General features: G+C 41.8%; 1 protein-coding gene across 1 annotated transcript; it reads left to right on the forward strand.

Moving 5' to 3' along the window:
• The first annotated feature begins 6,135 nt into the window (after positions 1-6,135).
• Positions 6,136-54,012, forward strand: erf (Ets2 repressor factor). The gene is made up of 5 exons (XM_049602215.1): positions 6,136-6,826; positions 31,598-31,832; positions 42,626-42,738; positions 46,762-47,666; positions 47,823-54,012. The coding sequence occupies exons 1-5, from the start codon at positions 6,805-6,807 to the stop codon at positions 48,465-48,467; spliced, it is 1,920 nt and encodes a 639-aa protein (XP_049458172.1). The 5' UTR covers positions 6,136-6,804; the 3' UTR covers positions 48,468-54,012.
• The last annotated feature ends 715 nt before the right edge of the window (positions 54,013-54,727 follow it).

The raw sequence follows: 54,727 nt of genomic DNA on the forward strand, positions 1-54,727 counted from the left end.
GTCTAAAAATATATGTTGGGGTAAATAACCCAGCAGTGGTATAAAAAATTAGACTAAAACTGGGTAAAAAAAACAATTGATATTGGGCTGTTTTGTATCAGTGCTGTATTGACTCCATCCAATGTGCCACAGCAGAAAGACCCAATAAGAGCGTTATCACCAAATCCCCACTGATTACACCTTTGAAAATGTCCTCGTTCATTAATCCTTCATTTCTTGTATTTATTTATCATTTACCAATCAAGCAGTGATTGATTGCTCCTGTTTACTGATTAGGGTCATTACCACCTCAGTAATGAATTGACGGTGACTCTGGTGATCAATTAGTCCCAATCACCCCACCAATTCACACGTATGTCGCCGTCAGATCTCCCGCTGAGCTTTTGTCACAGTTGTTTTCACATGCGACTGAGTGTCCGCATCCCCCAACCTGCAGACACTCAGCTCTGCGACCCTCCTGTTTCATCAACAAACTATCACTTCCCGCTTCAAGCCGGCGAGGACACAGCTCGGGTTTAAAAAGTTGTGAGTAAGAAACTGGCTGGAAAATTAGGAATTAAATGGAGGTTATTAAGCACAATATTTTCAACCAGACACGTCACACTTACTGTAAAACACAAGGCTTTGTTTTTAGGGTGGCATTTTTTCCCACATTTGTGGTTTTGTTGATGTATTTTGAAATTGAACTGTCACACAGGAGTACTTTCAACTTTTTCATTGTCTTTTTAGATTAACATCATGAATACAGAGGACAAATAAACAAATGCAAAATCTAAACGAGTCAGAAAACTTCTAACAAATGCACACATAAGAAGGAAATCTGCAAATCACATTTGTTCGCGAGACACATTTTATCTTTTCGTTTGCTAAAAAGGGTGACCATGTAGCATTATAATTATCTGCAGAGCCAATATTAATGAATACTTATTATGTACACGTCTCTTTCCAGTTCAGCCTTTTTAGAACAGTCCCGAATTTGACGCAGAAAACCAACATTTAGGCAAGAATAAAAGCTAAAACCAGCCACTTAGTGTGTGGATATTAGACAGACCTCCTGTCAAACAAAGTACTGAATCATGTTTGATACAAATTTTTTTAAACAACACTAATTCTCTAGAAAATATTGACCCAAAAGAGTCAGAAGTACAATGAGCATGTAAGAGAAGGATGTACATGTGATTCTAATGGAGTCAAAGTGCTCACCAGCAAATAAAAGAGCTGACACTTTTGTCTGCTTCAAAACTACAGTTTTTCAAATGCAGTTCGGTGGGAAGATGTTTTTTGATTTATATAATTCTTGCCTCACAGTGGCATCTCCCCACCTACACAGCTACATGTATCTGCGGTTTCTGGAGACTCAAATATCACTTACAAAATGAGAAATTTGCATTATGTTATTATTCACTAGAATTCAGTTTTTCAAGTTAACTGGTTGGTGTCTTGTCTGTAGTTTTTCAGTGCAGAGCAGATTGTACAGTATGTTCTTAAGTAAGTTTTAATCTTGCAGTATTTCTTCCTCTTATGGTATGTCTATAGAAATGTTTGAGAAAACCTGGGGGATGCAAAACTCTTGGTCCATTCTTGGTTTCTGATGTTGTCATGCTGAGCAAACAGGAACATTCACACTCTCTAAAGGTGTTTGTCCTGACATGTCCTCAGGTGGAGCAAAAGGTCAGCAGCAGATCCCAGAGGAGAAAAGTGACCACCCCACATACGTCGAGCTGAAACAATTAATCAGTATGTTTTTTTTCAGAGAGGACATGAACCCTGAAACTGAAGCAGCTAAATGAGTTGAGCCATCAATAACTGATTATTTACATGGACTTTTCCTACTGTAATATGTAGACAAGTCCTCTGTGGAAAAAAGCCTAATAATCTATGAGGTGGTTTTCATTTTTTAAGTTAAAATTCAGCTTCTCAAATGTGAATATGTGCTAGTAGCCCTCACCTGATATGACTGTAAACTGAATATTAAAACAATAGACATTTTAGGACATTGGCCCAAAGACTGGAGAAAGAGGGAAACTAGCTAGCCTGGCTCTTTCCAGGTGAAAAAAATGGCCAAGACATAGCATAAGATGTGATGTAACATGTTACATCATGGGCTACTGCACCATATCCTCATACAGTTTCCTATGATAACGGATTAGTGCCGCACAAATGGAGTGATCATGTTACATACTCAACGTAAGGTTTGTACTTAATGTTAAGTTATGTAGGTTAGGTTTCAGCAGAATTCTAAACATGGGAACATGGTTGGGCATTGTCACATTATGTGGGCCTACTTAATGTAAAGTTACCTACATAACGTAATGTACGTAATTGTACGTTACGTACTTACATAAAGTTATGTTGGTTAGGTTTAGGAAAACAAACATGGTTGGGTGTCATTATGTTACATAGGCCTACTTGATGTTAGGTTACAGACTTAATGTAACATACTAAATGTTAAGTTATATAGGTTAGATTTATGAAAGTATACTACATAGGTAAGATTTAGTTAAATAAAGATGGTTGGGCGTTGTCACATTACGTAGGTCTACTTAATGTAAAGTTACAAACGTAACGTAATGTGCTTAATGTAAATTTACATAGGTTAGGTATAAGAAAGTAAAGTAATGTAGCTAAGGGTTACAAAAGTATAGTTACTTAGGTTAGGTTGAGGAAAAGAAACACTGTTGGGATTCACTGAGTTAAATAGGCCTACTTAAGTTATGTGCTTAATATAACTTACTAAATGTAAAGTTACGTATAGGTTAAGCTTAGAAAAGTAAAGTTACATATAGGTACTTAGGTTAGTTTAAGGAAAAGAAACACTGTTGAGATTCATTAAGTTAAATAGGCCTACTTAACATTAAGTTATGTACTTAATGTAACTTACTAAATGTAAAGTTACGTAGGTTAGGTTTAGGAAAACAAACATAGTGTTGATGTAACTTCAAGTGGACTTGCTCGCACAGAGTCCCAAACACCAGTCTCCTGGGTCAAAGTCCTGTGTTTGTTTGACCCATCCACCAACCCAAACTGCCTCCATATGTGGACTTGCACTCTTTTTACTATTTCCTTCTTTACTCCCGTCAACACATTGGTCACGTGATCGCAGCTTTCACGGTTAGATGGGTAATATAGGAATTCTGCTGCATTAGTTTTAGTAGGTATATGTATGCACAGTGTATGAGAACAGCCTGATTGGTGTGCTTATTGGTGTATTTTCTAACATGTTAACAGAGCCAGGTTAGCTGTCTTTGTGCCAAGCTAGGCTAAATAGCTGCAGCAGCTGTGGCCTTGAAATGAACAGACACAAGAGTGGCATCAATCTTCACATGTGACTCTTGGCCAGAAGGCAAATAGGCATAAATATATAATAAATCTACAAAATAGAAAAATACAAAATATACCAGTTTTGTGATGAAAGTGTAACAAAGCATAATATGGAGGTGAGCGTGAGGAGAAGTCAGGTAAAGAGAGGAGGAAGTGAGGTAGGCGAGAACGTGAGGAGGTAGAGAGCAGTAGAAGGAGAGGAAGAGGAGGAGAGGTGTAGGCGAAAAGAAAGTAGGAGATGAAATTACAAAACTGAGGGGGATGGAGGATCCACACAGAGGAGTAGGACAGGAGTAGGAGTGTAACATATGGGGGCAAGGAGGAGAGGAAGGAGAGGAGGAGGAGGAGGTGAAGGAGAGATGTGACAGCAGAAAGAAGAGATGTTTTCTGTTGTATTGTTATTGTGCCTCTGTGTGTGTGTGTGTGTGTGTGTGCGCGTGTGATTGTGACAATGTGACAATCGCATGAAATACTTCACCCACCGGCTGGCCTTCACCTCCCACACACTGCCACTCAAAGTAAATGAGCAGAGCAGAGGAGGGACGGGGAGGGAGGGAGGGATGGATAGATGGATGGATGGAGGGGAGAAAACAGTAGCATGAGTGATTGGGTAAGAAAGATGGAGAGAGAGAGAGAGAGAGAGAGAGAGAGAGAAGCTCTACCAACAATCCACACACTTTTATTCTTCTCCACTTCATTTCCTTTCCATCCGCTCTTCAGCTCAGCGCTCCTCGCTCTCCAGTTCACGCTCTTGAGTAATTACTGCTACTTTCTTTCAACTCCCTCTCTCTGCTGCCTCCTCAGAGCTGATGTAAGTGCTGAAGGGCCCTTCATTAGAGAGGAAGAAAGGAGTGTGGGAGAAAATGTGTGTGTGTGTGTTTTTGTGTGTGTGTGTGTGTGTGTGTGTGTGTGTGTGTGTGTGTGTGTGTGTGTGTGTTGAGCCCACGATGTTAATAAGCGCCTGATAGCCTACAGGCGATGTCCTCTAATGATTACAGTCTATGTAAATTTACAGTCTCAGCCGGCCACCGTCCGTTCCTCCGGGACAACACGACAACACACCTGTTGATTGGCCTTTCCTTCCTTCCCGTGTATGAATGACGGATGGCGGCTTCCTGGCTGCCTCGCTGTCGCAGTTTACAGGTAAACACGGGCGCCTCTCATCACCCGCGGCGATAACGGGTCTCCACAGCAACGCCGTGACGCGCCAAACGGGAGCAGCGGCGGCGGCGACGGCGGCAGCTCCGGGCAACAGCCAGCGACTGGTCCTCATCAAAGATCGTCTATTGAGACGAGGAATCCCTCGGAATAAAAAAAATTAATATGATCTTTAATTTAAATATAACCACGAATCAACTGCAACAGATATGTCCCCCTTTTCACATGCAGTCTGTTTTATTTAATCACCAAATTAGTATGTACTGAACTGATTGAGTCATTATTGCCAAAATCAATGTTTACCATTTGTTCACACACATTGAAATAGCTGATACAGTTAGTTGATTACTGAATTAGTAGATACATTTGTCATTTGTTTGTCATTTGTTTCATTATATAAAGCAAAATCTAGTTCCAGCTTTTCAAAATTGAATATTCACTGGGTTTTTAATAATCTTCTCTTACATTTCACTGAGTATCTTTGAATTCTGTGATATTTTATGGCCCATTTGATACATTGATTAGCATACTCAAGAAAATAATCTGAAGGCTACCTGATGTAGGGAAATGATCATTAGTTGCAGCACTACTTCAAAATATGCTACATATGATGCAGAGTGAGAGATACCAGGGGCTACAAAAAAACAGATAAATTTATCATGAACATGGCATGGGACAAAATGAAACTTTCTAACAAAAGAAACATCCCAGTGATGGCAGTGTCAGGTGCCAGAACCGGGCCAGTTCATTTGGCCTGAGTCTCAACAGTGTCAAGCAACCCGATGCGTCCCAACACCGAGTTTGGGCGGATGTTGGACCGGGTCATTTTCAATCACAGCCCAGTGATGGCAATGTCAGCAGTTGGAATCAGGCCAGTTTATTTGGCCCAATTCTGGGGTGTCTTTCATCCCAAGTCTCAGCCGAGTTGTGCAACCCGACGCAGCCCAACTTCTGTCTTCCAGCATGCAGCATTTGGGCGGATGCTAGGGCAGGTCATTTTTGGCTGCCTGGAGTTTCTTAATCTTATATTACATTACATTACATTACATTACATTACATTGGGGCTGATCTTTGGCCCTTTATGATAAGTTGATTGATAGGATAAAATAATCTGCTGACTAATAGATTTAAGAAAATGTTCATTAGTTTCAGCCCTACTTGAAAATATGAAAAAAAAATAACAGAGTGAGAGATACCAACCTATAAGACATATGTAAAATGGGCCAAAATGAAACAATATACTGAACACAAATGGAAATGTACAGGTGTGATCACTGACTATGATATAATGTGTTTTGTTTCATGTGTAATTGAATCCAAATCTAAATCTGATGTTTTAAGTGTGTATTTGGTGTTTTTATCTTAATGCTGTTAATTTTGTGCCTAGATATTGATTGAACAATATTCCTATCTGTGTTTTTTATGTTGAAAATAACAACTCAGTTTAACTTTGCAGTGCACAACTGCTTTATTTTAATTGTTTTTTCTGTCTAATTAATCCTACACTGCCTGATTTTCCTCCCAGATCACTGTTGGACTGAAAGGAAATACAAGCTTCCAGAAACATAGACGATCTTTGGCAACAAGTGGGCGTTCAATTCCTCACCCCCTCCCTCCCTCCGTGGGTCAGCGTGGGCGGCCCCGTGTGGCAGGAGGAGAGCGAAACACGACACCCCGACAGAGGAAGGGGGGGTTGAGAGAACACGAAGTGAGTGAGTGAGTGGAAAAAGAAAAAGTCTGTGCCGGAGAAAGAGAGGGGCAGAGAAAGAACAGAGTTGGCTTTGGGCTTTTTTGTTCCCTTTCAGAAGCGCCGCTGTTTTGACTGTCGGTGAGGATGATGATGTGGAGGAGGAATCGACCATGCGACATCGTTGCAACAATCGGGATGAAAATTTAGACTCGTCGCATTCCGCTGCTCCAGCACCGACCAACGGCAGCAGGGCTCCTACAAACTTCGACCTGCGCCATTCAGACCTGGGCGACTGGATTTCCCCCCAGAGGCTCGGGGCAACTTTTCACATCAGGCGCCGCGTACTTATGAACAAATACCCCGGCACAAAACTTTTTCAGCACACGCCGATGTGTCGAGATAAAACGCAGAAGCTTATGTGAAGTTAGCGGAGTTTTTTCCCAACTTAAAACCGAGTACCTAACCGGGCAGGGTCTTTTTTAACAAGCCACTTGTGAGAACAACACCGGAGGAAGGAGTGGAGTGTCACTGCTAACTTCGCTAGCTAACTTGGCTAAAGGCTAGCTAACTGAAGTCTAAAGTTACGAGTCGACGGGGAAAGTGACTGAAGCAGCACACCGAAGCCGGCAACAACGATGAAAACCCCGGCAGACACGGGTAAGTTGACGGCCACGCTTTTATTAAATAGAATAAAATGTCCAGACGCTGCTGTTGTTCATAAAATGAAAACAACAGCGCCTTAGCATCGGCGGCTAGCTGGTTAGCACGCTAACAAACTCCGCTCCAGGGAAAGTGTGACAAAATTATGGCGCTAGGGTGGATCCATCCGAGCCTCTTGTTATTGTTTCAGCCAAACTGAAAAGTGAGTCCATCTTACGACCACGTTGTTTGTCAGATACAGCTGATCGATGCAACTGCACATGCAGTTTTTTAAACTTATTCCCTCGATATTTAACTTGGACGTTGCTGTGTTGTGCGATTTACAGTGAGGGCAGCAGAGCTAGCATAATTTCCCTGGATCAGTGTAAGGAGTCAGGGTCAGGGCTAAAGTGCACTGACCCTGACTGCGATAGCATTGCATTTGTGATTTATTGGTGTCACACTACAGGACGACTCAGTGGAATAAAAGCCAACATTTAATTTCACTGTTATCCAACACCACATGTAATAACTGCTGAGCGACTGCAAGTATCAGAGTGCAAGTTAATATTTCGTTTCAAATCTCAAGAGAAAATGGCTTAAAAGAGAGAGAGCTATGAGGAACTTTCTATTATATTGCAGGGAAGGCACTGTAATGATGGCCAGCGAAAATAGTTAATGGTTAATTTGTGAGGAGAGGAGATACTTCTCTGTCTTAAGAGTGTGGAGCTGGGTAAATCCTGTTCAATATAAAATTCACCGATTTGTCAGATATTTATTTAAAAGAAGTACAAGCATGGTCTGTTTTTACATTTTAATGATTACAAGCTTGAGATCACTTTTCTGTTTATCACTACATCCCAGGCTACAATGAAAGGTAGAAAGTGGCTGCATGATCTGATTGGGGACTTAACTGCTGATAAGTCTGAGGTTGCAGCTGAGGTTATCTGAGATCCTGGATAACATGCTGCCTGGACGGACGGTGTGAGATTCTAAAATTAAATCAGGAAACATTGTTTGTCCCTTTGTTGACAAAGTTAAGTGTGATCTTTGCATCCTTTGAGGGCACTTTGCAGCCAAGTCAGCTGTTGCACCCTTGACTCATGCAAGAACTGAATCAAAGTAGGTTGTTTTTAACAGTGTAGTTAACAGCTTTACTAGGAATTTAAACAGATTTTAATTCAGACCTGCTGCTGCGTCAAATTCCTCTCATTTTTTGAGCCGTTTTTGTTGTCATTTGAATGAATATGATTTTCCACCCATAACTCATGATTTCTCCTCCATTGTGCACTTAAACTCAGTTTAGTCAGAAGTCTTGTACGGTAATCTTGGGCAGGCAGAGATCCAACAACCATAATGGATGTTTTAAGAGGGGAATGCCACACCACAACATCATAATTAGAAACCTTTAGATCTCTGCATTGCCTCAGATAACTTTTTATATCACAAAACAATTGTGAGAAAACTCAGGCAGCCCCTTTCATAGTGGGAAATTTTGTCAGAGGTTCTGTAGCCACATGGATGTTTAAATATCTACTGGGGGGGAAATAAAGTGCTGGAATAAGCTTAATTGACCAAAGTCGGCTGTCTGATTATTTGCTGGTGTATTTTTTGTTTCCAGGTTGCGTAGTAATGGTGCTATAGTTCCAAATATATGAGAGTAGAACTGCACATTATAACCCATGAAACAAGCCTTTTTTGATCTTGACCATAGTGCTCCTCATACAGAAAATACATCCCTGATGTGCATCCTGTATGAGGCAAAATCATTTTCTTGGGTCATAAATATTCAAATAAAAGTTCCTATGTGTAGTAAAAAAAAAAAAAGTTTTATTATATTTGTTTCGTGCAGTCCGACCATAATCTTAACTTAACACTGCGCTCTCCCCTAATGACTTGCATTATCCAGAGGATCAGATTTGTAAGGTTATGCTGCACTTCCCATTGAGTTTTAAAAGTAGACTGCCTTGATTTAGCCATGTGCCATGCAGCCAGGGATAGCTCCCTTTGTAAGCCTAACAGGAAATCAAAATATAAATAAAACATATAACCATTATTGTTGTTGTGTCTGGTAAATGAAAGCCACCTAGGTTTGCAAGTTTCAATAGTTCCTATTTTTGTTGTGATTCAGACCAACTTCCCTTAATTTCTGGGGATTTAAAGACAATGAGTCACAACTCGGTGAAACTGTAACATTTGCTGTGACATCAGTATCAGTATCATCAGTTTTACTTTTGAGATGGTTTTTTGGAAGTAGGCCCATGCTAATGTCAAAGAATCCCACTGGGTTACTCTGATCTGTACCCACATTACATTATGCACAGAGCTACACAGACCCTTTGTCTGTATTTCCCTTGGTGTTAGAGTCTGTTGACTGCTTTATGTATATATGGGTCAACCTCCACTTCACTCTTCCTATCAGGAAGTCAGCAGTCTGGCCCCACCAGCTCCAATTTTCCACTTGTGTTACTCCTTATATCAACACAGCGCCACATGTGAGACGTCACAGCTGTAGACAGCCAGCGAGCCAGCACGTTTTGGCCCTATGCTTTGTTGCAGTGTGTGTATGTGTGTATAGAGTGAAAGGAGCCATACATGAGCAATTAGCTGGTGTTAAGGCTGGTGAGGGCCGGGCTGCTGTTTATGACCATGAGTGTATTTATGTGTTTGTGAGTGTAAATGTGTGTGCACGTGCACGCCCATACATCTGTCAGTGTATGGCTCTACCTGACATTGATGTGGTCACAGCAAAGTGAGTGTTTGACTTTTACCAGCGAGGCCAAATTGCCCTTAAGGAAGACCATTTGGTTGTGGGCAGTTGAGTCAGCCTATTGTAATTACAGGAAGAACAACTAGACGTCTTTATGCAGATTCAAATAGCTCTAAAAAACACTGGTCAGACCAAAGCTAATGAACCGCGGGCTCATTTTGTTAAAAGAATGACGCTTTTAGTTTCCTTTGGGAAGGACTCTGTTGTGTTACTGTCTCACCATTATACTGAATTATGCTGTTGGCACCAGCAGCAGAGACAGCACAATTACACGACAAGTTGAGGCCAAGTTGTTTGTCTTGGGGAAAGTTTGAGAAAAGGTGCTGGCAACATAAGTGTGGAGTGATGTGGTTGTGCAGTGAGGACACCCTGTCTCTCAATGATTTAGTGGAGATGCTGTGGTGTCATAAGCTGTTAAGTAGGGTTGGAAATTAACTTTTTTCCATCTGCCACTGTGGCTGGTGAATTTTAAAATTTACCAGCCACTTAATAGATTACCATTTGGGGTTTTTTGGCTGGTAAGTAAAGCAAATCTAGCAGCCACTTGCATATTTTACCCACATTTGGTTGGTGGCTGGTGGTAATTTCCAACCCTGCTGCTAAGTCGGCCGCAATTTGTGTAGTATTTATACTATATATACTATTTAGTATATATACTAAATATTAAATTACTGGTGATTTCAAGTTGCGTTGTGCTAAAGTGTCACTATGCCTTGTAATGTGTGAGGACCCTGACACATCAAGCTAATGGTCAGCTGTGGGTCGATGTCGGGCAGTCGGTGAGCATCTGTAGCCCTAGTGTTTTTGCGGTGGCTGTTGGCTTTGTCGGCTGTTTTTCAGACGGTTCAGCATGTTGAATCATCAGCGCAGCCAGTCTTGAGAAAATTACTCTGATTGGCAGTTCAGCACACGAGAAGAGAAACGGAAGTGAGGAAAGAAAAATCAATAGTGTGTTAGATTGAAACACACTTTATTGTTATTGTTATTGTTTGTTAGCACACTGTAAATATATATATATATATATATATATATATATATATATATAACTAGCATCTTGAATTTGTCATGTTGGTCTTCCAGTCTCCTTTTTTGATTGACAAAGACACACTACTGCCACCTGCTGCTATGGAGATTTACTTTCACTCATGCAGGTGCAGAACATACATGCTAGTTGGCCATTAATTGTGGTCTTTGCATTGTGTTCAGGTGCAACTTATTGGCTGAGACTCCATTGACCTGAGGGGATGCAACAGTCAGCCTCCATTGCCACTTGTACTTTGATGTTTGTTTAATTGTGTCTGAGCCGTTAGTCAAACCGTTATTACATAAAAGAACGTTTATTTTGTAATTTGTGGGAAAGCTGTTTTGTTTTCTTAAAGCAAGTTTATATTTTTATCTTAGTAATAACTACAATCTTATCATAGGTCTCAGTTTTTGCAGTACAATCAGGTCAGTCCATAAATACGAGGGTACAGACCAGGTTCAGGTTTCTCCAGTGGATACTAAATCATGACAGAGTCCATTTAGGAGGAAAATGCCACAACCAAAAAGCCCCTAAATGCCAGAGTTCCTCACAGGATGTACCCTTTCCCTGGTTTTCCTCCCATTATGTGTTTACTGTGAGTGATCAGGTCCAAGCAAAGGTTGACCTGATCAAATTCCTGATTACTACTGAGCCGAGCCTGGGCAAGCAGACCCTGGAAAAAGTACCACAGAGTGACGTCAGCATTTCTCTGGTGTGCCGTCAAGTGGCAGCCCAGGTCAGTGTTGCTACGATCATCTCTCAATGTTACAACAGACCTCTTTTCCTGGAAGTGTGTGTACAGTGGCTCTGGTGACCCATACAAAGCTAAGAGAATAGACAACAGGTTGCACGAGCTGGGACATGCTGGCCGAACAAACACTGGGGCCTCACGCACAGGAAAGCCTGGCAGTCAGTCATGGAGGTGAGTGTTGGTAGACATCCATGCTTGCAGTTTTAGTTTTTATTAAGATTGTAATTATATCAAGTATTAAGTTGCATTGCCTGCTGTCCTCAAAAAGTGTATTTAGTTTGATGCCAGTCATCATTTTTGGATTGAGAGTCTTACTGATGTTGGATATCTAATTAAACCATCACACAGATAAAGGTGAAGAACCTGTCAGGGTTGCCACAGTCACAGAAAACCTGGAAAAATCATGGAATTTTCTAATCACAGTTCCAGGCCTGGAAAAGTCATGGCATTAGTTAAAATCATTAAATGTTTTGGAAGTGTGAAATAAAACCTTCCAAGTTATGCAACATAAAAGCAAAATTTCTGTGGCTTTCCACCTACTGTAGCACTGGTATGCGTCAATATGTGACAACACTTTGTTTACCACCACAGATGTTTATTTTCTCCCGGCATCCTGTCATGTGTAACAGCTAGCTGAAATTATGTTTGAATGGAGTTGGAATCTGTTATGTTTAAAAACGGCAAGCAAGTAGGGCAAGGAAAAAAAAATAAAAAAAAAAAAATATATATATATATATATATATATATATATATATATATATATATATATATATATATTTTATTATGGGTCCTTGAAAAGTCATGAAAAAATTATGAAATATATTCCATAAGAATGTGTGGGAACCCTGACCTGTTCACAACCAGTTTTGTCGTCATTAAGCACAAACATGAGGCCTGTATATTTTAACATAAATCTCAGCAGACCTACTTGAAGCATTTAGGATTCTAAGTGCCTTGTCTTAAGGGCACAATGGTGGTCATTGTGCAGCAGCTCAGACATTAAAAGCGTAATCCATCCCATTATACTGTGAAACATTAAGAATCATCGATTTGTAATGTTGCACCACAGTAGTTATTTTTGATCAAGTGTGGTAATTTTCTTTTTTTGTAGACACTTTACATCTACATGCCTCATCTGCTCTGACTGCAATTGGTGATCTGCATTTCCCGGGATGACTTTTAACAACACCCATAGAGTGGTTTAAAAATTCAGCTATAGGGCTGTACAGGCAGGTGGAGAAGAAATTACAACAGAGAGACCTCTTTTCTGTTGGAGAAAAAAATGATTGTTGCACCTCCTTACTGTAATTGGAATAGGCGAGATCGTGAGGCTGTGCTGTATGAAAGTTTACTGAGGCCACTGTTGGAGGAGAAATGGTTCCTTTCTGTGATGAATTTATCTCTGCATGGTCCTAAGAATAGTGAGTTTAGAGGAGATTTGCTTTGAGAGACTGAGAACAAAACCTGATATTTATGTTGATATTTTAGATAGGCCTAGCTAAGACTGGGTATTGGTGCCCAACACCATAAAGTGTCAGCTGCAATGACCCATCACCAAGTAGTATCAAAACTTCTTCAGTAGGGTTGGGCATCGTTCACATTTGAGCCAATACCAGTACAGATGCCGGGACGTTATATTTGATACTGGTACCGAATAGTACCTTCAATCTATACCATACTCTATCTGTAGGCCAATAACATGTATGTAATTTTTTAAACAAGCTGCAGTCAACAAGCGATTCTGCTCCTCTGCTCTTTTCTGATCACTCAGACTGTCTCGGTCTGCGTGCTTGTGTGTCTGCGTGTGCCTTCATTGTATGGTTTTACTTGCAGCCAGTTACAAGCATTGATTTAATGCCACTTGAGATTGGTACACTACAATAGAAGCTACAAATCATATAGTCTGTGGTGTGGTGAAGTGAAGCTGGCAGTTACATGTGCCGAGATTTCACCAAAACATTAAGTATAGGGGCATTTTACACAACTCAATGCTTCTGTTCACAAGATGGGTTTCGAACAAAGAAGGAAAAAAAAATGTTTCAAAGGAAGCGCTCTGTTGGTGTCAGTATCACTTCAGGGGTATGTGAATCATTTTTTTAAACAATACTCAGCCCTAGGCCCAGCTGATATTTTATTGGGGCACCACATTGTTTACATTTGGGCAGTTATTGGCAGGAATGATAAAAAAAAATACCCAATCAAAAAGAAGGGCACACTGCCAGTAGATGCTCTTTGAGTGGTTGAAGCCACATTTTCATGTGAAGTGGTAATTTCCCATTGTTCGGCAGAGGAAGAAGTTAAGAGTCTTTCTGTGTATTTGCACCACTTTTTTAGTTATTTAGTCCAAAATGTCTCTGTCAGCTGCCCTGCTTGCTGTGGTATCTTTAGGTATTTATGATTGAGTGAATCTGCGCTGGCTCTGTGACAGTCGACCCCCAGCAGGGCAGATGAAAGGACAGAGCAGGTCAAGTGGAACCAAAGGCTCGCTTCACTGAGCAGATAAGGAAGGCTTCTGCAGCGGGACAGATATCTCTGTAACACCTGACAGGATACGGGGTTTCTGGCTTCAGTAATGTTCAAAAGCACACTTACAAAATCCCCTTTGCATAGTCCTGTCCTCTGATGCCATTTGATCAATACTTTAAGCTGGAGGTTATAAAAAATCTAGACATATTTTGAATAGTTATGCTGATAAAATGTTGAATAAAGTTCCAGACTAATAGATTTGTGTGTGTGTGTTTATGAGTGAGCTTCTGAGTGAGCCTTTGTTCATCAAAAAATGCAGACAGTTTGTGTAGAGCCCTTGGAGCTCTTTTGAAGGTTTTTGAATCAAACCAAGGCTGAGAGAAAGGCCGACAGTGTAGAGGTAGGTTTGTGCTTTGTCTGGCTGTTTTGGCTGCAGTCATCCTAACTGAGAGAGGTGTGCTGTGTTATGGCTATCATCTGTGGTTCGTGGAGAGTAAGGGGGGTGTGCCCCAGTTGGTTTGGCATCGTTTATGGCCGGGAGGACTGAGGTAGGCCTGAGTCTGCCTTTTACACACTGCAAAAAGGATAAGACGACAGACTAGGTGTGGTCCTGTATGGCTCTGTATAATACTGCCCACATTACCATGGTCACTGCCAATTCTGGAGTAGTTACAACCTGGTTGCTGTCAGAGCAGAATATTCACCAAATGCAGCAAGGCTTTATGGAGTCTGTTTGAGCATGGAGTAGTGGTAAGATGTAGTCTGCCAGGTTATGTTCTGGCAATTAGAGAGACCTACAGGAGATGGCAACATCTAGGTTATAATGTGTTTTACAATGAAATAGGAGCATTGACACACATTAAATCCAACGATGGCATTCATTGAGATTCCTGTGGAAAGTCTGTAGTAGAAAACAAATTCCCGTTGATTCAAAAAACAGTTGTAAAACGATGCAAAATAAACTGGATACATTTTTTCGAAAGGGACCACCTCAAGAGCCTCGAGGGGAAGATGCTGCCAGCAGGTTGCAGATTGAAAAAGAGGCACAGTTTGGGAATTATATGGTTGTTTGGACTGAGGTGATCCAACCCAGACTTTTCCTGCCCATACACTTGTTGGCTTTGCACCTGCATTTTTAGCCCACACTGCTTGATTGAAAATTAGAGGGGTCCAGCTTTCAGAAACACCAAGTAATTTGTTAAATTCATATTCTCACAAAGTACTCAGAATTTTCTGAACATCAGCAAAAGAAAATGTGAATTAATCTGCTTTTCTATCCACTACTGTTATGCAAATATTGGGTGAACTTTTTCACTCCCCTCAAGTGTAAAAAAACTCTTTTTGCAATATTTGGGGATTTTTTAAAACTGGGTAGCAGGTGACACCTTGTCCAGAAGCCTCGGCCACCAGTGTATGAATGTGTGTATGAATGTGTGTGTGAATGGTGAATGTGGCATGTAGTGTAAAAGCTCTGAGTGGTCCCAAGTCTAAAAGGGTGCTATTCAAAGTACATCAAACCATGTACTTACTAATTTCAATAATCTCCACTCTATTGGATATGTTCCTACCTAAGCCTTCATGGAAAGGCAAGGGTAAGCTAAGCTGAGAGCATCTTTGAAACCAAACTGTTGGAATATACAGCCTTTACACCATGCCAGACGCTAATTACAAGTGTTTGAGTGTCTCTCAGTTCTGTATGGTGCTTTGTTGGGTTCAATAGAACGTACTGCCCAAGGTCTCAAAGCCAGTAAAAGGTTGAATTTTATTTGATGGGCCAACACTGATTCAGGTGGCGGCTGATTTCTGCTCATGTAACTTTCTTTTATTGGACATGCACATGCTCAAATGAGTTTCTAAAGGACTGTTTACAAGAAATGCATGTGACAAAAAGACATAAGTGTCAGTGTGGCAGCAGTCTGCAGGCTGGAAGGAAAGATCGTTACTTGTTAAAGCGCCCTTGTATCCAAAGTAATTAAATCCAAAGCCAAGACACCAAGACAGATTTGGACCAACTCTTCACAGTATGAAAGCATATTTCTTACACGTGAAACAGACTTTTCTCCCAGCTGATATTTAGTGATTTTGAAAGCACCATAGAACAAGATTGGTATTTTTAAACAGCACCAGGAGTTACCCTGAACTCACCTCTATGCCCATGATAAGAGGCAGCTGCATGTTGCCTTTTAAAATGCATACAGTATGAACTTTCATCAAATCCCATGTGTTTTTGAGATAAAGTCAACATAAATCGTTCCTTTGGGTTTCAAAGTATCATTAAATTTAATAAAAAACACCCAACTGTCAGTCAGGGTTCATCCATGTTTGAAGTAAATACACTAATGGCAGGTTTATGCAAAAACTGACTGATGTTAACACCATAACCTATAGATTTAACCCAAAGGGATGCAGTACATTAAAAAAAAAAAGCTTTTTTTGTCATTTTTACATTTCCCAGCCTGTGTTATACAGTAACTATAAGTGACCTCATCATACTTAATTTGATTTTGCAGTTTTTACCTGCTGTGGTGACATAGTCCAGTTCAGTATACTTAAAGCAGCATTGTGGCCTTTGGGTAAAAGACACTGCATTGTAACAGCATGCTACAGACTTGATCCAATCCATTCATGCCCATTTTTAAGTTTTGTGCAGTTTGAATCCCCCAAATTAAAATAAAAGAAAGATAAATCACATAATGTTTTGACTAAAGTCAGAGAGAAGTAAAGAAGGATTTTTCTGGCTGTTGTCGCCGTGTCCAGGACCTTCGGAGTGAAGAAAATCTGTCGGGGTCTGTGGAGAGAAAAGATGAGCAAGAGAAAGAGATAGATTCAGCCAAGCAAGGTCTTTCTTGTCTGTTGTGTTTGCTCCCATCATTGTTCTGTCAGTTGGGAACCATGTGGGGGTTTTTTTTCTGTCTTTTATAGCGGTCACAAGTTGTCCTGGGACTCTGTGGCTATCTGTGTGTGGTGTGTTAATGTTAGATGTGTCTCTGTGTGTGAGGGTGTTTTATACCTAAAACATATGAAGTCAGCTGAAGGCTAATTGCCTGAAAACTTTCTTTCACGCCCCAAACCACATGAGTGCATACAGGCAGCACACACACACACTCTCATCCTCTCTCTTTCTCACACACGCCTTCACCTTTGCACACATCCACATTCAGACAAGCTCAAAAGTTCAGTGAACCTTTTCTACCCATGTAAAATATATATATATATATATACACTTACAGCTTCTGTCTGTCTTCAGCTCAAACACACACACACACACACACACACACACACACACACACACACACACACACAGACAGCACACAGGCCGCTCACATATCTCTCACCTCCGGGCAGATCAAAGCAGGGACAGGTCAATGAGGAGAAGATGTAAGACAAAGGACCCGAGTACACCTCTTCAGCTTGGTCTAGAATGCACCTTTCTTAGCCCAAACATCCCAAATGTGATTTATCTATACCCAGTAGGGCTGTAACGGTACACGTATTTGTGTCGAACCGTTCGGTATGTGACTTTTCAGTTTGGCACGACCCTGTACCGAATTATTGGGCGCAGGATATTATTTTATTTTATTTTGTCTTATTTTAATTCCGTTTTTGCGAGTCGAACCATTTAAAATATCTAGTTCCCCGACGGACATAATTGAGTGACGGACCGAGTCCCGTAAATCTCCGCTTTCACTTTGTGCAGCGCATTCTCGCATTTTGACAACATGGCAAGTGAGCCTGACGAACCTGAAGACCCACCCGCAAACCTTAAGTCCTGCGTTCGGGAACACTTTGGTTTCAGGGTAAAATACGAAGATGGAAATAAACAAGTTGACAAGACAAAAGCAGTGTGCCGACACTGCAGAACAGCGGTCGGGTACGTACTTGGAAACACGTCTAATATGCTAACGCATCTAAAGCGACACCACCCAAGTTTGAACGTTAACCGGCACGACTAGAAAAAGCAATCTGGTGCAAACTACGATATCATCGTCGTTTAAAAAGAAAGAGCATTTCCCTGACCATCGCGCTAAAGAAATAATCAACGCCATTGGAGTTGAGTAAAATTGTTTAAGCTGCACTTTAGATATAAGCATGTTTTGTTTACTGCACTTTAACAAAGTGGGAAAGCTAAGTAAGTTCCTTGTAAAACTGAATCTGAGCAGGCTTTAAAGCTGACCAGCTGCACTATACTTTTTATTTTAATTGAGCAGAAATGTATATTTATATTTTTCATTCAAACAATGTGAAAAAGCAGGATTTTATATATATTTGTTTCATTCAAAAATTGTGTAAAAAGAGTTAACTGCTGTGGTGGTATGTTTTAATAAGGTTACCAATAAGTAAAAGATACTTAATAGTTGTCTATTTTTTTCATTACTGTACCGAAAAAAAACGGACCGTGACTTGTGTACCGAGGTATGTACCGAACCGAGATTTTTGTGTACCGTTACACCCCTAATACCCAGTTGTATCTCCTCGAAGCTCCGTTGTCTTTGCCACAAAGCCTGACTTCCCGTGCTTCCACCTCCTGTGTGAACCTGCTGTTCTCACACAGGTGCGCTTATTGGTACAGAAATTTGCCACCAGTTGATGAACTGGTACTTGGTATTACCAACGTAATTTGGTTGGTATCCTTAAAAGATCAACACCCAACCCTAATCTCCACCACCCAAAGCCAGACATACAAACATGAAAACAAAATGGTGTCCTGATGATGTACACCATATTTTGTGGGTCTTCTAATTTGGCTTCTATTCATATCAGTTCACAACACATACATGCTCTCATATCGTTGAGAATAACTAATAGCAGCTGCCAAACTGTGCAAGGAAACGCAGGGATTGGGCACGTGTTGTTAGCTGCTTCAAAGGTAGGCTATAAATTACACTAGTGATAAGACACCATTTGATCAGCACAGTCAGTCGGCCATTAAATTGCTGTTCCTCCCTGATCTGTCCTTTCTGTATCACCCACAGCAGACAAACTTAGCCCGTCAGTGGCAGTGATGAATGAGCCGGGTCTCTGTTTTATTGAAACGTGAAAGTCAGACACTCACTCACTCATCTCACCCACTCACAGCATGCACACTTTATTAGGGGGCCCAGACCCCCCACATGCCAGGAAAACGAGTGATGTCTGTCTTGCATTAACACACACACACACACACACACACACACATACATACATACATAGACACACTCTTTTAATTTTCTCACTACAGCTAGCGAGCGTGGCTTGCTCATTTGGGCTGCCATCTCCCTGCGGTGACGCCGTCGTGCCTCTGTCTTTAATGTTTTAACACAGGGAGCGAGCCACTCAGTCTAGAGACTGAAACATCCAGCTTTAATGCAATAGACTGAGGAATTAAGACTGCGGTGGCTCTGCCAATGAGGAAAGGCTGACTAACGCACCCAGACATCACACATGTAGAAAGTCCCTCACTGGCTGTTTTACATTTTAAGAATTTCAGGGACACAGTCATCCAGAGTGAAGTACTGATGCTGTGATTGTACTATAAGTTACAAGTGGTACAGCAACAACATTATGAGTCAAAGAAAGGCAGCTCAGAACCACAGTGCTGCTCTGGCAATAATAACAAATATTCATGTTCCAGTTCAGGAGAAAATGTTGAAAACGTTTCTATTTAGTGGCAACCTTCAGCATTGGTGTTTGGAATTGTACATGGTGTCCATGAAAGCTGATGTTCAGGACCAGTTTCAGAGAAATTGGTTTGAGTTTCCTCCAGTGTTTAGTCTAATTTTGAGTCTAATAAATGGCAATTCCCACGTTAACACGCTGTTCCTTGAGTATTGATCTATACTTAAAGGGACAGATCACTTCAAAATCAAAATTCATATATTTCCACTTACTTGTAGTGCTATTTATCAATCCAGATTGTTTTGATGTGATTGTTGCATCTTGGCGATACCGGCCATAGTGATGTCTACCTACTCTACCTTGTCCATGGTTAGATGCACACTTCCTAATATCCTTTGTTAATATTAAGGGGGATGTGTATCAACCATAACATGGCTGATCACAGGTTAATACAGTTACATTGTTAGTATCATTACAAATTCAGTGTTTCCACCATGACTTGCATCAATTAATTCTCAAGTGGGCTGCTGACTCAGTGTATAGTATCGTAGCTGTCTTACATTCAAATTATTCCAACGAGGTATACAGATTTGTAAATGTTGTAAGGGCAGAAAAAGGTTGTAGTAGAGGACTAAATAGGGATACCCCAAGACCCAACACAAATCTTGCAGGAGCGAGTGGTCAAAAAATAAACTGTGGGTCCTGGGATTTGTTTGAATACAATGAAATGAGGAGCGCTACACCTGATGAACATGTTGAAAGTCTGTCCCTTTACCAGCCCCCTCGGTGTGCCTATCATTCAGGGTGTGCATGAGAGTCTGTGAGTTCACAGGCCAGTCACAACCACTTGTGCTTTCGTCATAGGCGTCCACTGTAGCCTACACTGACACTACTGTTGCAGATGTAAAATGGTGGATAAAAGTTAGAGTAACACAACCCTGGCAAAGTAACTTGTTTCACTATCTGTCCATTAACATTTTTAAAGGTTGAATTACAAGAGCAGCATGATTAAATTGTTTTATCACCATTCAAGTTAGCATAGGTTAAATCGAAAGTTTCCTCTGCTCAGCCAGCGTCAGTCTCTGGTGTGCATGCTCTTCCCATTTTATGAAAGGTGCCTCATAAAAGAAGTAACAAGAACCTTTTCTGGAGTTGTTTAGGTTAAAACGTGAGACAAAATGTGATTAAGTGTTGCAAAAAAACAGTAGTAATTATATTACCCTCCCCAACCATAACTAACTGTCGTATGCATGTGTCCCTCACTGAGATCCCCCTCGCACCCCCCTATACAGTATAAATTAAACTGACTTGACTTCTCATATCCAAGAGTGTTTATCAGTCCACAAATATGCACATTCCTGTCTGATAATTGCTCTTGACATACTCTGGTTGCTCTGCTGGGTCTGAAGTTTTATGACTTCAGGAGTATTAAGATACACTTACAACTCATTTTAAATGTAAATGCAGCAACGAGTGGTTTGTCTTTACACCCGCTTTGTCACCTCTCTGACCTCTCTGAACAGTATTGTCGCACTGGTTGTCCTGCTACTTGTAATCAACAGTGGAGCCTCTTTGTCTGTGTGGAAAGATGCTGAAAGGAAAGCGGCATTCTGGGAAATAAGGAGGGGGAGGCGAGAGGAGGAGATGAAATTTGATTGGCAGGAAGCACGAGAATGAGTCACTCAACCAGCTCCCGGGATTTGGAGAGACGGGCCTATTCTGGGCTGTGGTGACACGTGTGTGTGTGTGTGTGTGTGTGTGTGTGTGTGTGTGTGTGTGTGATTGTATGTGGTTGTGCGCGTATTCATGTACACACCAGTGTTCACATGGCTCGATCCAACAGCTGAAGTCACCAAATTTTAGTTCTTGGCCTACACACCGCGCCGCGTGCATGTGTTGGAGGAAAATGAAAGTCGTCTGGCAACCAAACCACAACACAGAAGCCAGATTTAAATGCAGATATTTATCTACTCTCTCTGAAGTCCCCTTTACAACACTACCACTCTGCAAATCCTTCCATCTCCATAGTAGCCTGCATCAGTTGCATGGATTATTCTCCATCTCTCCACCATACCTGATTATGTCATTTAGTCTTCATGTAAAAACTTTTGTGGGAAAAGCCTTTGAGATTGATTTTTATCTGTTTCCCTGAGTGAAAAGAGTTTCACTTTTGTTCACAGTTCTTTTTCCCAGATGTATTTCCCTTCCACCTGACACACTTAGTGACTCTTCAGGAGGCATGGCACTTCTTGCAGTGATTTTAACAGGTGGTCTTCTTGTTGAGTCCTCTGTTTGATGCTATTAACTAGCAAAACAACTGCCTGACCCCGGAGCTGGCTTATCAGTGCTTGACTTCACTCTGCAGGGTGTCAGTCTGCCTCATTTCCTGCAGGCAGACAGGGTGTCACAAACATGTACAAGTTAGGTGTGTTTTTGTGCATGCACATGGACGGCTGTGTGTGTGTGTTGCTGTGCAACAGATAAACCCAATCACTGCTGCCTCCATGCACCTCTGCATTGAGACAATAGAGTCATAGCTCACTCTCTCTCCTGTCTTTATTTCTGTCAGTCTGTCTCTATTTCCCACTCACTACCATTCTCACACACACACACACACACGCACACACACACGCACACACACACACACACACACACAGTCAGTGCCTTCAACCAAATTCTGCCCCGACTAAAGGAAGCAAGAAATCCCCAGCAAGGCTGTCAGGTAGCCAGGAGCTCATTACAGCTGAATGTTTTACAGGGTTGTCATTTTCAGAAAGGGAAGCATGCTCAGACCAGTTTCAGAGCACGTGTACTTGCATGTATGTGTGCTTCTTCCTCAAAGGGAATATGGGCCTGAAGCAGATGAGTCTCTAACCTTGGCTCAAGTCCTGCAGATTAGGAGATATATTGTGATTGCTGTGACTGTTTGCTTTTCTGCATTTAATCTGCCTTTTTGTCTTCCCTTTGGGGCCACCAGTACTTCAGTTATATGTCTTGAAGGGATAGTTTGGATCTTTTGAAGTGGAGTTGTATTAGGTACTAATGCATAGTGTATTACCCACAGTACATGTCAGTTGGCACATTCCGAGTTTGGAGAATCATCTGGAATACAACCGTGGAAGATAAGCAATGTACTGCTGTGGAGGGGGGCCACAAAACGTATTTTGGCCACCTTAGAAAAATTAATGTGAGTGTCAGTGATACTATATTGGGAATATTTTCACTGCATTGCCTTGCTTTGAGACAGCATTTTCCAGCGGGGAACTGGAGCCATCATATTGCTCTCCGCAAGCTGAAATTACTGTTTTTGTTAGTGGGGTCTGTTGGTTTTGATGAGAGCATAGTGGGGAACTGAGGCTTTAAACAGCTTACCAGCCAGAAATCGCTGTTCTGTGGCAAGTTAAAATTGTGAAATATTATCATCATACACCTAAACTGGTATTGATTTTTGTTTTATAGGCAGCTAAAATACATTTTGCTGCAGCCCCCTTCACAGCAATACATTGCTTGGCTTCCGTGGCTGTACTCCTGCCTGCTTCTTCAAATGATTGGTGTGCCCATTTCCTGTAGATAATACACTGACTATGGATAAGTACCTCATACAACCCCAGAAAAATCCAGATTTTCCCTTTAATATGAAGGAAAAGTGCACGCAAATGATATGGGCAAGTGACCACAAAAACATGCCTTAAACATCCTTTAAATCAGCTGTATAACCACGAGGGCCCTGCTGAATGCAACAGGAGCTTCCTCTCATATCTAAGTATAATAAGTGACTCTTGAACGCGCACAGACGTAGAGACACACACACACACAAACACACCAGGCCAGGGCTGGCTTAATCACAGCCTTGGCTGCCTCCGAGGTGCTGCGAAGTTCTCCAGGACGCGACAGGTTTCTGTCTGGCGAGGTTCAGGCGGCCGCCGTGTCACAGATTAGAGTGGCTTAGCTGTCTCAGTCATAGCCGAGATGGTTTATACACTTAAAGGCTTCGCTTTGCAGTCCAAGGCTTTACTGCTATGGCAAACAGTCAAACTCTGTACTTTCTTCTGTGTCTTAACTCTTTTTCTGCAGACTTATGAATACAGCAGTGCAGCTGCCTGCACTCTGAAACTGCACATCCCAAATGGTGAAGTTTTGTTTAGTTTGGATCGCTCACGGTCTATGGGAAGCATCTTTCACAGCACAAGCTATTTGGAAGATGGATTATTGAGATGGAAAGCAACCACAATATCCCCGAGAACCTGTGGGCTGATTTAAGCCAAACAATGCCACTTCATTGATGGCTACTTGAAGCTCCAGCGGTGTTATCAAATCAGACAACAGCCCTAGCGTTACTCATTATTATCTGCACAATTTAAGGCATGAATAACAAATTGTCTCTTGGCAGTTCAGCTCATAAAAAGTGGAGCTTCTAGGCTTTAGTCTCAGCTTCAGACTTCAGCCATTAAAACTTAACACACTCCCATAGAGCAAATTACGCTCAATGTGAAAATGATCATATTTAATCTTGAGCTTTTTTTTTTTTTACGACTTTATGTGATGTTGGTATTCAGCAGCTTTTCTTTCTGTCTCTCTTTTCTCAGTTCCTCTGTTAAAACACTCTTCACACATGCTTTTCTCTTGTTTCCCTTATTTTCTGTCTCTTTACTGTGAAGCCTTCTCTTTTCCTTTGACCCAATAGTACTGTCGGTGTGTTTGCTCCTCGGTACACACACATCTCAACCTTCATATCTTTTATATCTCTAGCTTAACGATTCTTTTTAGCAAGACAGTTATTTCTGCCTGCATCTCTCCTCCCTAACTCTGACCCTGTCTGCCCTCCTTCCTCTTCCAGTCTGTCTCTGTCAGTCTGTTCATCTGTCTGTTTCTCTGTAAGCTTTATATAATGGAGAGATCATGTGAGAAGCGAGGTGAGGGTTCACGCCATGCACCTGCAGACGGCCATCCTCCTTTTCCTTTTGATCTCTGCTGGATTGTGTTTCTTTTTCTCCTTTTGCCCTTCTCTTCCACCTTTCTTCCTCCTCCTCTTCTCTACCTTTCCACCTGATTTCCTCCTTGTCCCGTCTGTTTCTCTGACTCCTCCCTGGCTTTAAGCCACTGGCTCCTTGGATCTAAACTCCATCCTTTAAGGGTAATTATGAGATCAGCTCAATGAGGAGCGGAGGGTTTTTAAATGGTAGTTTGAGGCTCAGGACTCCTCAATGAAGCGGTGTTAGATTGTTGTGGATGGTTGTTTAACCCAGACAGCTAGGTCTGCACGATCAATAGTTAATCATCTTAAACTCAAAATTGACCATCCATTTTATACAGATAAAAGTGTATAAAGTGCAGGATTTAAACATCGAAGAGAGTTTGGAGCCCTTTCGGGTTTTTTCCATTTGTTTTTTATTTGTGTGTTTTCCCTCTAGAATCTGACTCTGCACAGCTACAGTCTACGCCCAACGGAGATTCCCCCTTTCCTGCTCTGTACCCATTTATTTCCTGCCTTTCTGTGTTGTCCTGATCTCATCCCTGATAAAACCCATCCAGATTTCAGTAGTCAGCCAGCCCCCGGCCATTTAGCCTGGCCTGTTACCTCTGTGCTATGCTCTCCGTCCCCCTGAATCATTACCCAGCAGAACGACACACACAGACCGACCTTTGCAATGGCTAAATATAGACCTACAAAAGAATAGGAGGAAGGGAGGGAAAAATAAACGGGGGGATAGATGGATAAATGGAACAGCATGCTAAAGAAAGTTGTAGGGGGGAGCACATAGAGAAAGAGGCTGTTTCTGTTTAGTCTCCTGGCCTTCTGGACAATACCTCAACGATGGCTATCGGTTATTAAGAGCACTATTACAACTGGAGTGACGTCAGCCTCCCTAAGAAAAGCAGACCTGCGTGTTAAACCCCCTCACCCACTGGCTGTGGCTGCACAGATCCTGTGTTTCTCTTGGAAAGGAGAACGCAGGTGGCTTGGGACTGCAGGCTAATAGTAAATGAGTTTTCCTACCCTGTTCTTGGCTAAATATAGAATCCAATGAGGCCTGAAATGGTGTGTTTCACCTCCGCCTGACAATCAGAAATTCTTCCTGTCTGGAGTAGAGCTTGCCAGATACTACAAAGGGCTTCGGGTTTGTCTACTTAGGTTTTCCCTGACTTGTAGTTCTGCATCCAGATTTCTCGTCCTGCTGACCTCTGCCATCGACTAATTTAAAGTAGCTGTAAAACAAGCATTGTAATGTAGCTCATAACTGGCTGACTATGAGGGCCAACTCAAGAATAACTCTGGACAATGTCTAGCCCTGATTCTCAGGAAATTGTCCGCAGTTCATATGAGAAACTGCTCATGTCACTTTCACACATGTAGCACAAAACAGGAGATAGTTTGTGTCAGAAGTATTCTACCTACTCGAAATACTCTGTTTGGTTTAGGTGAGAGGTGGTGCCTGGGGACAACATCCAGGAGGCAGATTACACTGCAGCCACATTCGAAATTTGGTCATACAGTCTCTTGCCATTCCTTGAATTTCTCTGGTAATTTAGGCTTCAGCCCTTCCCGACAGAAGTTGTAGAGTCTTGTCATCTCTCTAGATAGTTAATTTCAATGGCGTCCTTGTATAGATGACCCTTCTTCGTCATCCTCGGATATGTTTCCTCTTCTGGTTTCGTGCAACACCCGAGATAGATAGGTCATCTTGGTTTGCTGTGAATTATTATGACAGTTACCTGCTATATTCACACATGGGCTCAATTAGACATTACACAGACTAAGTGCCAGGGAGCTGGCAGGATACAGTCCATTTAATGTCAAATCAACTGATTCTGACATTTGCGTTCTCACATACAACTCCTCTGGGTTATGTCTAGATAAATTCGGGTTTGTGGTGCGTGTGTGAAAGGGGCTATGCAGTGTAGTCTGTAAAAGCTCTGTAAGACGCTAGAAGTACTGATTAAAGATTGCCTTCATCTCAGATTTCTTTTTGAAGCTGCAGATGTAACATGTAAAAACTCATTGGAAATGAGTCCAACCCAAAACTAGAGAACTCCTCGCTGGGGATGAGATAAGTCAACAGCCTCTTGCCTTCATACATTATATATACATTCCTGTGTTGCTTAGTCTCACATGCCAACTATCATGCAACCTTTGTGGCTGTTTTGATAAAAGGCCTGCCATGTTTAAGTTAGCAGAAAATCATTCATCAAGGAAGCTTATATATAGAAGCCAGTAGCTGTAGATCCCCAGGAAATGTAGACATTTTATGTAAACAAAAACAGGCTCGTCTTCATTACAGGAGGAGTTCTACCTGAAAGGGAATTAGCGCGACTTGTGTGCAAAAAAAATAGCTATAAGCAGTGAACTGCTTGCAGTGTAAACATATCATAAAATTTAGGATGAGCTGGTGTTCCTCTCTCCTTGCCTGAGGGCTGAAAAAGCCAAACATTGTAGGTTTCCTCTAGTCATGATGAAGGTTTGGCTGTTTGCTCAGTCTTACTACTCTTTTACTCTTTTTTTGACTTTGTCCCTCTCCTACTTCATTGTTCCTGCTTATTTCTGATCATACTCACGTTATCCACCAGCTGTAGCAGATGTGTCTCAAACTGGACCTTCCGTTTTGCATCTGTCACCATCAGCTGTGAGTCTGAATCATGAATGTGGGTAAATGGGCTCCAGAAGCAAAATGTTTTGAATGTACAGTAATTTAGGCTCAAATTGATCTGGATGGTTTTGAAAACTTTACTCTGCAGTGCTTCCAGGACAGGGCAAAGTGTCCTTTCTGATGTAAACACTGTGTGACAGCACTGTAGCTGGAGGTCTCTGCTAGTCAGGCAGCCTTAGACAGATCACACCCTCACACTGCAGCTCTCTGGATGTACGCCCAAACTCTAAACTCTTTTGGCAAGTTTCTGTAATTGAATCATATTTTGTCTTGTCCATCGTGACTCGGCCATTTATTTTTAGAGCTAAAAGCTTTTGTTGCTAGGAAACCGTGTGTCTTAGGAGAGGCTGAGCGAGGGAGGGACAGAATGAAAGAGAAAAGAAAGAAAGAAAGAGATGGCAGTGGTGTTGAGGGGGAGAAAGGCGGAATCTGTGAAAGATGAACGACGAACGAACAAGCTATGAGTCAGCAGGGACATCTGCAACACACGCACACACATGCGGTGGGCATGGTTGCTATTCCTGTGTTCTTTGTCTGTGTGCTCTGTGCACCCACGCATGAACCCACTTACCTCTCCCCACTAACCTGTGTTGTGTGTCTGTGTGCTTTGTGTGTGTGAGGGAGATATTAGCTCGCCCACTTTGATTTAATCCAATCCTGCTGCGTGTTGGATGCGCCAGCCTGTGGCCGTGCGCGTGCGTATATGGAAGTGTGCACGTGTGTATTTTTTTTCTCTTGCAATCACCAGCCCATACCCCATTATACAGCAATGTGTTGTGTCTGTGTCACAACGCCTAACCTGTCCCCACTGACAAGAGCCTTATTGTCTGGTGTATGAATCATATGCTCGTTCCCCATTAGTAATCTGCCTTCAAATGGCTATTATCAACTATCACAGCCAGCTTGTCTGTCTTTTGGCTCACTGTCCGAGCACCATAGGAGATCAGATAACAGCATGTGGTTTATTAGTCACCAGGAGCGGGTCTGTTTTTCAGGGTAATATGTTCTCCTTCTTAATATGACGTTTTTAGTGTGTTAGCTGAGGCATTCAGAAAAAAAAGTATTGTGAATTTAAAGACCACCATATTCTTAGATAAATGTTAAAGGAGTACTTCACCCACAAAATGAGAATGTAAATCACTTTGTATTTCTCTCAATCCTCCATGGAAAACAGCAAACGTATTGATTCATTGATTGATTAAGGACCAAGCTGAGCAATAGCAAAACCAAAACATCCATTAACAAACTCTCACAACTCATGCAGTATAATTTAAGTCTCATTTATCCAGTCATATGCTCAGTAGTTCCCAAACACATGCATTGTTGCTAGAACTTAACTATTTACTCCTGAACTGAAAGTGAAACTTATCCGTGCTCACCTCAAAGCCAGACTCCACTACTAGGGTTATATATATAAAATGCTAGTCCAAAAAATGCAAGTTATTTCCCCAACACAATTTGTTAATCACAAACAAAATACATCAGAACCATATAAAATGAAATCACTATTTTAGCTACTTTGTGTTCTTGTGTAAAGAGTTGGTACACTCAGATTAAAATAAGCAAACCTCCAGTTCCACTGTGAAATGCCAATGGAAAGGAAATGGCTGGGGGTAATGGATTGTGTCTTTTTAAATATTTGTGTATCTCTAAAATATTCCCATGACTTGAAAGCGATCAGTGACTGAAGGGATCAGTATTTGTCATCGGGGAGTCATGAAAATGGAAAGAAAGTGGAGAAAATAAAGGAAGAAACTCTGCCCCACTGGAAATCTTGCCAAATTTGGTGTCTGTTGGACAGTAAAACATCACTGCTTGAATCTCAGAAATCTGTTCTAACAGGGGAAGCAGATTACAGTTACTCAACCTGCATGTTTCTACATCATTTAGCCAGACATTGATCGCAAGGGAACTCCATGCAATGTCGCCCCATGCAATAGCTGGAGTTAGGTTGCTTGCTGAGGTTTAATTCCTGTGACAATCTTGACAGTTTTTCATGGTCTTAAAGTTTGTTATTTCGTTTAAATCTGCCTCTAGTGCATAGTCACTTGAGCTGCACTTGACCTTTTTGTTACAGTGTGGCGGTATTGTATTGTAGACACTAGGTATTACATTTGCAAGTGCATTTCTGTGGCTTCCTCTCTGTATGTCGTTTTTTGTCTTGCTGTTTAAACTGTCATTGGTTGTGGTTAGATTTTCCCACTTTAGGTCAGTTATGCATTTCTACTATTACTGCTACTTCTGCCTCTACCTCCTCTACCAGTAATACTACTGCTGTTACTATGAATTAATGTTTGCAGACTCGTAGCTGTACTTTGCACACCTGATAGTAGACTTTGATTTCACCGCGTCCAACTTGGTTAGTTTTTCCATGACTCACTTCGACTCCATTTACACCTGCTATTAAAATGTCATCTGTATCTGGATAAGAGAAAACACATGTTAAGGCCGGCTGTAAATGCACAGATCACTGTGGTCAGATTTTTATTGAATATATTTATGAGCAATAGGTATCAGCAGAAAGCTGCATGTAAAGACGGTTCATGAGAATTCAGACAGCGTTACCATTTTTCTTTCATTTTTTTGTTGTGAGAAAGCACCACCCATGTAGGTAGGAATGTCATGACTCATTCTGGAGTTTGTCGTCTCAGCTTCACACAAAAAGACTGATCATTTCCACAAGTTGTCGGTGCTTAAACTGATCCACTGTGGAGGAAGACAGAAGCTCTTGCACCAAAAATATTGTTGTTTCTGACAGACAAAAAGCTGTTTAAAAAAAGTTGATATCAATTTGATAAAGTGACACCTGCCATTTTTGTTTGGTTTACCTTTATCTAACCTATTCATAAACAAGCACATGCAGGCAATGAGAGCACATATTGTGTGACTGGAAAAGTCATAATTGATTTAATTACCATCTGGGCCCCATATCCATCCAGATACAGTTTACCCTGGGATTTAGTTGCCAGGTGTGTCTTCTTTTTCAACTCTTTTACAGCTCCTTTTTTCCTGTCATCTTATCTGTTTTTCATCCGTTCTTCTTTTGTTCTTTTGTACGCTTGTTTTTGTGTGTTAATGTCTGCTTTTATGGTGCTTGCCCCAAAGCGGTCTCCTATCAAAATGTTGACAAGGCAATAAAGTACTGGAAGAAATTAAACAATTCCCAGTTTAATAAGTCATACAAATGGGCCGATACACAGAGACATTAAATGGTATTTTGAGACCCTTCTCACATACAGTACGATGCAGCAACTTTCATATTATATCAGCAGGATTATGTCATGTGCCGTCACTGCAGCTTGGGTCAATAGACCACATTACACTGGTGTTAAAGTCTGTCAACCTTGAGCATATCATTGTTACAAGTTCACTGTCACTGCTATATAGATATGATGGACTTTGTAGAGTGTGGGAAACTGATTGTAACCTTGGTATTTAGGATAGTGTGTTTCTTTACAGTTACATAAACATGCACACACACACACACACACACACACACACACACACACACAAAATTCAGCATTGTTATATTGTGCCCATATGTTTCCCACCCTCAGCTTTCTCAGCCTGATTGCCAAGACACATCTGGTCCTAATGAGGTGTGTGTGTGTGTGTGTGTGTGTGTGTGTGTGTGTGTGTGTGTGTGTGTGTGTGTGTGTGTGTGTCACTATGCCTCAGCTATGCAGCCTTTCAGCCTGGCCTTGTGTTGAAGTGGTGTTGAGTGTTTTACTGCCACCCACTGCTTTACAACTCAAAGCCTATACTTTTAACTGTTGGATAATAGTGAGTGTGTGTGTGTTCTGATAGTAGTTATAAAAACCATAGCTTATATTTTGTCTGCACAATATCTCGAGGCCTGTTAATCTGTTAAAACAGTGCTGATTTTCCAGCTTTGATGGCGATAGCAGTCAAGTTTTGATATGACTGCGGTGTCTGGGAACAGATTTGGAGAAAAGTGTTCATCACGAGCTTTTCTGCAGGCAATAGATCCACTTAGCACCAAAATGTGTTAAGGACTTAGACGCACATGTTTCCTCTTCGAACCTGTGATTCCCAACAGTCTCATGTCTCGTATCTTTTCACAAATGTTGCACTCCACTCTTGCTGTTTTTCATACTCTACCATATTGTGTATTCCTCTTTACTCAAGTCTCCTTCCTCTCTTTGAGCACATATTTCTAGAGACAACAGTCGACCTTCAAGCACAAAAATCTGAATATCAGTTGACTGGTTTTCTTGCAAAATGCATCCATACACAAAGTATAAAGTCCTGACTATTATTAACTGTGCATACAAGCATTTCTTTACCTATTGTGTTTTTGACCCTGGCACCAGAACAGCTGCAGTCAAGGAGACAATTAACACCTTCAAAAGGATAATGGTCTATCACTTGTCTAGTGCCAGCAACTTGAGACAAACAAAAAGCTAGACGGGGTTAAAGAGCTGGAGGACACCCAGATTTTTATTGTTGTGTCCATCCTTTCTTTGAGTTCGCCAAAAGCTATAATGCCCCCTCCTCTCTCTCCTCTGTCCCCCAGGGTTTGCCTTCCCGGATTGGGCCTACAAGCCTGAGTCGAGCCCTGGCTCCAGACAGATCCAGCTGTGGCACTTCATCCTGGAACTGCTGAGGAAGGAGGAGTACCACGACGTCATCGCCTGGCAGGGAGACTATGGCGAGTTTGTCATCAAGGACCCAGACGAGGTGGCTCGCTTGTGGGGGGCGAGGAAGTGCAAGCCACAGATGAACTACGACAAGCTCAGCCGAGCACTAAGGTGAGACGAGAAAAAGTGAAAGACGAGAAGTATGAGGTCTCAACACTTACACGTGAATTATGCTTTTCAAATCCATGTGGCTGTAAGGGACCAAGCAAAGTAAATGCTGTCATTTGTCCATGTTTTTAAGAGTCCTTGTTGACTATACGTGCAGACAAACAAGGGAACATATCTTTGTTTGTAGATACCAAATGTAAAGAGAAAAACAAAACAGTCCACTTCAGAATATGGACTACACCTGCTCCTTAAGGCAGTTTTTATTTTAACTTTATTCATTTGCCTCTTTATCAGTTTGTTTTGGCAAATGAGGGAAACGTCAGTAAACACAGACATTTACCCCTGAAAGCTGGAGGTCACACCCCTTTAACAAACAACTCCTGCATGTGACACAGGAAGCTGAACATATGTTTAGCTAGAACTTGGCCATTGATCCCAGACTGATTCACATACCTCGTCACTTATTGCTATCCACTCGGCACGTGCCAAAAAGGCAGCAGTGTACCAACATAGGCAAAGAATTAGACTGTTAGCTAATGAACGTGGATGTACACAATAAAGGAAATGTTGTCCTTAGGAAGGAAATGCACTCAATGTATTTGTGTTAACTCAAGGATACGCAAGAGCTTAGGCAAATAATACTGAATGGAAACAGAAGTGTTTGTTTACAAGAAAACAAACAAGGCACTTTTGACTCTAAAGTTTCCCTAATATACTATAGAAACCAACTTAATCAAACCTCATTTAACTTAGCTCAGGAGCAGAACTGCAGCGCTGAGTCTGATGACACGTGTTGACATATTAACACTAGTGACAAACACCAGAGTTTTTTGGGACTGTGCTTCAGTCTGAAAGATATTACCCATCCTCAGTAAGGCAAGTCTGGACTGATTCCAATATATAGCTTCATATTTAGGTCATATGTCCTTTGATAGGTATCGGATAATGGCAAAGAGCCCAGACAGGTCAATCTTAAGTTACAGGAACTGGAATCATGTTCTGAACTCCAGATGAACTGCAGTAAACTCAGGGAAGCATACAAGATTGATTTTTATTATAAATCCAATTTGTTGAGGTCTATTCTGTTTCTGTTCCTGTATATTAAAAAATGGAGGCTGAAGAATAGGCAGAGGAGGAAAGAAGTGACGAAAGCAGTCATTTATTCATGTTCTTACTTAAATTCTATTGAGTTACAAGACCAACAGAATATAAACTGGGAAAGGACATCATCTGTTCAAGTTTCTTTTCTTCGTTTAATAATCATTCACATTGTCAAGACACATAAAGTCAGGGGAAAGCAAAAATAAATGTGTGTTCTGAGTTTCTCACACCACAATGTGTTATTGACCACACAAGCAAATTTGCATGATTAGAAAACTTGCCAGGTGTATATAATTAGGTTTCTGAAGGCACCAGAATAAAGGAGGACTCTCGTTAGCAGCTAACCCCGTAGCTCAGCACACACACCCTGAGCCAAACAATGTGTGATACCTCTTCCTAACTGGATGCAAATGGGCAAACACCACATTGTTTCAGATTGCAGATAATAGGCTTCTTGAATATTGTCACCCCTAAAAGGCTTGGATGGTAGACCCGACATTAATCTTTGCCTCTCACAAGTACCAAATACCATCATATACCGTATACCCAGGTGAAAAATTGATGGCATCCAAGCCTAGCTCCTTGTATATTTGGACAATTTTGTCATGCTCCACCTGCCAGAGTTCACATGCTCGCTGTATCTTAGAAAGAGGTAAAAGCTGCTATGCATCAACAGGCTTCCATTAAGCAGCTAACATAAGCACAAATCACACACCCACAGCAGTGAGCAGTAACCGCTGGCAGGCCGGTTAACCAATCAGGCTGAAAGGTACTTTTGTGATGGCTATTTTGGTTGTGTTTATATGATTGTATCATTTAACAGAGATGTTCATTACTGTATTTATTAGACTGCAAGAGCTCAGAGAGCTTGCGGAACAAAATGACACTGATGCTATGTGCTCTAACATAGTTTAATGTAGTGTGGGAGGGGTTATCTTAAGGGTGGCTCCAGTCATTGAGCCATGATTTCAGGCCCGCCCGAAAAATCCTGGTTACAAAAATGGTGAAATGGGACTGGAGGGTGGGTGATGTGCATTGGCAACAGTGCTGACTAGGGCTGGGCAGTATGGCCTAAAATCAATATCACGGTATTATATTGGGGGGATGCGGTGACAGTATGATATCACGGTATTGTCTTCTCTCTTTTTTTTACACCCTAAATAAAACAATTTAAAAAGCCATACAAGTCTAGGATGGAAACCTGCCGCCGTAGCCAGAGTACTGCGGTATGAAGGTAATGTTAATCACAAAAGCAGCGGCTCATGTTTACTGCGTTAAGTTACCGTCGCCGCGAATACTGCCCAGCCCTAACTGAGGCAAGTGCGATGACATCATCGACGATAGGACGGTAGAGCGTAAATCTCTACCGTGGGCCAAATTTATATCATTTCTACCGTCTACCGCATATACCGCGCAGCCCTAGTGCTGACAATACTTACATTATGCTCATACAGGTGTGCTCACACCATCCCATATGAGCACCCGTGTAGGCCCAGCCTGGGTGCTACACAGTGCATAATGACAGCAATTAGCTAAAAAAAAAAAAAAAAAAAACCTAAATAAAAGTTGTTTGCTGCTAAATTAATGTTATGAATATCATATCTTGCACCTTAAAGCTCCAGTAGGCAACATTGTTTTGGTATAATTGAGTAAAAAATTTTATAATATCCTCTAAGCATAATGTAAATGAAGTGGTCTGAGACAAACAGTAGTTTTCTGCACCTCACCATGGCTCTGTGTTCAGCCTCTAAAGAATCAGTATAGACCTTTTTCACGGCAGACATTTTGACACGTCAGAGTAGGAGCAACACAGTTGTGTTCAATGACACTAATGACAGCTGTGTTCCACTTAGGGGAGACCCTGGTATTGTCCATGTTGGCTAAATGTTACTAGCTTACTGGGACACTGAATGGAACTCAGCCATCCTTAATGTTATCAATTTCACCTGTGCTTTTTCTACTGACACAAGTCAAAATGTCTGCTGTGAAAAAGGTCCATTGTGCCGATGTGCATCAACCAATCAAAGGTCAGCTCAGACCACTGCGTTCCTATTGGCTGTTCTACTGCATATGCGCGTTCCGGTGCCGCCAGCAGAAGGGGAGAGCAAGCAGCAATGGCGAACAGTGCACCAAGTAAGCTAGCTATTCCAGCATTGGCTACAACTGCCTACAGGGCTAAACTCAAAAAAAGGAAGACAGAACTTGGTTCCCCGGAGCCCCGGAGGGGGGGGAAGGGTGAGGTGGGGCCGGGCCCGGCCGGAGGGCACAAGGGTCGGCTGTGAGAGCGGAGCCGAGGGGGTATGTGCGGGGCGGGCTGCTGCGCGGTGAGGGAGAGCCAAGGCTCCCAGAGAGGGAGAAATAGAACCAAGTAGGATAAAATACTTGCGTGCTCGTCTGGTAGGAGGGGCTCAGGGCGGAGACGAACGAAACCTAACTTAGATGTGACTCAAAAATCAACCATTTTCAGGCTTTCTACCTACTGCAGCTTTAAATAGTGTGAGAAAGGGCATTTGGTCTTCGCAGAGGTTTGCGCTCTTCAAGTGCCCTTCTAGTTTCTCTTTCTTTTTTTTAATCTCTTATTTATCAGAGGTAAATATGTGTTTAATTACAGCTGTAGCAAATGTGTAAGAAAACAAGACTTGTTGTTTTGTCGTGAATGAGCATCTGCGCTTCGTGCTGAAACTCCAGGGTGACAGCAGATTTAGAAACACACACCTTCACCCTCCGTGGAGCACATGTGGGATGCTGCAGAGTTTTATTTAGCTGCCAGTCTGTTCATGTCCACAAACACACACACACAAGCACACACACTGCTAGTCATCAATGTCGCCTCCTGTTTTGTAGGTTGGTGTGGGTTATAGTTTGCCATGGTGATGACTAGTTACACTGCCTCATCACCACACAGACACTCACACACACCCACAAACACACACATACACTAAACGCCTTGTTATATGTCAGCCCTCCTCCAGCCCATCTGTGTCTTGTTTGTTGCTTAAACCTTTTTTTGTCTTCCACTTATCCTGCATATTTAAAGACACCCAACCTTTTCTGAACTTGTGCAGGAATATATTTTAGCACATAAAAGAGTTATGTATGGTGCTGATGTAACACATTGATTTTGCAGTATTATTTATTTGTTTAACTGAAGCTGCATATGGATTTAATTATTTGTTTTCAATTTCTCAAGTCCGACTTAGCATTTAACCATGTAGTTCCATTAGTTAAAAAAATCTTTTTCATTGATGCTTCATGCTTAATTTGTTGGTCTAATTAATATGCTATGATTTCCAGTAAAAGTTTGGTAACTGGGATAAATATTATTTTAACTGAAGTAACATAACATTAAGGAGCATTTGATGGTTTTATCTTACATTTTTTGTGACAGTTTACTCTAGATTTTATTTGATGTCACTAAAGGAAGAATTAGAAATCCTTAGTTCAGTCCAAATTTATTTTAAACATATCAAACTTGTCTCCAACAGGGCTCCAAAAATCTGTCAAATGCAACGTTTTCATTGGTCGCACTGGTGTGCCTGACATTTATTATAATGATGCACGTATTGTAGAACCAAAGTTCACAAGCAGGAGTTCCGCTTGGAAACTTTTCGTTGTATGTCGCTAATAACAGGTGCTGAGGTAAGCACAACAAGCTAAGTAACGTGCGAGTCAGTCACACACTGACGAGTCCAAATGAAAATGTGGAGCTTTAAGACTAGCCTGCGGGTTCCTGGTTAGCTACACAGAGAGTTGTGTGTCAGACAAGGATGCGTTTTGGCAGCACTCCACTGTTCTATAGTCTGTGAATGGAAACACATCAAACATGTTAACGCACATTTCATGCTATCATCCAGATTAGCAAATCACTTGGATGAGGAAAAAACAAACAGGAGTCCAACTCCTAATTCCCACTGCTTTCAAGCAGCCTTTAGATGCAGAAACGGCAGCCTTGCTGTTCCCCGGAAGTCTTCGTCCATAATGTACGTAATGAAATAGTTTACCAAAGTTGCCAGTGGGCAAAATTCTCTCAGGGCCAAGCAGAAGGATTTTGTCTTATCTTTATGCAATTGTCTCCTTCCCTCAACCTCCCCACCCACCCACTCACCCACAATGTACCAACCTTGCGCCGAACAGTGACTTCTATGCACCTTTGCACCTATAGTTAAGAAATAACCAATGTGTATGGGAACTGAAATAAAGGTAACACTTAAAATGTATCATTACGAAGGCAAAAGTCGCAGTTAAAAATTGTGAGTGCACCTCAGTTATGTGCTGGAGCATCTAAATGAAACCAATTAGGCATACCAGTGCAACCAGTGTAAAAGGTGAGTCTGGAGCTCTGCATTAAATCAGAGAAGTAAACCAAATACTTAGATCTCCAAATTAACCCCAAACGGCTTGTGCCCTTAAGATGAATTGCACCCACAAAGGTTTAGCAGCAAATAAACAGTCAATTTGACACAGGAGCAGTTACTTTCCCTCTAGTCTCAGTGAGTGTTTTACATCAGGACCATCTGGAGCCAAACTTTGTTGTGAACGTCTTTTCTGTGGTTTGTAAACCTTTTATATGAATGAATGGCTGTTAATTATTTCTGACGTCTCGAGAAGAAAGTTCTCTGTTAGATGTGAAGTCTTTGATTGATGCTTCTCTGCATCTTTGAAGTGCATGTGTGTGCTCATTCATACATTCACAGCACATTTGTGTGTGTGTGTGTGTGTGTGTGTAGAGACATGCATGTGTGTGCACGCGCGTTTGTGACACATCCACGTGTGTGTTCAACACAAAGCGGCCGAGTCTATGCATTCAAATCCCTTTTTAGTTTATTTGAAAGAAGTTCAAATGGTCTTCAAAGAGCAGGAGGCCCGAAGTGAGCCTGGTGTGTGAGACAGGCTGTCCCACATTGAGTCAGCACTGTTAGTGTGTGTGTTTCACATGTATGTGCTTGGCCTTATCCACCCTGACTCTTTCAAAGTGCCATCCATCTATCCACGTGTCTGTGAACATTATGTCCTTCCAGCTTTTACTGCACATACAGGCTTGAAATTGTTAACACCCACTCACAAGTGTTGCCGTTTACCTCCTACAGTGTGTGTAGTGTTAGTGTATATGGTTTGATTTGTTTTTTCATGTCTCTTTTTTTTTTATCATGAAGTGTGTTTCGCATGTATGTCTGCTTGCTTTGTAATTGTTCATTTCCACCTGCACAAAGCTTTCAAACAATGAACCTCAGCACAGATATTAGGGCTTGCCATTTCTCTTGAGCTTACACTTTTTTTGTGAGACTTCATACATCACATCAACTACACTTGAGAAGGAAATAATGTTTGTCTTCCAAGGCCGTTTTCTTAGGTGACAAATTAATTTTCCTCAGCAAAATTAGGATTTAAATTTGAAACACTAAGTTAGATTTAACTTGTTAATGATTAGTGTATGCAGTAATTAGAACTCGTCAAACATCTTTTTTACTGCTCTTAACTCATAGTGTAGAATGTTTACTTAAAGGTCCAGTGTATAGGATTTAGGGGGATATTATTGGCAGAAATGGAATATAATTTAATAAGTATTAAGATCATATATTATATGTATATGTAAGTATATTATCTTTAATGTATAATCGCCTGAAAGTAAGAATTGTTTTGTTTTCATTACTTTTGAATGAGCCATTTATATCTATGTAGGGAGCAGGTCCTCGTATACAGAGATCGCCATTTTGCGCCACCACGTTTCTACAGTAGCCTAAAACGAAAAAAGAAAGTTTCAGCTGGTTGCAATCTGCAGTCCTCACAGCTAGTTGTCACTAAATCCCTCTAATCTTACCCACTGTTCCTTTAACTTAACTTGCCTTTTCCGCCAATGCAAGCCCCAATACATTTGAATAAAGTATTAAATTGACTCTCAAATATCTTCAATAACCACGGTTATTTGTTTTGTGTTATTTTGTCATAACTTTGATATGTTTTCTGCACGCAGTATATGTTTTGAGCCTGTATGCCCACTGTGTATCTGTGTGCTGTTTTTTGTGTTTGTATCTGTGGGTGTGCGTAGTAGTCGTCTCTGTCAGAAGAGGCCCTTCACTCATTGAGTCATTGAGGGGCTGGATGAGCTCCTGGTTCTCTCTCTCTCTCTCTCTCTCTCTCTCTCTCTCTCTCTCTCACACTCACACACACACACACTCTCTCTCTCTCTCTCTCACACACACACACACACACACACACACTCCTGCTCTACTTAGTTGTGCTATAACAAAATCCAGTGACTAATACTCTGATCACAATGAAGCAGAGATACAGCTGGATACACATTCAGCAGTGTGACGAATATTATATAGAAACTAATATTTGGCTTTGCTGTAAGAATCTAATCTTACTTAAATCTTGACTATTTTTTAGGGCTGTAATGATGCCCAAAATTGAGACATTAAATATTGTAGCTCTATGGATAGGCAAAAATAGTCAGCATGAAGACTTTTCACTTGGCAAAGTTAAATAGCATTTCCTAGAATTAGTTTTATCCCACTTGGAGAAAAAAGGTGGGTATTTATGTTGGATTATTGTGTCAATATGAAGATTAATCACCTTACAGATATGTAATTCTATCATCTATTTACCATTAAATTTTATTACTGTGTTTTTACAACTGCATTAGTAATGATGAACCTTGTGTGTTACGTATGCAGCCAAAATGAAACTCTTGGTCGTGTTAGGTGGATGTATTTATAAGGTAAAATGCATCGCAGGGTGAATAAAAGGTATGATTTTGTATTCAACCTTCTCTGCTGCTGGTAAGCAGCTCAATTGTAACGTATTGACAACAAGAGGCATATTAGTGTTCAAGCAAATCCATGTTTTTTTGTACAAATTTAGCCACTGAGCTCTTCTTTGCTTGATGCTGCTGGAAATGATGAATAATGTATTACATTTCCCAGAATGAAGTGGCCAGTCTGAGCTGAATGAGAGGCACTGATTTATAAGTTTTTATGTAAAGAAATATGAATGTGGTTTGGTCCCGAGGCTATCGGTGAGTCACAGGGAGCCATTTTATCTTTTCAGATGAGCTGTCAGCGACTCGCTATTCACTCCTCTACATCGCTCTGTGTACTGATGATGACTAATGCACTCGTACTAATGGAGCCGCCTGGGTAAGACTAAATCAGAGCGGCTGTCTCACTTCCTTAAGTAATCACAGTGAGATTCTGACTCTAACCGTGTGTTCACATTGTGAGCAGCTCGTTTAATGATGTGCTGTACACTGAGTAATGTAGAGTTACCCTGCAGGTAGTGCTTTGTTCACCAACATTATGGTAACTGTATTAATACATTGCTTTATATCTCTCTGATATACTAAAACTAAATAGCAAACATTAGTTAAGTAACATTGAACATAAAGTCTCAGTGAGTGCAATAAGGGCGGGAATGTTTGGCAGTCCTGCGATTTAGTTTGCTTTGTTATGTGACGGTACGATTCAAAATTGATTATTGATTCAGTCAAAAGAGGGAGGCATTGTGTTTTGGCTCTTACTTCCAGAGCTCGACCGATTAAGCCACACTGATAGGACATTTTACAAACATACAGCTCCAGAGAAAGCAGGTCCCTTCTGCTGTGACTGTGTCAAAGTATCTTGTTCTTCATTTTAACACATATTTATATGAATGTTTTGGCTTGACTGCGTTAGCAGGGCCAGCACTATAAACATGAAAATTTGTGACAGTGATACACCATTCATCAGCCAGGTGCCCAACACATTGTCAATCCCAACTGGTCAAATACTGACGCTTGGTCAGTGGCTCCTAACGTTAAACTATGACACTCTAGGTACCCTCCTGCGTCAGTTTTGGATGGTCAGGGAATGCGTGTATATTAACGCTTCTTCTCTCTTTTAAAAATAAATGTTTTCACAGTAAATGAACAGTTACTTAGAACGTAAGTAAAACCTTTGGTTTTAAGGCGAACATACTTAGGTATAGGGACCAAAGGCATGTGGTTAGGTTTAGTAAAAAACATCATGGTTTGGATTAAAATAAGTACATATTGTCACGTCACTTACATTACTAGCATAGCATGCTATACATACCAGCACATGAACGAAAAGCAGGGTCCTGGGTGAAGGTCCAGAGTGTGTTTGACCCATCCACCTCCCCGCTCGCCTGCGCACTGCAGACTTTCTTGCTCTTTATACAATGGCATTTGCTTGTAGTGTCAAGAAAAGGCTGCGGCCTGGTGCATCTCATTCTGCCGCGAAAGGTTGCCTCTGTGCCTTGGTATCTGACGCCAAGGGCCAGGGATCAAGCATTAGTGTATGACGAGTTCAGAGTAAGACTAGGGTGGGATGCTGCCACTTCCCGTGTCATTTTAAAATTAAAAGTCCTTTTTTAAGATTGAATGCCCTTCAGCATTTTGTACACAGAGCTGTTTGCAGAGGTGCAGTAAGAGCCTGTTGTCTGCAGCTCTTCATCAACATCTCACTTTGGCTGATTCTGCACTGGTATGCGTTATGTGACGCAACTTGACCCTATATCAATATAAACGGTCTAAATCTATATCTTGCTTGAAAATATATTGATATATTGTACAAAATCAATATATCGCCCAGCCCTAATTTACGTATTTCTTAGATGTTCAGCTCAGCAGTTACTCAGTTTCTAATGCTTCTAATGCATTTATTTTATCTTACAGTCATCTCTCTGTACATAAATAAGGAAATGAAAGTGTAATTTACTGATCAATATCACTGGTTAGATGTTTTTTTTTCTCTGAAAGCAGAAGTTGTGTGGTCTAGAGTGAGGGGGCAGGGGAGTGAATAACATGATATATAAGCTGCCCTGCTGCAACACTAGTAACAGAGACAACCATCAATATCCAAAATGCTGTGCAGGTGCAGAGCTTTGAAATGAAACAGACTCTGTGTGGAGTTCTTTTACTTCATCTCACCAGAGTTATGTGAAGTTTTGCGAAGTCCTGTGGTGTGTGCTGGTCAGCTAGACTCAGTTGTTAGTGCTGGAGTTTGGTGCTCTTTTCCACTCATGTTGGGCTGTAGGTGATGGTTTACAAAGCATTTATAATATATTTGTGTGAGCTTGATTTTTGGCATTTGTGAATGGAAGAAATGCAATTCTTTGCATTGATTTTTTTTTTTTTTTTTTGGGCCACCTACTTCTAGGGTTCAGAGCTTACTGGTGGCCCCAAGGTTGAATGCAGCCGTCGTCCATGTATCCAAGATATAGGTTCCTTTAGTCATTGAAATAAACATTTCATTTTAACAACTGATTACCCTCTAATGGCTTTTATCTTTTCATCTCACATATAGTAACTTCACAGTGGTACGGATACAAGAAAGTGCAGATTGATTAACTGTTGATGACTAGTGACCCTCAAAGCTGTGGCCGACCTAGCCAATAAGATTACTAAATGTCCACACAAGAGCCAACTGTCACAGTTTGTTCAGGTCTATTGGGGAAAAATGAACCATGGTGATTTCTTGATCTTGCACTGTGAAAAATCGCCAGCTGGATTTTGTAACTGTGAGTTACTTCAGTCCATATTTACAGCTGGAAAAATGTGAGTAATAAGTGTATCATCCATGGTTTCACACTTAAAAATATTTGGCTAAAGAGAATGTGGTCACGATCAGAGGTTTACCACATGTTGCTGATGATTTTAACTGTAGATAACACAGTGTCCGCCCTTCTCTCTTTAGATACTACTACAACAAGAGGATCCTCCACAAGACCAAGGGGAAGAGGTTCACCTACAAGTTCAACTTCAACAAACTCGTGCTGGTCAACTACCCTTTCATCGACATGGGCTCTGGTATGTACACGCTCATATTATATACCGCACAGACGCCTCACTGAAAAGTGTCTTAAGATGTGTTTTTTTATTATTGAATCACATCTTAACCAGGGCTTTATGGTATTGATATCACTGAAAGCAGAAATTATTAGGCAGTGGAACCATTTTCTTTCTTTTTCCTGCCATGATGACATCTCTTGGTAACTGAAATTTAGGTTATTTTTGATTACAAAAGAATAAAATTATACTTGACAGCAAGGGCATGTTCAAGCTGAGTAAGCTCAAGGACAGATAAGAAGTTTCTCGCCATCAGTGTGTCAGTTTCTGAACTTTACTTTGTAATTCAGCTGCTGAAAGCTGTGACAAAAAATATAATTTCAAACAGCCAAAAATTCAAGATATTCCCAGGGACTTATTTCCATGGCATTTAAAATTAGACTAGTCGACTAGTCTAAAAATAAGTAAACACACAGTCAGCCCAAATTAAGCACAGTTTAATTCAAAATGATAAGCATATCGGAAAAAATATTGCCTATGTTACAAGAGCCATGTGAATTCATTTATTTTATGATAACCAAATTGTATTTCAAATGCTGATGAAATATGTAGCACTCTGCACCCTGCATTATGAACATTGCACAGTATCCTACCACACATGACAACAGTTTACTTACTGTGTATTTAGCGTGCCAACCGTCCCCATTTAAAAACACAAACACTTTCATGGTAACTCTTATGCATGAGTGTGCATGGAAATTGACATCTCCCTTTCTCTTCTCTCTCACACACACACACACACACACACACACACACACCTCACCTCCTGACATTTTCCCTTGAGGTCAAGTGTTTAGTTAAATACATAGGATATAGCTTTATACAGTCCATGGCAGCAACAGTCATGTTTACAACAGCAAAGTCACTTTATAAACTCCTTAATATCTCACTTGAAATAAATCTAAAATGTCAGTACAATAAATATTACTCTGAGTGAAGAAAGTAACGTTACGTAAGTTTGAAGAGCACAGACATCTGTATCAGTCATTCATCTTGCTCTCTGTCCCACCTATACTGAGGAGACAGGTCGGCTGCCTCAGGTACATGTTCAGATACATGGCAAAAATACATACATGAAACCAAACCTTTAAAAAGTAACGATAAAAGAAACGATAATGTTGGAGCTCATCAATACTACAGTCTTAAATTTTACCCTGGGTTATTGATACCCATCCCTAGCCAGTTAGCACAATAACAACACAACAAGGTGTTGAAAGAACAAATTATAATAATCATGCGCTAGCGAACAATAATGCAAACAGTTAATAGCAGTGTCTGCCAAAGAGCTCAGTGGCTAAAAACATAATCCTCAAAGTGCTGATTCAACCAATAATAAACAGCCAGCAAGGGCCGACTAGTGCCTATTGTGTGGGACTGATATTTTGCTCTGATTTTGTTTAAAAGTCTGTCAGAGCATGCAGTCGTCTGCAAAGACAGCTGAGAAAAGACCCAGAAACTGTTATACCTGAGACTTTCAGATGTTATTGTCTGGGGAATTTTCCAGTCGGTGTGGTGGACGACTTACCAGTTTACTTTTGAAAGATAAATCTTGTAGGTACAGATTTGGAGCAGTTTCACAGTCAGCCCTGGTGACAATCTAAAAACTAGATTAAATATAGTCAAATCATATATCTGGTATGTTCAGTGCTATTTTTGCAACAACAAAAAAATACTTAGAATCAAATACTATCTTTAAAGAAGTATGTATCGTGTACACAAACTGTATGAGTGCATGTATCTGCCTGGTTTTGTGTTTGTGTGTGTCCTCCAAGACATCAGTGTGCCACGTCCTGGTTTATCCTTCCCCTCTCTCCTCTGAAGTCGTCTCTCGTTCTGGTCCTGGCCACCCAGTGTAAACACAGCCCATATGGGAGCGTTGGATACTGGGTGACATAAGTGCAGCACGAAACTTTAATTATAGCCTCCGTGTGATGTGGCCCACACACTGACATGTTGTGATATGATGGTTTCATATGATGGTTGTACAGGCACACATGCCCACGTCAATCTGGATTGATAGGCAAGCGCAGGCTCTCACAAACATACGCATTAGAAAAACACACGCAGTTTTTTTTTTTCCCCATCGTCTCTGACACACATGGCTGTGAGATGTGTGCTGTTTTAAAAGAGAGAGAGAGAGAGAGAGAGAGAGAGACACACACACACACACACACACACACACACTCAGCGGTACTGGAAAAAAACAGAGGAACCCAACCCATGTTTGTGATGGCAGTAAGAGCGACTTTTCCAATATTTAATTCTGGCACGTGCACGGATGCCAAGAATTTATTGCAGTGCCACAGTCTCTCTGGCAGCGGAGAGAGAGAGGAGGGGTTGAAAGAGAAGGGAACTTGTGGCTTTGTGTAACCCAGTGTTTTCTTTCTGTGTGCCTGTGACCCTCTGGGTAAAATAGTTGGAGTTATGGGAGACACGTGACCTCCTTTACTTTTCCCTTTCTCTTCAGCTTAAAGGGCTAGTTCATCCAAAAAAAAAAAAAAAAAATCCCCCACCCCAGTAAAAAAAAGATTTTCTCATTGAGGGCTAGTCTTCGTGTACACAGGTATATACACGTATATTTGAAAACGTAGCTTTGTCTCCACATTTTAGGCCAGTTAAAACCAATGTTTTGTAAAACCCAACAGAGGATGAAGATTCTTTTTTCAGTGTTTATGTGTAGACAGCAAGATGGATGACACGTCCCTAATTCCCCTCACTGTACAAAAATCAAGCCAATATATTCTGGATGCAGATGTTGCCGTCTTGCGCTGGTGATGTCATCCGGAGCCAAAGTCTGTGCAGGGTGCCGTGGTATTGAGTTCCCACCCATACACCCACCCGACTCTATCGTGAGCAGCTCCATTAATACCGAGCACACTAATTGACACACACAGCTATCAATCATGAAGTCACACCCCCCAGCAAATGATAATCCACAAAACACACTGTCAGCAGTTTTCATGAGACCCACTTTTTACCAAAAAAGGTGCTCCTGTAAAACCCGCAATGGTGACACTATGTTCTAGGGGTAATGTATATTAACTTTGAGTCTGCTGTTGGACAAAAAATATTGTAGTTGTTACTGTTGATTTTCATTACTTGAGCACCATAAATAACATCCAGTACACCTCCATTGCTTAAAGATGAATCACAAACCAAAACTCATCTCATACTCGACACCATTACATAAAAAGGAGAAAATACTGTATGTTCTTTTTGTAACATCCGGAGAGCAGAAGTCCTAACGTAACCCCAGAGCTGTTCACTAAGTACAGTCTCTCATTAGGTGTTCTTTGACCAAACTGTTCTGGTGACTCCCTGAGAGGAACTGCCCACTGGAGCTCCCTCGAGAATTACATACCTTCAAGAGCTTTTCTTTTCTGTTTGCATTTGCTCTGCAAATAGGAATGCTAAAGTGACGTGATGGTGTTCGGTGTAGCAACACAAATTTTGCACTGGCATGTCATAGCAATGTTTTATTTCCATTGTAGCCTTTGTATTTTGTAAAGCCTGGACTTCACTTTTGGTCCGTTTGTCAGTGTTTTCTTACAAGCCATTGTTTGTGTTTTGTGTTGTCTGTTTATGCAACTAACATGTTTTTAAAATGGAAGTTGCCAGTTCTGCAGTGGCTCATGTGTTTGACCAGTCAGCATACGTCTTGATTGATCAGGGTACACTCACATTACACATGGTTCTTCTTGTGCTAGAAGAGTGCTCTGAGAACTACAATCGCTCCTCGTTCTTGTGGTGAAGACACAACAAAAACTTCTTAGGGCGATTAAAACATTCCTAGAAAATGCTGTTTGAGGGTTTCCGTGTCACTAGCTCTGGAGAAATGAGGCATGTTTAAGGGGGCTTAGTAAATCAGTATGTCCAGAGTTTTTGGTTTCACTTCAGCTCTCTATAAGATAATGTGCCTGGTTTCTGTTCCCAGACTCCCCCTCTTGATTGACCTAACTCAACCCTCACCTCTCCTCCTCACAGGTCGAGTCCCCCAGAGTGCCCCTCCAGTGCCATCTGGAGGTAGCCACTTCCGTTTCCCCCCCTCCACTCCATCAGAAGTCCTTTCCTCCAGTGAGGAGCTGCGCAGCCCGGGCATGTTCAGCAGTGTGGCTCGCCGTATGGCCCGTGGCTCTGTGAGCGACTGCAGTGACGGCACCTCCACCAACTCAGAGCTGGAGGAGACCGTGGGGGCCGATGAGCGAGGCGTGGGGCCTGAACGGGCTTACAGGGGCCTGCTTCCTCCCCGCCTGCCTCACGAGTCTCTCTTCAGGGTCTACAGCGCTGCCCCAAACCCAGCAGGGCTCGGCAGACATGGTCCCAGGGTTCACCCAGATCCTCTGTCTCCATTCCCTGTCTCCCCGCTGCCAGGCCCCGGGGGTCTTCTGGCCCCAACTCTGTCCCCGGCCCTGTCCATGACCCCCACCCCCCACCTGCCCTACACCCCGTCCCCCTCCCTGTCCTCCCCCATGTTGGGTTCCCACTTCTCCTTCAACCCAGAGGACATGAAGCACTACCTGCAGGCCCACACCCAGTCCGTGTACAACTACCACCTCAGCCCCAGAGCTTTCCTCCACTACCCCAACATCATAATCCCTCAACCCCACCGCCCGACCCCAGAGAAGCCAGCCACCCATCATCTCCACGGCCCACCCCTACCGCTTCCTCATTCGCTCAGCCAGCAGCCAGGAGGCGGGGAGGAGGGGCAGCAGCACCCATCACCGTTCAAGTTCAAGCTGCAGCCGCCGCCGCTTGGGCGCAAACAGAGAGAATCTGGGAGCTCATTGGCTGCTGCTTCTTCCTCCTCTTCCTCCAGTCAATCCTCCTCATTCACAGGGTCTAGTCAGATAATCAACTCTGCCATGGCTGCAGGGCCTCCAAAGATCAAGGTGAGAGTGCTAACACACACACACACACACACACACACACACATAGGATGTGGTGTTTTCACTCAGTGATGCTTTGTGGTTTCAGATGCAACATGAATAACATCTTGTCAGAGTCCAAAATAAAATGTAATTATGTCAAATATTCTTCCTCTCCAGGTTGAGCCCATATCAGACATAGAGTCAGAGGAAGAGGTGGAGGTGACTGACATCAGTGAGGAGGAAGAGCTCAATCAAATTGATGAGGATGACGAAGGTCACATCTTTACCCCAACAGCTAGTCATCATCTTCATATGCTCAACAACCATCACCAAGCTAACGGGAATGGGAGCAACCTCTCTGCCCCTCCGCACATTAACCCTGATGATGACCCCGATGACGACGAAGAGGTCTTTAAGACTCCTGCCACTCCTCCCATCGGCAGCGGCAGCTTGGCCTTCCCTCTCATCAACCTGAAGAGCGAGCCGGGTCAGCCAGCGCCCATCAGCCCCGGGGGCACGCGATGTATCCCGCTCAAACTCCGCTTCAAACGCCGCTGGAGTGAAGACCAGAAGATGGAGGCGGATGGAGAGAGGGACGAGGCAGAGGACAAGAAAGTGAGGGCTGAGGGAGAGGAGGAGGTGGAGGGGAAGAGAGAGGAGACAGGCAGGAGAGTAGGGGAGATGGAGAATGGGGGAGGAAGAGGTGGAGCGGGAGGTGTTATTTTGGGGTTGATGCTGCCACCGCCTCCCACCCAGCGCAGAGCGAGCTCGGAGCTGCAGAGGGCTACAGCACAGCTGTCTCTGGAAAACACTGGCTGCTGAGCTTCACATGCACACACAGGGGACATAGACACAAAACACACACCTCTCTGAGTCTTGTCAACAAACTTATTAGTTTTATGTAGAACATAATGCTTGGTGGTTTGTTAGTGGCAGTAGTGAACACAGGTTTTGCGTGCTTAAAGGGACAGTTCAACACAATGAAAAATGCATATTTTTCCTCTTACCTGTAGTGCTGCTTGTCAATATAGATTGTTTTGGTGCGAGTTGCAGTGTTGGAGACATCGGCTGTAGAGATGTCTGCCTTTCTCATATAATGGAACTAGATGACACCTGGCTTTTTGTGTTCAAAGCGCCAAAAAAATACATTATAAAAACTCTTGTAGGAACTACGTACTTTTTACCAAGCTACACTTGACAACCATATCACTCCCCGGAAAGAGGTTGCATCTACTGCTAGCTCACCTAGCTCCTCAGCTGAGCTATCTAACGTTACAGCTCAGCCGAGAACGACGGCATTAATGTTTACATCTCACACTGTCACAAGCACAAACTTCTTGTCCATGAGTAAATGCACCCTTCCTTCTGTGTGGCAATGCAGTTGGTGGGTGTAGTTTGGTCGGAAGAACATAATTCCTACATGAAATTGCTCACACCAAGGTGTGAGGATTATCTTGTCAACTGGGTCATAATTTCTGGAAAGAGACACTTTGAGCACCACAAGCTGAGCGCTACGTAGTTCCATTATATTGGAGAGAAGGCAGACATCTCTACAGCCGATATCTCCAACACTCAGCAACTCACATCAAAGGACTGATATTCTGATAAGTAGCACTACAGGTAAGAGACCAAATGTGTGTTTATGATGTTGTGGTGAGCTTGTCCTTCAAAGGTGAAGAATGGAGACAGTAGCTAAAAGGTGATTACATGAACACACTTTAAAGTTGTCAGGATGTGTGCATGTATCATATGAAGGAAATTGTTTTTTGTGCATTAATTAAAGGAGCTATTGGACACTTTGTACTGACCTCACAGCCTCACAAGCTCCTTAAATGACTTGACACAAAATATAATTTCACCTGCATATGTTACATTTACATGCTGACATGGTAGTAAAGAACAAGATGATGGTGTTAGCATAATTTCCTCCCTGTTCCTTCGTTCCCTCCTGTGGTCAGTACTGTCAGCAAGCAGCCACTAGACATTATGTGAAACCATAAAGCATAGACGTGCCTGTGCAGCCTCTGATGCACTGAGAGGCATGACACCTTTGTGCCCCTGGTACTCCATCAGACATGAACACAGCAGGTAGTATTTTTGCTGGGACTCACAACATTAGGAGGAACTTACTCTGTATATTGACTCGTGACCCATTTTTAACACCAGAGCCCTACAGAGAGGGAGTCTACTCTTAATATCTCTTAGGAATTGCACACTTCAATGCCTCCTCGCCCTCACAGCGCCAGTTAAATCCACCAGGGATCACCTCACATCACACCTGTGCCCCAATTATGTCTTTTAATGGGTCTGTTTGTTCGTCTGGTGCAGTGAAACGAATCGCAGTCACCCTAAAGAGTACAAAGGCAGCCTGAATTGTACAGCAGTAGATTTTCTCACCCACATCTGCCTCACTTGAAAGTAGTGAGCCCTCCCTCCTTTTTCTCCCCCCTCTCTCATCTGTACTCAACCATAACGAGATGGACAGATCCTAATGTTACTAAAAACACTTAAAAAAAAAAAAAAACCCTGATAGAGATTACAGAAGTGCCTCTCTGTCTGCACCCATCACCAAGCAGTCGTTTACAAGATGGAGGGCAGTGAGGGGAAGGAAGAAATGCTCTGCTGGATCCTACAGACTGAAGAGGGTAATTAGAAAGAGCTCTCCAATCACAGTCTTTTCTCCAGGAAGCAACTCGGACACTATGAGACTGCATCAGGGCCAGACTGAGTGCTCTCTTCATCCTCAGCTCATTCACTACAGTGTATAAAGACATGAAATGAGGAGTGGGATTGTACATCTTGAGGACAAGTTGAACTAAACCGGAGCGGGAGAGGACGATTGTGACCTCCCGACCTCTGACCCGCCACGTTTGTTAGCCAGCACATTGTTTCCACTGTACAGAGAAAAAAAACACCTCAGAGGAAAGAGCCGGATCCTTCTCTCCGTTCTCTCTTCACTTGTTGAGGACATGAGGAAGCAGCTCCTAGAAGGGCTGTAATTACAGACACACTTGTTTCTGAATGTGTGTGCGTGGACCCAAAGCTGGCGTAAACATCACCGTGCCCTCGAGGACAGAAAGGGCGTCCCGACTTTGTGTCCCTCCGTGACTTCGCACAGTCTTTGAGGGGTTTTGGAGGTTTGAGGGCATTTGTAGTGTTTTCTCCCTCTAACGAACAACAGCTCTCCTCTGCATTCCCCCCGTTTGTTCTTTACAGACTGTATTCTTTCTGTCAAAGGAGGCGTGTGCCTCACAATGATATGGACAGTATTTTAGGGCATTTGCAGTGATCTGAGGATTTTCTGTATTTTGCAGAGAACAGCCGAATCTGTTCACGTGACATTTTGAGAAGCGACAATTGACTTGCTTTGTCTACAGGGGCGAAATTGGGAGAAATGTAATGAATGTCGCGCATCAAGGTAAACTCAGGCAAACTTCAACTGAGATATCGAGAAACAAACTTATTTTTATGACATTTTATTCATATAGTTTTAAAAGGACTAAAAAGAGCATTGCACCCATGTTAACGAACAATTCCAAATAAGATTGTGCCTTTATTAAGCCAACGAGTTCTTAGAGTTACCCCCAGCAAAATATTTTATCACTCACTCACAGTACCACCATGCCTTCTGTTTTTTTGTAAAAGAGAGATACAGAATAAGTAAATCTACACATATATATTTTATTCAAATATATATTGAATTCAAATATTATATTTCAATATGGTCATTTGATACAAATCAGGAAAATCCTACTATTTTTAATGGTAAAGATATGTATATATTCTAATGGACATATTATTACCAGTATAATTCAGCCTTTGCCTTCTCACCCTTGCCTTCTCATGACCGTTGAGCTGCAGTGACAAAGGCCCAATGGTGTCAGAGTTTTATATTTATATCGTTAAAATGAAAAAAAACAAAACAAAAAAAAAAACAGTTATTGTGTATTCAGGGGACGGAGGGTGTGACGGGACAAGGATCAAAGAGCAAGCAGAAACGTCTAAGCAGATCTGGGTCAATTCATGTTTTTCTTGTTGGTGGGCATGTTTGTTTTAACATCCCCAGAGTAGAGCTGCAACTGTTAATTGATTAGTAGTCAAAAACATTCCAACTTCTGAAAAGTGAAAATGTTCTGGTTTCCTCACTCCTTTATAACAGTGAACTGAATATCTTTGTGTTGTGGATAAAGCAAGATATTTGAAGACGTCATCTCGGTCCTTGGGAAACATTGATCAACATTTTTCACTATTTTCTGACACTTTATAGACCAAACAATGATTAACCATAAATCTGTTAACCGCCGCCAATATTTTTGACCAGTTCTGTGTGTCAGTCTATCGGTTAAATTTGCTGCCCCTCAGTTTATCGTACTGTGCGTCAACAGGGTCTCTGTTAGGAGGTAGCTTGCGCTGTCACTCATTCAGTGATTACTAGCGTCTCGACCTCACAGACAATGGTAGCCATCCTCTGGTCTCCTCCCAGGTCACCCTGGTGACAAAATGGCTCATTTTTGAGCTTTAGCATTGTTAGCAGTGTCAGCACAGTTAGTGGTGCTAACAGTGTTAACAGTGCTATAAGGGTTTTGCAGGTCAAAATTAAGCTGCTTACTCAACACGACAACCTGGAGGGAGACCAGAGGGTGGCTACCGTGTTTTTCACATGTCCCACCGCCTGGACAGCGTTACTGGCAGTAATCTTCAGACCCAGTTGGAGACAAGAGGCTAACAGAAAATTAAAAAAAAAAAAAAAAAAAAAGCAAGACATTTACGTCTCAGAACATTATAATTAAACCACCAAATAGATAGCACCTTGAATGCAGCATTAAAGCTAACTGAGTCAATGGAGCACTGGATTAAAAGGAAAGCCCTCTTGTATTTCACATCATTTTCTTTTACCCATAACTTATTTGATGGGTGTCAGGGTATTGACAGCAAAATTTACAGAAACAGACATCCCTACAAACAGCTAATGGAATACTCAAGAAAATACTCCACAGAATAATTGACAGTTGCAGTTCTGCCCAGGAGTAGCAGAGAGGCAGGTTAACCACATCAGGACACAGAAAGGTGAATTAAATTCACCCCACCCCCTCCATCTAAAACGTCTAGCAGCCACTGTTTGACCCCAATCTGCTTAAAAACCGTGGAGGCACAGGTTGTAACAGGAGCTGGTGACGGACTCGGGTGTTCAGATTCTGATTGGACGACACAGATATACATGCAGCTCTGCGTCACCTCGCAAAGCCGGCAGGACCGCAGCTGCCGATACAACTGGACTTTGGTTTGAGCGTGGACCATGGACTCAAGTGGCTTTGTGTGAACTCAGTGTGTCTGTGTGTGTGTATGGGCTGGTCTGAACCCTGCCCACACACACACACACACACACACACACACACACACACACACACCGTCCTGGTTACAGTGAGGCTTTACTGTGGCTAGAATAAAGGGAAACATGACATCACACGTGACATCAGACGCCCCCACAGTCTCTCTGGAGTAGACGGCAAACCATAGAAACTACACACACATTTACACACAAACACACACACAGAGGAAATGGCATCACAAAACCTCAGAACGGAGTGGAGAGAGAGGGACTTCCCATAACCTGACTCGCACATTCTGCATGGTGTGTACGTGTACTTGTGTTTGTGGATGTGTGGTTTCTATGGTTATGCCATCCACACAAACACAAACTATTACACACAGCCTAGTGAAGACCAGCCATATGAAGTATGAAGTGTCGGCTCGGGTTATTATTCAGTCCCAGTATTCTTGTCCGGACTGGCCAACCAGCTCCAGTCTAATTTTGAAAAGGTTATTTTTCTTCAGCAGGCACAAACAAACTTTTACATCTATCCTTCCAGTGTGTTTAAAATGTTTGAATCAGCATTAAAAAGGGTCAAACCTCTGGTCACTGCTAAAAGTGTCAGCAGAACAATAAAACATTTTAGGGAACTTGAAGGATAGCTGCATCAGTGTAACAGTGTCTGATAAAGAAGAATAAAGAACACTGAGCTGTACCTGAACCGTTGCACCTGTGCTGCCTTTACCTGTCGTGGCTTCAAACACAAAACACAAGAGAGTAACTGTTTCCCCAGCAGGTGGATATTTGCAACCCTTGGATTTCATTGATGCTGTTCTTATCATTTTCTTCTGTATTTTTTCAGACATATTACTGTTACTCCTGTAATTATTATATTATTAACTATTTTTGATTATTTTGTACCCTCTTGCCCATGGCCTGCTCTTCTCCATGACTTCCTGGTTTTCTGTGAGTTTTCGTTCCTGTTTGCACTCTTTCCCATAAACTTCAACTAGTTGGCTTCAGTGCAGTCTTTTTTTTTTTTTTTTTTTTGTTTTTCAGTCATGCTAATTTTGTAACCACGTTACCATGGTCAAGAGGAGGGTCACTTACTCCCCACATGATATTCAGCAGGGGAAGAAACAAATGTTCTTTTTTTTTTTTTTTTTTGATGTTGTATATATATTTTTCCCATTTTGGAGGATTCTGTAAGAAAAAAGAGCTTTGTACTGTTTAACCATTGTATTATTTGAAATGCGTTCCCCTGTCCTCTCTCTGGTCGTCTCTGTCTCTCCTCTCACGACCACCTCGACGGTGAGCTGTCACTCCAGAGGGGAGACGGAGACCTTTTGTTTTTATCACGGAGGAACCACCTGTACTTCAGTTTCTCTTTTATCTGTTCATCTTCATTTGTAATTAAACAATAATCAGGGTTCATTAAAAAAGGTAAAAATGGACGCCAGTTTCTGTCTTTAATTCTTTGACTCGCTCACTTTCTTCTACTTTCTTCTAATATTATTATAGGTTAAGCTAATTATAACCAATTATAACCCAGCATTTTGATATACATGCATCTGAAATGGGTCTTTCTGCGGAATGATTACTTTTACTTTTGGTACTTACTGTATATTTTGATGATAATACTTTTGTATTTTTACTTATAGGGATACTTGACCAATCATCTGCCAGCTTTGTATCATAACAATGTGAGTAGCATGTGCAACTGAACTGTGGTTAACTTGGCTCCATCTTACGAGTGCCTGACTCCCTGCTC

This window comes from Epinephelus fuscoguttatus, linkage group LG17, assembly GCF_011397635.1.
Source record: "Epinephelus fuscoguttatus linkage group LG17, E.fuscoguttatus.final_Chr_v1".
Classification (NCBI taxonomy): domain Eukaryota; kingdom Metazoa; phylum Chordata; class Actinopteri; order Perciformes; family Serranidae; genus Epinephelus; species Epinephelus fuscoguttatus.

Coding starts and splice junctions, on each gene's coding strand:
- erf (XM_049602215.1), top strand. CDS start 6,805: ATGAAAACCCCGGCAGACACGG. Junction 31,833..42,625: donor AAGCTCAGCCGAGCACTAAG/GTGAGACGAGAA, acceptor TTCTCTCTTTAG/ATACTACTACAACAAGAGGA. Junction 47,667..47,822: donor CAGGGCCTCCAAAGATCAAG/GTGAGAGTGCTA, acceptor CTTCCTCTCCAG/GTTGAGCCCATATCAGACAT.